The sequence below is a fragment of the Gopherus flavomarginatus genome, chromosome 6 (genome assembly GCF_025201925.1).
Source record: "Gopherus flavomarginatus isolate rGopFla2 chromosome 6, rGopFla2.mat.asm, whole genome shotgun sequence".
NCBI lineage: Eukaryota > Metazoa > Chordata > Testudines > Testudinidae > Gopherus > Gopherus flavomarginatus.
Genome location: NC_066622.1, coordinates 51372093 through 51442830, shown reverse-complemented (window position 1 = coordinate 51442830; position 70738 = coordinate 51372093). Strand labels below are relative to the sequence as shown.

The 70738-nt window shown below is 51.1% G+C and overlaps 1 protein-coding gene across 9 annotated transcripts; it reads right to left on the bottom strand.

Annotated features, from left to right (window-relative positions):
* Positions 1-27873: 27873 nt before the first annotated feature.
* Positions 27874-52535, bottom strand: APEH (acylaminoacyl-peptide hydrolase). 9 transcript variants are annotated; one of them, XR_007775092.1, is made up of 22 exons: positions 52422-52534; positions 51937-52066; positions 50730-50856; positions 45326-45416; positions 44684-44759; positions 44305-44456; positions 43834-43971; positions 43360-43451; positions 42875-42915; positions 41603-41724; positions 41015-41075; positions 40541-40638; positions 40320-40371; positions 40102-40190; positions 39522-39660; positions 39362-39445; positions 38105-38185; positions 37480-37568; positions 37019-37209; positions 36828-36930; positions 28573-28722; positions 27874-28046 (listed from the first exon to the last, which is right to left on the bottom strand). XR_007775092.1 is itself a non-coding variant. In XM_050958656.1 (22 exons), exons 1-22 carry the CDS (start codon positions 52431-52433, stop codon positions 27941-27943), a joined length of 2181 nt encoding a protein of 726 aa, XP_050814613.1. In that variant the 5' UTR covers positions 52434-52534; the 3' UTR covers positions 27874-27940. The 9 variants fall into 9 exon arrangements, 7 of the variants coding, with proteins under 7 accessions (XP_050814613.1, XP_050814616.1, XP_050814617.1 ...); XM_050958656.1 differs by having other exon boundaries at positions 28573-28679; XR_007775093.1 differs by lacking the exon at positions 27874-28046 and adding an exon at positions 35493-35627 and having other exon boundaries at positions 28593-28679.
* Positions 52536-70738: the final 18203 nt, after the last annotated feature.

The following is a 70738-nucleotide window of genomic DNA, read 5'->3' as shown; positions in this document are numbered from 1 at the left end:
TTTGCGTCCTTTCATCGACACATAAATAAGTTGTTGGGAGCCTTGTATGGGGCTTACATTTTCTGAGTGCATTAACAGAGAGTTTGTGCTAATAAACAGAGTGGTCTGAGAAATTCTTAGTCCTGAGTCTGACTGTGACAATTTCGAGGTCTCACTGAGATGACAACCGTCCAGTGGGAGCCGTGTGATTCCTGACCATTTTTCCAGGACGACCGTGGCAGCCGACACCAGAGTATTTGACCCTATCGATTCTCTGCTGGAACGGAAAGGTGTACGACCCACAGTGAAATCTACTCCATCGACCCTAGTCTGCAGACCTCCGCTGCTTCCGCTAGCAGATATATATGAATCCCCCACACCCCAAGCTACTGAGGGAGCACCGTCGGTCCCGGGACCAGGCACCTGAAAGGGCAAGATGCAGGGGAAAAGATGGTTTCGACTCTTTGCGGGGTGCCACCGGGCGCCTTTCACGGATGCCCCCTGTTAATAAAGTTTGTGTTCTGCAACCATTTATCTGCTATCCGAGTGCAGTTGTCTCATATAACATCGGACCAGTGGGTCCCCAGCATGCTTTCCAGGGGCTTCACTTTGCAGTTCACCTCACCCCGCCCACAACCCCCCCTCGCCGCAGCAGGATCATGTAGAGTAGAAACATGCCGCCCTCTTAAACCAAGCAGTGCAGCACCTTCTCAACTTTGATGTGGTGGAGAGGGTACCAGTGGAATTTCAGGGTAAGGGATTTTACTCCCGTTACTTCCTGATCCCAAAGGTAAAATGTGGGCTCCGGCCTCAACAGGTTTATGGTCTGCTACAAGTTCAGCACGGTATCCCTGATCTCCATCATCCCGTCCTTAGACCGGGCAGATTCGTTTTGGCTTCCGTGGACTTCCAGGATCCGTATTTCCACCTCCATATTTTCGATGCCCGTCATTTTGTCCGCTTCCTAGTAGGGTGGGACCATTTCCACGGCTTCCAAGATTCGGACTTGTGGTGAACGAGACCAAGTTCAGGTTGATACCGGCCGAGTGCATACACTTCACAGGGGCTGTGCTAGACTCCATAGAGGCCACAGCCTCTCTTGCCCAGGAGAGGTTGGAGATATTCAAGAGTCTCGTAGTCTCAGTCACGACTTTCCCCGTGACGACGGCAAGGGTGTGCCTTCAACTCCTGGATCACATGGCAGCATGCACGTCCGTGCTGTGACATGCCAGACTCAGAATGAGGCCCCTCCAACTCGGGTTGGCCTACCAGTATTCCCAGTCCAGGACTGCCTGCACAAGGTAGTCAAGATGCCACCCAATGTGGTGGCAGCGCTACAATGGTGGTCCGTCAAGAGAAATATGCTCAATCCCCTTGCGGGACACTCCCTCCCTCACTAGACTTAGTGTGGGATGCCTCAGACCTGGTCTGCAGAGCCCATAGAGGAGACATTCAAACCCAAGGCAGGTGGCAGATTTTGAATTCTCTATGCACATAAACTCCTGGCATGCATAGCATTCAGTTTGCACCTTCACGGGAAGGCGGTCAGAGTCTTCACAGACAACACGTTTACGATGTATTACAACAACAGGCAGGGGGACACGGGCTCCTCGGTTCTGTGACAGGAAGACCTGGCCCTTTGGGAGTTTTGAATAGCGCAATATAGCTCCTTCCGGACCTTGCACCTATCTGCAATGTACAAGCCGATCACCTCAGCTGGGTGTTTTCCCACCAGTACGCGTGGTCACTCCACTGGGAGGTCGCTCATCAGCTCTTCCGAGTGAGGAGCTCCCCGATGTGACGTTGTGCGTATAATATACTATCTCATTGAAAAGTGACAGGGCCAGAAAGCGTTCTTTTCTTCACAGACTGACTTGAGCCATTGAAGATTTTTAGAGACTAGCTAGGAAGATAGGTAAATGAATAGAGCTTTGAAATGTAAGGAAGTCTGTATTGTTAGAGGTCAGAGGGTAGATGTTAGCTCAGAGCTTGTGATGTAAGCAAACAAGTCGTGTCTATTGTTATAGTTTTAAATTCAAAGACCAAAGAAAGAAATAGCAACATTTGTGATAATACTTGAGTAAAATAGTATTATTGCCTGTATGTCTCTTTGAAGCGTATGATAAGCTGTATCTGAACTGTTTAATCGTTAAATTATCCTGTGCTACTTGCCAGGATGTTCAGAAGGAGACTTAGGCTATGTCTTCACTACCTGCCTTATTGGCGGGTAGCAGTTGATTCCTGAACGACCTCCTGTAGACTCCGGAACTCCACCACCGCGAATGACAGTAACAGAGTCGACAGGGGGAGCCGCGGACGTCGATCCCGCTCCATGAGGACGGTAGGCAACTCGATCTAAGATACTTCGACTTCAGCTATGCTAGTCATGTAGCTGAAGTTGTGTATCTTAGCTCGATTTTCCCCCCAGTGTAGACGAGCACCCCTCTGTCTTTTCTTTTCAAATACATTTTAGCTTAGTTAATAAAATTAGGGTAATAATGTATAGTTTGGGTAAGATCTAAGTTAAAATTGTGCCTGGGGATATCCTTTGGGATTGGAAGAACCTTTTCTTTTATCTGATGAGTCTAAGTCATCTTCATCAGATGTGACAGGTGTGTCTGGACGGAAGCCTGAGGCTGGGCACTTTAAGGGAACTGCGTTTTCTTGATTTCAGAGTAACCAGTGAGATACTACGGAATCTGTTTTGTGCTGCCTTGGTAAATCTAAGTATTGAAATATCCAAATTTGGCGCTTGTCTGCCCCAATTAATTTGCACTTCACCTTGATTGAGTGACCTCAGCGGGATCCCACGGGCAGGATAGTCACACCCGGGTTGACCTCTTCGCTACCGCCCAGAACAGGCGCTGCTTCAGTTCTGCTCCAGGGCGGGGGCAGAAAGGGAGGCGATCTTGGATGCATTCCTCCTCCGGTGGTCAGGACAACTGTTCAATGCCTTTCCAATCTTCCCCCGGACAGGCAAGGCTCTGCAGCAAGAAAGTGCAGACAGGTCAAGGTTTAGCATCATAGCCCCGGATTGAGCTCATCAACATTGGTACGGGACCCTTCTGCAGCAATTAGCGTCCCTGCGCAGGGAAGGCTGCCAATTCGTCCTGATCTCCTGTCCTTCTCCATCCCAAACTGGCCACGCTCCACCTGAGAGCGTGGCAGCTCCATGCTTAAACCAGGAGGACGGAAGGTGTTTGGAAGATGTGCCACGAACCCTGCTGGAGACTAGAAAGCCGTCCACACTGTGGACGTACCTTGCTAAATCGTCTAGGCTCTCCAGCTGGGCGGAGGATCGGGGCGCCTCCCCGTCATTCACATCTCTCCAGCTTATTCTCGTTTACCTCCTGTCCCTTAGGACCCAAATGCTAGAGTCTTCCTCCATCAGGCTTCATTTAGTGGGTATTTCGGCGTCCAACCCTCTGGTACAAGATCAGTGAGATTCTCCCACCAAGTGACTTCCCGATTTTTAAAGGGCCTAGATTGTGCATTGCCTTGTACCAGGGCCCGGTCCCACAAAGGGATCGGAACCTAGTATTAGCCCACCTCATAAATTCTCCCTTTGAACCCTTGGCCACGTGTTCGTGGTCCCTGCTATCCAGGAAAATGGCATTCTTGGTGCCTATCAGCTCAGCCCATCGGGTCTCGGAGCTTAGGGCTTTGACCTCGGAATGCCAGTATACGGTTTTCCACAAAGATAAGATCAAGCTTCACCCACACCCCGCTTTTCTCCCGAAAGTCGTCTCTGCCTTCCGTATGGATCAGGACATTTTCCTACTGATCCTCTCTCCTCAGCCCCATTCCTCCAACAAGGAATGCGGCCTACACTCGCTAGATGTTTGTAGCTCTCTGGTCTTCTAACCTGGACCGAACCAGACTGTTAAGGAAGTCCTCCCAACTATTTCTTGCGTCGGCTGAGTGGATGAGGGGGCAATCAGTTTCCACCCAGCTCATTTCCCGCTGAATCACCTAGTGCATACGCAAGAATTACCACTTGGCAGGGGTTCCCCAGCCACCTATAGTGAAGGCGAATTCTACAAGGGCGCAAGCCTCATTTTCCATTTATGTCACCCACATCCCTATCCAGGATATATGTAGGGCTACCACGTGGTCATCTTTCCACAGTTTTTCCTCGCACAGTGCTAGTGTCACAAGCATGGAATGATGTCTGGTTTGCTGCGTAGTACCCTCTCCCACTAATCTTTAAACGTCTACCCACCTACATCAGATATAGCTTGGAGTCACCTAAACAAAGGACAGTTCTTAGAGTGCTGGCCATGTGGGTGCTCCATTTTAGATGATAGTGCATCCCGGAGCCGTTGATCAGAGATTTTTTGGGAGAACCACCTGATCGGACTCATGCACTCGGTAATTCCCGTCGAGTTAGAATCTTGCTGAGCGCGTGCATCTCACAGCTTCCTAAGTTCCTTCTCAACCATCCTCTGCCGAAGACGGCACTTGAAGCAGTGCTGACCCTCTTCACTGTTTCTTCAAGGAAAAATTATTTAGTAATAGTTAGTACTATCTCAGTTATTTTCCTTGGTTTAGAACAGTTTACAAAAAAACCCTCGAGCTTGTCTCCCACTGAGATACTCTCCCCTGGCATTACTAGTGCAATAATACCAGGGGTTTCTGGATTCAAAGAATGTGCTTTGTGTCAGGACTCTATGCCAATGTCCGACGGGAACTCACGCTGTGTGAAGTGTCTTGGCGAGACACATATCCCACACATATGTCCACTGCGCGAGCCTCAAAATCAGGGCTCGCCGTGACAGGGACCTGTGGCTGAAACGCCTTCTCATGCAGAAATCCCTTCTCCTGCCTCTGGAGATAGGTAATGGCAAACCCTTTCCCTCACGCTTCCCTGCCAAGGCAGAACCAACCGAGAGCGAGACTTCATTCTCTTACATGAAGAGATAGGAGAGAGTCAAGAGGGTAAATTATCTTCTGCAGGGTCTTTACCATTGGTGCTGTCAGCTCTGACAGAACAGAACTCTGACCGCCCCTGCACTTTACAAGGAACTGTCATGGGGCTCTAAAGCCAGGACCTGACTTCCCACACCGGGAAGCTCTCTTCAGCCCCACAGACAATGGACCTGGTGCCGACAACGAGTTCCAATCCCAGCACCGAGTCTGCCTGCTTCCCGCAGCAGATTCAAACACCCCTGGGACTGTCACAACCAGCTCTAGGCTCCTGCCAAAGTGAAACTAAAATCACTCCAGGCTAGCACTCCAGCCTCAGGAGCAACAATAATTCCTGCATCAGCAGGATGTCTCTGTGCCCCCAGCCCAGGCCTGACTCCGTTCCGGTACAGGGTGCACTCTGTTTGAACAGCAGCACTGCCCATGTGACCTGGATACTTTTACTGATAGTGAGAACGGCACACAGCAGCAGGCATAGTTCTCCCTGCCTGAGCCTCCCCCCTCCAGCGGAGCCACACATAACTCAAGACATCGGGCATCATAAGAATCAGCCTCAGTTTCCCTACTTTGTCCCTCAGTAGCCAGGACGCATTTTTTTTCCTACCCAGTGCCCTGGCCACTGGGTCGGCTCCTGCCACTGCTTCTTGCGTTCCTTCTACCAGACCGCAAACTCGTCCTATGCCTATAGCACCAGCTCTATCAAAATCTAGTGCTCCTGAACCCCCTCCTGAAGATGTGGCCTATGACCCCCCCTTCTCTGTTTTACTGGCTTCTGCCTCCCCATCAACCACAGGAGTCGCCCTTATGTCTCCACCTTCATACAACGTGCATGACTTTATGTAATTCCATGAACTTTTTAAAAGGATACCACTCAGGCAGGACACACTTTGGAGGAGATCCAGAAGACACAACATAGGTTTCTCAAAATACTCCAACCCCCTGCACCATCAAAGATAGCACTACCCATAGAAAAAGCTCTCCAAGAACCAGGTGGTACTCTCTTGCAGACCCCGCCTCCATTCACCAACATGCAAAAAAGCGCAACATATTTACTACATGCCTGCAAGGGACATCTTATTTTCCCACCAAGAACCCAATTCTCTTGTGCTTGACACAGTGACACACAGAAAAACCAGTCACACTACTGCAGCACGCTGCAGGACAAGGACCTCAAACGTCTTGAACTCCTGGAACCCAAGGTTTATACTCTTCTACCTTGCAATTTAGAATTGCAAATTTATTTTACCCTCCATTTTACCCTCCTTGCAAGCTATAATCATGACGACCACAACAAGCTCTTTGATTTGCCTCCCATATACCAGAGGACAGGTGAGCCGTTGGCTTCTTCATCCGCAGCTCTGGACACTCCATCTGACTGTATTGTTCTTTCATGGTTTCAATACCACTAATTTTTGGATTTGTCTCCCCTTGATAAAGACAACCTCTTTTCCCTCCCGGGGGTTGGAGGGAGAGCTCAGTGGTTTGAGTATTGGCCTGCTAAACCCAAGGCTGTGAGTTTAACCCTTTAGTCATTTAGGGATTTGGGAATTGTGTCTGCTTTGAGAAGGAGGTTAGATTAGATGATCTCCTGAGGTCCCTTCCAATCCTAATAATCTATGATTCTATAAATTAGCCTGTTCAGAAAAGGTCTGACGTATCCTCCTGCAAAGTAGAAGGGACTCCACTTCTAAAACTTCCCTGCAAAAGTAGAACTGCTTCGCTATCTGGTGCTCCCACAAATGCCTACTACCCTAGACTGCAACCCTCCCTGACAGCTTAGACTATCTTTTCAAACTAAAACAGGACACTTTTTGACTCAGTTTTTATCACAGTATGCCTCGCGGCCCTTGCTACCGTCCATGACACTCTGGATAGCTCCACTTTCACAAGTGCCACCATGAAACACTTCGTCATGGGGCTGGAAAATCTCTACTCTAGATTCCTCTCTTGCACAACAGACTAGGTTTGCATTCATTCACATGTAGCCTCCTGGAGCCACAACCCTAGTCCCCTCTACTCTTATGAAACCCCTTTTCGAGCCTCTGGCCACTTAATCCGTACTCCACATGTCCACGAAATTGGCTTACTTGGTTGCCATAACAAGTGTTGATGAAATGAGTGCCCTGATGGCCTGCGCCCCCTACACCATTTTCTCTAAACACAGGCTTACCATATAAACCTGCCCCAAATTATTCCCCAAGGCTGTGGCTACCTTACACCTTAATCAGTCAATACACATCCCTACTTCACATGACTCCAAAGGAACCTGCATCACGTACCCTCGATGTCCGACGGGCTTCTGCATTCTATCCTGAAAGCACTAAACCATTTCCTTAATCCCCTAGGCTTTTGATTCTACTACCAAGAGCTCAAAGGGTGATGCTATCTGTAAGCAAAAAGTCTCCAAGTGGTTCTCCGCCTGCATCAGATCCTGCTATCAGACCCAGAATGTTCAACCAGCAAAGTGTGTTAGGACTCATTTTACTACAGTAATGTCAACATCCATTGCCTTCCTTCACAGCTTGCCTGTTACACAGCTATGCAAGGCGGCTATGTGGACATTTGACGACACATTTGGCAAACATTATGCTGTTACATGGCATACCATGGCAGACACCATAACCAATCATACAGTACTTTCTAACTTTTTTCCTCACAGAACTCCAAAATCCCACCACCCCAAGAACAGCGGCATGCCGCGGGGGGCGCTCTGCCAGTCGCCAGGAAGGTGGCAGGCTGCTCCGGCAGACCTCCCGAAGGAGTGCCTGTGGATGGTCCATCGAAGCTGCGGGACCAACCGAGCACCCCCCATGAATGCCGCCCCAAGCACGCGTTTGGTCTGCTCTGACCTGCAGCCGACCCTGCATGGCGGACCACAAATATGTTTAGCACCGGGGCCACAAAAGGATAATCTGTCCATTTTTGGAGTGCAGGCTCTGGGATGGAATTGGGTTGCAGGAGGGTTGCAGGTTATGGGGAGTTTGCGTGAGGGGTGTAGGCTCTGACCTGGGGCATAGGATTGGGGTATAGGAGGTGGTGGGAACATGTGGGCTCTGGCAGGAAGTTAGGAACTCAGCATGTTGTATAAGAGAAAGGAGCTGCAGCGATTTCATATACTGATGGAAGACTCTTTTACATAGTTTAAAAATGTGAGAGGCAAATTTAGAGGGAAGGAGCACAATATGTCACCGCATGCAGTCTTCTGGCTATAGCATAAAGTACCCCTGAAACACTTGTATACGATAAAGAAATGCCCTGTCTAAGCTTTGACAGCCTGCCCCTTTATAAACCCAGATCCAGGAACCTTTCCCCATGCAGCGTCCTGTGAGCAGAACGAAAGGAGCCTCTGCAACCCCAATACCCTCAGATTAGTGAACACAGCAGGTGGCTCATCCCATGGGGTCATTGCCCCCCGCCTTCCCAAATGAGGGTTTTGTCCCTCACATGATATGGCAGCATCTCCCCCCACGGCTTAACCCCAGCTACCACCTTCCCACCCCTGATGTTTCCCCTTCAGCCTCTCTCCTGGCACTATCGATGTCAGCTTGATCCCCGTGGCCAGTAAATTTATGCCCTGACAGCCCTCTGCTGCAATCTGCCCTCCCTTAATCCTTTTAAACCTCCTCCAAACAGGAGGCAGCAAATAATAAATAGAACTGAGGGCAGTGGCAATAGCGAAAGTTACACTTCGGTTGCACATGCTGTGCACCCAAAGTAGGGAATCGGGAGAGGGAGCTGTTTATGTCATTTCACTGCTCTAATCTCTCTGTAAACAACCATCTACACCTCCCAGTCAGCACAGCCAGTCAGTCCCCAGCGGTACTTTGTCCACACACAGGGTATGGCTACATTACGAGATTATTCCGATTTTACAGAAACCGTTTTTTTAAACCAGATTGTATAAAGTCGAGTGCACGCTGCCACACAGCACAATAATTTGGAGGTGTGCATCCATGAAACGAGGCAAGCGTCGATTTCAGGAGCGTTGCACTGTGGGTAGCTATCCCATAGTTCCCACAGTCTCCCCCGACCATTGGAAGTCTGGGTTGAGATCCCAAAATATGATGGTGTCACGGAGTCCCCAGGCGATGCTCTGGAACTGCTCCCCACCAAGCCAGGCAGGACTTTGGGGAGCCTCCTCTCCCTTGGAGCAGACTTGTTCAGGGCAAGAAGCTCACACGGCTTCACCTCCTGGGTCTCTCCTTGGAGCATTCAGCATCCTCTGCCCCTCCGTGCGCTTCCCACAGTGAGTCCACCCCAGCGGGGTCCTGGGGAAGCCACCGGGTTCTGCACCCCCACTTTGCAGTCAGACGTGACTCTCAGCCAGCCAGTAACACAGAGGTTTATTTGATGACAGGAACAGGCTCTAAAACAGAGCTTGTAGGTACAGAGAACCGGACCTCTTGGCCGGGTCCATTCTGGGGGGCAGTTAGCCAGACCCCCAGGTCTGCCCTCAGCCAGCTCCAGACTAACAACCCCCCCTTCTTTCTGCTCAGCCCCTTTCCCAGGCCAGGAGGTCACCTGATCCTTTTGTTTTCAACACCTTCAGCTGGCACCTTTGCAGAGGAAGGGCCCAGGCCATCAGTTGCTAGGAGACAGAGTGCCAGGCATTTAGGTGCACTGGCCCTTTGCTCTGCCAGATACTTAAGAACTGCCTAGGGGACACTGAGGCACCAACACAGTATTCAGAGAAAACATTAAGAACATTCCCAGTTCGTCACATCTCTCCCCCCTTCGAGGCCGAACTGAGCAAGGTCACTTCAGCCGGTGACCTGGGGAAGTTCGAACCCACCAAGGTTCCCATGGATGCCCCAGCATCTCTCCCATCCCTTGGTGTGAGTTACACCAGGACAGTCCAGTCTCACGCCCTCCCTTAGGTTGGGTGTGCTTGATGGCACTTGCAGGCCGCATGTGGGAAGGTTTATGCGGCTTGAACCCTTTTGCTATCCCCAATATCCCTGGGGTTCAAACTGGGCCGGGGTCTTCTCCCAGCACTCTGGGCTGCAATTCAGGCTCTCTTGGTTAAGAGCCCCCATCTTGGCCTTGGCCAGCTCTGGGCTTGGGCAGCTGCTTCCCACTTTGTGGCCCAGATACAACACCTCTGCCATCCCCAACTTACACTTTCCAGCTTTTAATGTCAGTCCCACCTCCTTGAGGCAGCCCAGTCCCCTCTTCACCTGGGACACCTGTTCCTCCCAGGTCTGGATAAAGATGCACATGTTATCAGTGTCTGCCAGGGCCAAGTTCTCCATCGCCCTCTGCTTGTCTAGAATCTCCCCAGGCCTAGGCATGGGGTCGGCATCAAACACTGTGATGGCTTTAAGCTTTTGATAGCCCCCATAAAACCAGATCATCCTGTCTCCCTTGGGGATCAGCCCCACGGGTGAGGCCCATGGGCTGTAAAACGGCTGGATCCCATCTAAAGCCAGCATGTCCCTGACCTTTCTCTCCAGGTTCTGGGCTGCTTTCCCAGTGACTTTGAACGGGGAACACCTGATGGGGAGATTGTCTCCCACCTCAGGGAAGAGATCCCCCAGGGGGTCTTCCCCCTTCTCCATCCAATCCTCCCCCTTCAGGTCCAGGGGTCCCCTCACTCTCCTCCCATCCAGCAGCTCAAATGGGAAGAACCCTGTGGATTCCTGGGGCACCACCAGCTGCCTCCCGATTCCCCCAGTTCTACTTCCCCTTGGGGAGCCCATTCCCGGTACAGGAATCCCTCCTCCTGCAGGACTCTGTCCCTGCAGCCTTCCCCAAGGGGGTTTGCAGCGCTGTGGCCAGCAAGTTCCCTCAGCTTCTCCAAGGAGGGATCCTTCTGCAGCTTGGTCTGGGATTCAGCAGCTGGGGCAGGGAGTGGGACCTGCTCCCTCTCGCTGGCTGGGCCTGGGGTCACAGCCCCCCTGAGCCCTGTCCCTGGTAGCTCCCTCCCTGCTGTGTAATCACTTCCCAGCAGCATGTCTGGACCAGGCAAACCTGTTTGGCAGCTGACCTGCCCTGCCTGGGTGTCCCCCCACTCAGCTGGGGTCTCAGCTCCCCCCGTGCTCAGCACTGCCCTTGCTGTCCCAGTGGGGCCAGGCAGCGAGCTCTCTGCTCTGGTCACAGCATCAGAGCCAGCGTGAGCCCCCTCTCCAGTGTGCAGGGAGGCGGGGAGCATCTCTCCCTCCCACTCAGCCCCAGAGGGCTGGTTATAGGTAGGCAGGTATCCTGAGCCCAGCAGCCCCTCCCCCCTGCCAGCCGGGTCATTTGCATTTTCACTGACCATTTTCATCCTAGCCAATTGGTTCCCTGGATTTGAATTCAAACCCTCGGCCGTTACACGAGCGGGGCCTGGATCCTGTCCCATGGGGAGACAGTCACCCCCCAACAGGGCCTCCCAGCCGATATCCTGGAGAACCCCAACTACCAGCCAGCCCGACCCCTCCTGGGTCTGCACAGGGATCTGGGCCATAGGCAGGGCGAGGGGCTTCACCCCAGGGAACTTCACCCAGGTTCCACAGTCCCTCAGCATCTGGGGCTGCACCACCACAGTTCTCTCTGTCCCAGGGTCTCGCCCCTGCAGGCGTGTTTCCCCACTGACCCCTGGGCAGCCCCCTAGGTCTCTCTGCTCCACCATCACCAGTCCATGCTGCTGCTGCTTCTCCTGCAGGTTTTCCTCGGGCTCTTGCTCTCTCTCACAGTCCTCTCGCTCTCTCGGGCTCTGCTCCCATCCCATCTGTCTCCAATCTCCTGATGGGGAACCCAATCGTGAAGACCCTCGTCTGATTGGGGACCAGATTCTCGGGAATGCCTGACTGCTGCTCCAGCTGCTCTCAGATCCTCTTGTAGCCCCATCTGGGCCAGGAATCTGCTCCTCAGAGCGGTCCTTCTCCTCCAACTGCATGATTAACTGTGCCTTGTTGAATTTCCCCATGCGTAACCCTCTCTTTGTGCACAGGATCACAATGTCCTTCTTAAGGAGATGGTGATAGGCCATCACTTCACCGTTCCCAAGTGGCTCTGGACTCACAGGCCTGTGTGCTCTTGGCTCCCCCATGGTTTCCAGGAAGAACCCCTGGTGTGCCAGCCCTTCTCGTGATCACCACCTCTTTGCCAGGGTCGAGCTGCAGACTCCTCCACCCCTGGGACTGCTCCTGCAATCCCCAGGGGAACCCTGCTACTGCAAAGATCCTTCTCTCTCCCAGGGTCGAGTGGCAAGCTCCTCCACCCCTGAGACTGCTCGCTGCAGTCCTCAGGGGGACCCCGTTACTCCAACAGTCCTTCTCGCTGGTCACACACTCCCAGAGGTTAACCGCCCCCTGAAACAGTCCCTCTCTGAGCCTTCAGCACGCTTGGTCCTCATTATCCCTCCTTCGTTTTACTGCTCCCCAGTCACTTACTGCAAGCAGCGCCATTCACGGGGTGCAGTACATCCCACCACTGCCACCAGTTGTCACGGAGTCCCCAGGCGATGCTCTGGAACTGCTCCCCACCAAGCCAGGCAGGACTTTGGGGAGCCTCCTCTCCCTTGGAGCAGACTTGTTCAGGGCAAGAAGCTCACACGGCTTCACCTCCTGGGTCTCTCCTTGGAGCATTCAGCATCCTCTGCCCCTCCGTGCGCTTCCCACAGTGAGTCCACCCCAGCGGGGTCCTGGGGAAGCCACCGGGTTCTGCAGCCCCACTTTGCAGTCAGACGTGACTCTCAGCCAGCCAGTAACACAGAGGTTTATTCGATGACAGGAACAGGCTCTAAAACAGAGCTTGTAGGTACAGAGAACCGGACCTCTTGGCCGGGTCCATTCTGGGGGGCAGTTAGCCAGACCCCCAGGTCTGCCCTCAGCCAGCTCCAGACTAACAACCCCCCCTTCTTTCTGCTCAGCCCCTTTCCCAGGCCAGGAGGTCACCTGATCCTTTTGTTTTCAACACCTTCAGCTGGCACCTTTGCAGAGGAAGGGCCCAGGCCATCAGTTGCTAGGAGACAGAGTGCCAGGCATTTAGGTGCACTGGCCCTTTGCTCTGCCAGATACTTAAGAACTGCCTAGGGGACACTGAGGCACCAACACAGTATTCAGAGAAAACATTAAGAACATTTCCAGTTCGTCACAGATGGGTCAAAAACAGTGTTGCGGGTGATTCTGTGTAAATGTCGTCCCTCAATCCTTATTCCCTGAAAGCAATGGCAGACAATCATTTAGCGCCCTTTTTCTCTGGATTGCTGAGAGGCGATACTGCAGCGCTACACAGTAGCATTTATTTGCCTTTGCATTACCGCAGAGACAGTTACCAATTCTTTTGCAGCATCTGCTGCTTTAGAAATTGGCGTTGACGGTTACCAGTCCTTTGTACCATCTGCTGCTAGAAATTGGCAATGATGGTTACCAGTCCTTCTGTACCATCTCCTGCTGAGATGGTTGCTCCTGACTGGCCTCACAGAAGTTGGCGGGGGGGGGGCATGGACAAAAATGGGAATGACTCTCCAGGTCATTCCCTTCTTTAAGTTTTATCTATAAATAGTCAGTCCTGCCTAGAATATGGGGCAAGTCTACTAGACAACCAGAGAGCACAACCGCTCTGGGTCAGAGCCCCAGATATGCTGCAGAAATGATGAGCTGCATGCCATTCTAGGGAGTGCCCTTGCGACAGCCCCACCAGTTTCTTCCCTCCTCCCATATCGCTCCTGTGTGATGAAGTAATAAAGAATGAATGAAAACACTGACTTTTTAGTGAGCCTCCAGCTTCTATGATAGTCCAGGCTATACAGAATCTTCATTAGACATGAAAGGGGGTGGGGGAGGAGCCCAGCCACCAGCTCCTATGATGAGAATGGTTACCAAGGCTTTTGCACCATCTGCCTCTCCAGGAGAAGCTTAAAGAAAGAAATGACCAGGAGTCATTCCCATTTTTGCCCAGACACCCCCGGACGACCTCACTGAGGCCAGTCAGGCAGGGCTGGCGCTTCCATTTAGGTGGCCTAAGCAATCGCCTACGTCTCCAGGATTATTGGTGGGCGGCATTTTGCCTGAGGGGGTGGCAGGCAGCAACCAGGAGCACTCGTGGGATGATGCGAAAGGTTTTCAATAATTTTTTACCATCTGCCATCAAGAAAGGAAGGTGAAAGGATGCTGCTGTTCAGTGCCTCAGCACTGCATGTACCAGCAGCATGCAGTAGAGATACTTTGACCTTGAAAAAAAAAGTCAAGAAACTATTTTTTTCCCTTTTCTTTCGTGGGGGGATGGGGGGATAAATTGACGAGATATACTCTGAACCACCCCGGACAATGTGTTTGACCTACAGGCATTGGGAGCTGAGCCAAGAATGCAACTTTTTTTGGAGACTGCGGGGACTGTGGGATAGTTGGAGTCCTCAGTACTCCCTCCCCCCCTCCCTCCATGAGCGTCCATTTGATTCTTTGGCTTTCCATACAGTCTGCTTTGGTCTTAACTATCTTGAGCAGTTTAGTATCATCTGCAAACTTTGCTACCTCACTGTTTACCCCTTTCTCCAGCATTGGCAACAGCGTGATTTGTGGGCAAGATCTGACTTCTATATTGACCTGGATCTGCGGCTTTGGCCTTTAGGGGTCGGAAGAACCTATTTTCTTTTGCTAGGTTATGGATTTTCATAACCATTCATCCCCACAAAAAGTGGCACTAGTGGTGATACTGGAAAACTGGAGAGTCTAAGGGTACGTCTACATTATGAAATTAAATCAATTTTATAGAAGTCATCTTTAGAAAGCAATACAGTCAATCGTGTATGTCCCTACTAAGCGCAGTAGGTCTGCGGAGTGTGTCCTCAACACCACGGCTAGCATTGACTCACGGAGTGGTGCACTATGGGTAGCTATTCCACAGTCCTTACTGCCCATTGGAATTCAGAGTTAAGCTGTCAATGCCTGATGGGGCAAAAAAAAAAGTCATGGGTGATTTTGGGTACATCATCAGTCTCCGCTCCCTCCTTCCTTGAAAATAGTGGCAAACAATCATTGCACACTTTTTTTCCTGGGTTACCTATGCAGACACGATATCATGGCAAGCATGGAGCTCTTTCAGCTCAGCGCTGCTGTTGTGAGCATTGTAAACACCTCACACATTATCCTGCAGTAGGCAAAGAACCTGGCTAAGAGCCACCAGCATGAGGAGGACGTGCAGAAAAACATTCCTGAAAGCACAGGATGTGGCAATTAGGACATCATGGTGGCAGTGAGGCAAGTTGATACAGCGGAACGGAACGCTAGTTCTGAGTACCAGTGGCTGCAAAACTTTCGCATGCCTAAGGCCACTTTCATGAAAGTTTGTGAGTTGCTTTTCCCCTCCCTGAAGTGCAGGAATACAAAGCTGAGACCTACCCTAACATTTGAGAAGTGAGTGGCGATAGCCCTGTGAAATCTTGCAACACTGGTCAGTTGGGAATCAATTCAGAGTGGGCAAATCCACCACGGGAGCAAGGGACAGTAGTAAGGAGCAGTTTAACTATAGGCTGAGCAAGTGCAGAATGGTCTTGGTTAGACCTCAGCACAACCAGTATTCCCATTGTTATTGCCGCTTGCTGTGTGAGCCATAATATTTGTGAGAGTCAGGGGGAGACGTTTATTGCAGGGTGGGAGGCTGGCTGCCAATTTTGAACAGCAGACACCAGGGCAATAAGAAGAGAACATCTAGGGGCACTACACATCAGAGAGGCTTTGAAAAACAGTTTCACGACTGCCCAGGACATGGTGTGATAGTTGTGTGTTTCTTCTTGGTGCAAAACCGCCGTATTGTTGAATTTACTTCTCTATAAGCCAATTCTCCTCCCACCTTTGACTGCAGCTAGCAAAGGCAATAAAGTCCCTATTGTTTTGAATCCATGCATTTTTTATTTATTTAAAAAAAAGGTGATCACTTACATGGTAGCCCGGGTGGGGTGGGGGAGGAGGGAAGGACAATTCAAAGCTGTTTGAATGACAGCCTTCTGTTGCTTGGGCCATCCTCTGGAGTTGCGTGTCTGAGGGCCTGGAGCCTCCCCACCATCACCACGTTCTTGGCTGTGTGGGTGACGAGAAAAGAGGGCAGGTGGTTATACAATGGATGCAGCGGCAGTCTGTGCTCTTGTTGCATTGCCTGTAGCTCCACGAGAAGCCCAGTCATGTTCGTTTGCTCCCCCCACTAGCCTCAGCATCTCCTCCTGCATGTTGTGGTCATGCTCACTGCAGGCTCTCTGCCACCAAACGTCTATGTGTTGGAAGACGGCATGAGCTCAGAAAATATGTCAACGCAAGTGCATTATTTTTCGCTTTCTAATCTGAGATAACCTCAGGTATGGAGTTGATATGGGGATCATAGAAACATTTGCACCTGCAGGGCGGGATGAAAAGGGAGAGTAAAATTTAAGAAGACACATTTCTGCGAACCAAAGGGAAATGCTTTCACAGTGAATCAAGCAATTCACAGCAGACTGCACATGTGATTTTAGGTACAAGGTTGCATTTTGCCCTTTATATTGAGCACCTGTCGATATGGTGACACGTCACACAAGGCTGGGCAACAGAATTCAGTTTGCATGCAGCCATGGTAAGAAAACAGTACACGGGGTTGGCTTCTTCCATCATCATAATATGTCGGAATGGTTTCAAACTGCAGCTCCCTCCTTTCCCATAGCAAGCAGTGCCGGTTGGATTTGCCATTTAAAAGGAGGTGCTGCGGTTTTGGGGTGGATGTGCAGCATACCGCTCCACCGACCGTGTGGCTATTCTCCAGGATGATCCATTTTAGTCAAGCGCAAACAGCCCAACATGAACAGGGTCATTTTACTGTTCCCTTACAAAAATTCCCCTATTTCAACCAGTTGACCATGAATGATATCACATTCAATATTTCCCCGTTGCCCCCTCCCGCTCTGGAGTAGAATCGAGGAGACACACTGTCGATTCTGAGTGGTACTGAACAGATCTACCTGCGGAGCACCCCACTGTAGGAAGATCTACCTGGCTACTTCCCTGTGCACGGACCACTCATGCTGCTGGGAAAACACCCTGCTCAGGCAGTCTGTGAGTGTGTTGCTCTTGCCAGGCAGGTACAAAGCCTGGAGAAGTTCGTTGTGGGCTATACAAAACTCCCACAGGTAGATCTGTTCAGCACCACTCAGAATCGACATTGTGTGTCCTCGATTCTACTCCAGAGCAGGAGGGGGCGAAGGGGCAATATTGAATGTTTTCCTGCTCCCACGGTCAGGGCCCCTGCTGCATGCCTTTCCACCCTTCTGCTTAATAGGCAGGGTCCTACAGAAGGTGAAATCAGACGGGGCGAGGATCATTCTCATAGCCCCGGATTGGGCCCGTCAGCATTGGTACGAATCCCTACTGCAACTCTTAGCGGCCTCTCCGTGCAGGCTGCCGCTGCGTCCGGACCTCCTCTCCCAGGAGGTAGGTCGTCTCCTCCATCCCAACCTACCCACACTCCACCTAATAACGTGGCTGCTCCATGGTTAAATGAGGAGGAAGGGAGGTGTTCTGAGGATGTGAGGAAGGTCCTGCTGGAAAGTAGGAAACCCTCCACAAGTCTAACCTACCTGGCTAAATGGTATAGGTTCTTTATGTGGGCAAGGGATATGGGTTCCTCTCCCTCCTCCGTGTCTATCCAGCTTGTCCTCGACTACCTCCTCTCCCTTAGGACCCAAGGGCTGATGCCCTCTTCAGTCACGGTGCACCAGGCGGCCATTTCGGCCTTCCTCCTCCCTCCCCCCCGCCTCGTTGCAGGGCCTGTGTTCTTGCATCACATGACAGCCCTGTTTCTGAAAGGATTAGATTGGGCATTCCCATACGCCAGACCCCCAGTTCTGCTCTGGAACCTGACAGGACCTCCCTTTCAGCCGTTAGCCACATGCCCGTGGTCCCACCTGTCGTGGAAGGTGGCATTTCTAGTGGCCATCACCTCAGCCTGCCGCATCTCAGAGCTCAGGGCCCTGACTTCTGAACCGCCGTATACGGCCTTCCATAAGGACAAGGTTCAGCTCCACCCTCACCCCGCTCTTTTGCCGAAGGTAGTGTCAGCTTTTCACATGGATCAGGATATTTTCCTCCCGATCTTCTGTCCTAAATCCCATTCCTACAATGAGGAACGCATGCACACGTTGGACATGCGCAGAGCGCTGGCCTTCTACCTGGACAGAACCAGGTCATTTAGGAGGTCCCTCCAGCTTTTTATTGCTTCTGCTGAGCATATGAGGGGACAGCCAGTGTCCACCCAGCGCATCTCCCACTGGATCACCTCGTGCATTCGCACCTGTTACGACCTGACAGGGGTTCCCCGCCTCCTATTGTAGAGGTGCATTCGACCAGAGCCCAGGCCTCATCAGCGGTCTATGTGGTTCATATCCCTATCCAGGACATCTGTAGGGCTGCTACGTGATCCTCCGTTCACACCTTTTCATTGCACTATGCGATTGTCTCCCGAACGAGGGATGACACTGACTTTGGTAGGGCGGTGCTTAAAATTTTACATTTAAACTCCTACCCGCCTCCATCAGGTATAGCTTGGAGTCACCTAGAGTGGAATACACAACAGCAATCACTCGAAGAAGAAAGGACAGTTACCTGTTCCGTAATCGAGATACGTTGGTCAGGTGTATTCCATGTCCCACCCTCCTTCCCCTCTGTCAGAGTTGTCTGGCAAGAAGGAACTGGGGGGGGGGGCGTGATATGTCGACGCCACTCCAGGGATCCCAGCAATGCTCCCCCACTACAGATACTGCTAAAGGAAAAGCTTTCGGCATCGGTGCACTTGGCAAGCACGCACACCTATAGTGGAATACACCTGAGCCACACATCTCGAAGAATACCAATTTCGGAACAGGTAACCGTCCTTTGTCCACCAAGGGTGCTACAATTCAATGACTCACCTGCATGAGGCTAGTGCAGGGGAATTGCTCAACCGTGCCTGAGGACTCAGCAATGACCCCAGACATGCCTGGACTTGTGTCCTACAAGCACAAGGACTGCGGGTGTAAAACAAAGACAGAGGCCTTTCTCCTGCTCCCACCCACACTGCAAGCAACTAAGGGTTTGTCTACGCTAGCACTTTATAGTTTTGCAACTTTCTCACTCAGAGGTGTGAAAAAACACCCCCAGAGTGCTGCAAGTTTCAGTGCTATAAAGTGCTAGTGTAGACAAGGCACCAGTGCTGAGAGCCACGCTCCCATTGCTGGTAGCTATTCCCCTCATGGCTGTGGTTTAACCTGGCCAGTGAAGACATGCCCTATGACACTGAGAAGAAGACAAGATTCCAACAGAGATGATTCGCTCAAGTTTAAGGAACAAACCTGTAAATTAAGGACTGCAGTATCCAATGGGATGAGGAAATATTTAAGATGAGAACCAATGTGGACACAACAACAGATGGATATAAACTGGACACTAGGAAGTTTAGACTTGAAATTAGAGAAGGTTTCTAACCATTAGAGGAGTGAAATTCTGGAACAGCCTTCCAAGAGGAGCAGTGGGGGCAAAAGACATATCTGGATTCAAAACTAAGCTTGATCAGTTTATGGAGGGGATGGTATGATGGGATAGCCTAATTTTGGCAATTAATTTGGCAATTGATCTTTGATTATCAGCAGGTAACTATGCCTAGTGGTCTGTGATGAGAGTTAGACGGAGCGGGATCTGAGTTACTACAGAGAATTCTTTCCTGGGCGCCGGCTGGTGAGTCTTGCCCACATGCTCAGGCTTTAACTGATCGCCAATTTGAGGTCGGGAAGGAATTTTCCTCCAGGGCAGATTTGCAGAGGCCCTGGAGGTTTTTTGCCTTCCTCTGCAGCGTGGGGCATTGATCACTTGCTGGTGGATTCTCTGCACCTTGAGGTCTTCAAATCACAATTTGAGGACTTCAGTAACAGATATAGATGTGGGTTTGCTACAGAAGTGGGTGGGTGAGATTCTGTGGCCTGCCTTGCGCAGGAGGTGAAACTAGATGATCATAATGGGCCCTTATATGACTCCATGAGAAAGAATGTTTGATCTACTTCTTGCCCAGTGTAGTAGAGTTAAGAGTTTAGACTGTGTTTATGTTTGATTTCTTTTGGTAAGTAACTCCAACTTCTTGCCTATCACTTAATATCATTTAAAATCTACCTTTTATAGTCAATAAATTTGTTTAGCTGATTTTCTTTACTTGTTAGCTTCTATGAAGTGTGGGGGAAAATCTGCTCCGGTTTTGCAAAGGCTGATGTATATCCACTTTCCATTGTTGAAGCGGTGAGCCGATTAATAAATTTGCACTGCCCATCTTGCACAATGCAAGACAGTATATTCCTGACGGACAGTGCTAGGAGCTGGGAGATTTGGCTCTGGTGCCATTCTCTGTGTGATTCATGCAATACAGTTGGGTGTGGCTCCACATGCTGTTGTGCTGAGTGATTACAACTCTTGGAGGGATTTGGTGCTGGTCATTAGCAGGGCATTGTGAGATACAGCTCAGGCTGGAGAGCGTTAAGGAGGCACAGCAGTCCCACGGTCCCAGACTGCACCCTGGGAGGCATCCCATCACACATACCCCACTGATCCTCCCACACCAACACCTTGGCAGGGCTAGCACCACATCCCCTGCCCTGTTCCCGCTGTCCCCCACCTTGCTCCCCCCTCACCAACCACCAGGCACCGCTGGTGCCATCTCACTCAAACTCAGATCCCAGTAATATCTGCTCCAACCGCACTAAGCCATGCCCAGGGGCACTGTGGCTGCAGCAGCTCAATACCAGATGCTGAGAAACTGTCAATTCCTCTGCTGTGTGGCTGCAGGGCCCCGGCTACTGCCCTGTGGGCTCTTTTGGCTAGTGGTGGGTTACAAATCACTGTAGTGCTGTGATAGTGAAATGTTATTATCGTTATCATGTGAGCACAGGGCAGCAGATCTGCACTTAGGCTGTCCCAATGTGAAATCACCCTAAACTCAATCTCACTTACTAAGCAGGTGTGGAGATGCCAAGTCCCCGTAGCGCTAAGAGAGGAATGGGGCAGGGGTGTTTATCTGGGTGTATGATGTTTGCCTGGAAAGTTCTTGATCCCTTTTGACTTTCCCTTTTCCAGTGTTTAAAGGCGGAGTGGGTTCAGCTCAGGTGAACATCACTGTCTGTTCCATGATGTCTGGAGCTCAGTCACTAAAGGCTTTGCCTTAGCACTGGTGCAAGGCCAGTGGTGAGAGGAAAGACAAGCCATTGGCTGCCTGGCCATGAGGTTCCCTGTGTCCCACTGAACTCACTAAAAAACCAGGGTTAAGCAGTGGAGCCTCAGAATGTGGCCTCGCAGAAGTGGTGATGAGCATCCAACAGTGGCAGCAGTGTCAAGTAGCCAGTTACAGAGGCACACAGCAACCACAGAGCCATTGCTAAACATCCCTCACAGGATTTGCAAAGGTTCCTTATGAATGCAGATAGCAATATCTGTTAAAGTTAGGCATCTTGGCATGTAGCCCCCAATTCCACACGGTGATGTGCCTCTATTTCGCATTCCACACAGCAGTGTAGGTTAAGCTCTTGCTACTGCGCCAAGCTCCAAACCTGTTTACAGATATTAGCTGAGGAGTATCATGTTTGTGGTACTGTCTTGTTACCATCCCAAGCATGTACAAAAGTTTTTCCCAAAAATAGTGTTACACATTTTCACAGGTTTTGTCCATAGCATCAGCTCTATTGTCTTGATTCATAGATGAAGTAGCAAAAGACACAAGATTAACAGCCAATTTATGACAGACAGACTCTGTCCACGCAGTTTGGCTTGTTCAGAGTCTACTACATTTCCGAATCCCTTTGTATACCATGGTAGATGTTCAGATACAGATCTTTCTGTTTCTTTGGAGAAGGCTCTCAATTCAGGTATGTATTTGGGGTTTTGGCAAGGAAAAGGTGCACTACAGCCATGCCTGCCCTCAGCCCCTCCCTCTGGAATCTCTTTGCGTTGGGCTCCACCAGCTTCTGAGGCTTCCAAATGCTAAGTTTTTCTTCCCCCTGCCTTGAAGAGATAAAAATACTTGTAAATGCACTTTTGAAATAGGAGATTTAGTAATGGTACTCACCCCTGTGAAAAAGTTAAAAATGCAAAACTCCTGGGAGGGGCCCTTTGAAGAGGTGGAAGTGGTGAATGAGGACACATATAAAGAGGACCTGCTCCAGGCACTAGCTGACCAACCACGTGCTTGGGGCAGCACCTTGGGGTGGGGCGGCGCTCGGGGTTTTGTTTGTTTGTTTCAGGGGGGACAGCACTGGAGGGGTATTATTGTTTGTTTTTGTTTCAGCACCGCAGTGCTCTGGGTGGGTGGGGCCTGGGCGACGTGGCATTCGGGGGCACAGGGGCTTGAGTGGCGCTCCAGGGGGAGTGGGCTTTGGGCAGTGCAGCACTCAGGCGTGTTTGGGTGGTGCTCGCTGGGGGCGGGGGGTTGGGCGGTGTGGCACTTGGGGGGGCAGGGCTTCGAGTGGCATGGCGCTCGTGTGGGGCGGGGGTTGTTACTGCGGGGTGGCACTCTTTTTGTTTGCTTCAGGTGGCCAAAAAGTTAGAGCCGGCCCTGCTTATAAAGTTCAAAAGCCCCTTGATGATACTGTGTCCCAATTGGTACATGTAAACAGACTCAAGGCCTATCACAGTAGCGTGGCTAGGGTAAACATGATCTGTTGTGTTGAAGGGGAAACAGAGACACAACCACTCACTGATTTAATGGCTGATGCCAAGATGGATCAACTCTGAAAAGTATGGAAATCTGTAGCGAGCTGACACCAGTCGAAAAAGAGGAAATGTTATCAGCTCTGCAATGGTACAGTGAGGTATTTTCCAACAAACCACAGACGACACTCTTGCTGTCCCACAGCATCCTCATGAAAGAGACACAGTCCCCAGCCCCCTCTTCCAGGCCTTACATGGCCACTGGCATGGTGAAGAAGCAAATTTGTGCTGAGATAAAAAACATGTTGGACCTAGGGTGGTGATTAAGGACCTGCGTGGGCTACTCCTGTGGTCTTGGCCCCCAAAAGGCATGGCACTGTAAGATTTTCTGTAGACGATAGGAAACTCAGTGTTGTCACTGTAACATGCATACCCTAATGTCAAGAATTGATGACATGCTGGATGTGCTGAGCCAAGCCAAATACCTCAGTACTTTTGATCCAACTAAAGGTTACTAGCAGATCCCTTTGAAGGGGGTGGCACCACAGAAATTAGCTTTTATCACTAATATATGGCTCTATGAATTTATGGTGCTACCTTTTGGTCTGGTAAATGTTGGTGCAAGCCTTCCAGAGACTGGTCAACAAAGTATTAAATGGTTTGTAGAATTATGCGAGGGCATACATAAATGACATTGCTGTATTCAGCAACACCTGGGGTGACCACAAGGAGCACCTGGGAGTTGTGCTCAAAGCTCACAGAACGTGGGCTAACTGTGAAACCCGCTAAGAGCAAGATAGGGGCAGCCAAAGTCCCTTATGTAGGACACTGGGGGGAGGGAGGGAGAGCGCATGAAATATCTCCCAACCCTCTTAAGGTGGAAGCCACTGTAAAATGGCCCATACTCCAAACTAAAAGACAAGTCCAATCCTTCATAGGTTTAGCAAACTATTACAGGAGGTTTACGGAGGGGTTCAGTGATGTGTCTTCTATCAATCTAGAAGTATCAATCTAATAAGGTAATTTGGTCAGAGGTGTGCCAGAAAGGCTGCGATGCGGGAAAAGCACTTGTCAGGGCCCCCTCCCACACTCTGAATTCTGGGGTACAGATGTGGGGACCCACATGAAAGAACCCGTAATCTTATATTATACCAGCTTAGGTTAAAACTTCCCCAAGGGACAAAATGCTTCCCTTCTCCTTGCACAGTAATGCTGCCACCACGAAGAGATTTACACAAAAATTCAGGGAAGGGTCACTTGGAATTCCTACCTCCCCAAATATCCCCCAAGCCTCTTGACCCCCACTTTCCTGGGGATACTTGAGAATAATATACCAACCAGTTGCCCTTTGTCTTCAGAACACTAAAATCAATCAGATCCTGAAAAGAGTAACTTTATTTATATAGAAAAAAATAAAAGACTCAAACCTGCAAAACCAGGATGAAAGGTAACTTTACAGAGTAATAAAAAGATTAAAACACAAAAGAGTTCCCTCTGGGCTCAGCTTTACAGTTAGAAAAACAGGAATAAATTTGCCTCTGTAGCATAGGAAAATTCACAAACTAAAAAGTGGCAGGCCGGGTATTGGGATATGACTTTTTTCTTAACCTGGGATCAAACAGAGAAATCAAAGGCATGTTCCTCTTAGAGCAACCTTAGTGAGAACAATATAGTCTTTCAATGCCATGCAAATAACACCACTCCTCATAAGGAGACTTACCATGTGCCCTTTGGGGATATTCTTCGTTCTTTGAATGCACCTACATGGCAAATGGATGCAACTGACTTTTTCTGGCCTTGATAGGGCATCACTGGATTTGTGAGACAAAAGCTTATACTGTGTTACCAGCTAACTGGCCAGATAGCTATTATCCTGCCTTGCTCTTCCCACAATTCTGAGTGCTAGAGTCCTTCCCACGAGAATGCCTCCATAATTTCAGATGGAAAAGAAGGGACTTATCAGACACCCAATGGTAAGTAAATGACATAAGACCCTTAGCCTGGGAAGAGGCTATTGACAGTTCATTTATCCCATTTGGGGAAGTAACACACCATGCAAAAAGTCTCCTGAGTTTACAAGCAGTAGTTGAAATAACGGCAAATAAAACTGGAGAAAGTTTAAGAGCCCTGGCCAAAGAAACAGGGGCAATCCAACAGATGGCACTCCAAAACAGTCAGGCATTGGACATAGTGCTGGCAAGCAAAGGAGGGACCTGTGCTCTTGTTGGAAAAGAATGTTGCGTGTATATACCTGACAACACCAATGAGGTAATAGGTTGCGTTAGCCACTTAGAACAGATCGCACAGCTTCCCCATGAAAAACCGAGTTCTGTATGGAAGTGGCTAAGTAACCTGTTCAATTTCTTTGGCCTAGGAGGCTGGTTGTTTCAGGGAGCCTTGACTTGCCTGTTTGGAATCCTAATGATTTTTATATGTTTTCAGTTAATCTCCTGTTGTATCCAAAATTGTGTAAGACATGTCATGCAGGTAGCTGCCCCAAACCAAAGTGCTAATATGATGAGCCTACATATTGCTGATGAACAGAGACAAAGAATGGTTGATATGTGGAACCCAGTAATTGGTCATTATGTAGCTTGTCCAAAAGGAGGGATTGTGATAGTAGAATGAATTATATTGTGGAAGTAGAATGAATTAAAGAAATGCTGTATGTTCCTTTAAGCAGGAATGAGGACTGTTGAGATAAAGCCAGGAAGAGAAACATTAAGGTATTGAGGCCACTTCAACTGATGGTGGGACATGAACAGATTGGTGAGCATTAATAAGGACATGAGATATGTGGCTAGCCCCAGGTAAACTTATCAGTTCTGCGCCCTTTGTAAGCTTGTTAATTTCACGCTTTTATCTGGGTGTATTAGCGTTTACTCATAAATAGAGTGGTCTGACAAATTGGCAGGGCTCAGTAATGAGCAGCCAGGCCAGACACTAGCGCAACCTCTAACTCCCCTGCATCTAGATAGCACAAGCAGGGGTCACAGCACCCTGCTCATGGCAGTGCTCTGCAGAGGGGTGTCACGCTGGCTGCACATGGCTCAGGGATGCTCCCTGTGGGGCTGAGAAACGAGGGAGCCACAACCCAGCAGGACACCTGATAGGTGGGATGTGAGTACCCTGCTGGAGACCACCAGGAACAGATGTCTGGACTCAGAGCTGTCTTGTGTGGGGACTCAGTCCTGAGATAAGGAGAAGGACCTGGACCCAGGAGGGGCATTGACACCAGCTGTCATGGCCCTGGTGTGGCCAGGTTGGCCTATGGCTTTGCCTCTCAGTGCTGAGCCTGGGAATCTTCTGAGACTTCTCTAGGGGGCAGTCCAGCCTTGCACAGGGTTCTGGCTAGGCTGCACTTGCTGCAAGGAACCCCACAGGGACAGGGATCTGAAGGTCCAGTAGTGGAGTCCAGAGGCCTGCCCCACTGGAGCTGGGGTGAGGGGCTGGGGGGATTGCAAGGGACTGGTGCCAGGCTAGGAACAGCCCCCATGCCAGGGCCCATGGTGAGCTGTCACTCACACTCGCCTTCCCACCATTCAGGCTTTCTAAGCCATGCTGGGCCCAGAGCCCCTTGTAGATAGGGACTAAGACCTTGCACTTGGCACTCCAGCCTGTGGGGAGGTAAGCAGTGAGCAGGGAGCCCTGTTCGCCAGAGCCCTGGTTCCTGCAATGACCATAGGTACCGTCAGACTGCGATTCTCATGCCCCCTTTCCTGCCCATAGCCCAGCCCACTGGCTGCTCCACCACAGCTTCTGACACTGGCTAGTGCCCAGGACTCTTGGCTCCATTCGCTCCTGGTTCTCCATCTACCATCACTCACCTAGCATAGGCGATCCCCCCTGACTTTGCCCTTAGCCCCTCTCTTTGCTCTAGCGGTGATTCTCGCTCCACCTGCCAGTCCTGCAGCCTGTTCATAGTGCCATCTCTCTGCTATGCCAACATCTGCGTAGGCCTGCTGCTCTTTCTGTAGGGCCAGGCAGTGGCTGAAGGTTAGGCGGGCCAGGAGCAAGCTGCTCTCTTCTCCCCATCGCCCACCCCACCATGATACACAGAGGCCCTGTACTGCTAGTGCCTGTCCCCATTCTCCTCCCTCCCCAAGCAGCTCTAGCTGACTCGGCACTGGGACACATGCCCAGCTGTGGCCCATGTACCAAGTGTCCTGCCCTGCTGGCAGCAGAGCTGGGGAAATCTTGCTTCCTGCTGCCACAAAGCGGAAGTTTTCTGCAGTTTTTATGATGCCTGTGCATGCCTCAGTTTCCCTCTGTACTTTGCATTGCCACCCTGTGGATGCGAAGAGGATGAAATGCCACTCTTGGGATAGAGAAGGAGCCATGAGAGGCAGGGGCAGCGAACCACCTGGAGGACCTGGAAAGATGCCCCAGGGATGTCACAATTAATTCCCAGCTCTGGGGCCAGGAGGTGGGGTGTCTGAAGTAAGCCTGGACCTGAGTTCGCTGGCCTGATATGTCAGGGATAAAAAACGAGTGGGCAGCGCTCACCGGGGGCAGAGCCAACACGTGTCTGCAGGACACCATGGCTAGGTGAAGCTGTCTCAGCCCTGGCTGTTCCCGGTGACTCAGAAATCCTGCTCTGACTGGACAAGGATGCTGTGTGTCACTGCCAACACTGTCTGGGTGCTGGGAGGGTGGGGGTGAAAGTCTCACCCAGGCTTATGGCTCAGCAGGCCCGGGTAGGCAGGAGGTGAGAATGTGTGGCCTGCCCTGAGGGAGGGGGGCCCCTTGGGGGCGGGCCATTGAGAGGTTCCTCAAGGGCCTGATCCTGGCGCTTTGAGACACTTGCCCATGCCCTGGCCTGGCAAGGCTGTAAGGCAGCCCATGAAGGGGGCAGGCTCACAGGATGAGCTGTTTTCAAGGTGCAGTGTAACGCCAGCCAGCTGGGGGAGGGGAGAGCTTGCATTAGGACATCTTCCACCTTCGTCCCCCAGGGCCCTTTGCAGGTGGCTCCTCCTCCTCCCACCCCAGCCCCATAGCCTGCTAGCAAAAGGGGCCCCTGCTGCGGCAGAGACCCGGCCCCTCCACCCAGGAGCAGGCCACACCTGTCAGTAACCTAGAAAAAAAACCCATATAACTCACTATTTGATCTCTTTGTACTTACAACTGGGAAACAAAAGATTAGAAAAGCAGGAAATAGAAAAATCCTTCTCTAGCTGAGAGAGATTCAGGCAGAAGACAAAGAACTCAGACACAAACTTCCCTCTACCCAGAGTTGAAAAAATCCGGTTTCCTGATTGGTCCTCTGGTCAGGTGCTTCAGGTTACTTTTTTTTCCAGGTGAAAGAGACATTAACCCTTAGCTATCTGTTTATGACAACACCCCTGGGGATGAGGTGACTCAGACAAAAGATGAGCCGTGGGTTTATTGGAAACAAGTTACAGGGCTCAGGGAGATGCGGAGCACAGCACCTATCAGCACTGCAGGTGCTGGAGCAGCCAGAGCGCCATGTTCATAAAGCCGTCGGCCTCAGCCTCGACGCCAGAGAGTGCATGGCTGTTCCTGGGGTACAGTAGCAGCCTGTGGAGAAGGAGAGGGCTTGGCAAGGTACCCCGGAACTGGCTCTCCAGGACCCCCACCCACACTCCTGGGCACAGGCCTGCACCCCATCACCTCCCCATGGACCTCCCCCACCCACCCAGGTTTGCACCAGGACCCCCCCATCAGCTCCCCAGGGACCCCTACCTGTCAGGGTACTCATCAGGACCCCCCCATCCACCTGGGCACACACCAAGAGCCCCCGCTTGTCCAAGCATGCAACTGGGACCCCTCCCCCCCCAGTTCCCCCAGGACTCCTGCACCGAGACCCCCCCGCCCATGTGGGATCTACCAACTCCTCGCAGCCATCTGAGCCTCCAGGCAGCTTCCCCCATATAACTCCAGCTCCCTCCCTTGGTGCCAGCCTGTTCCATTGGTGATCCCAGCCCCACTGGCCTCACTGCGCCTGAGCACCCAGCTTGTGTCCCCCCCACTCCAGCCATGGCCCCTGCACCAATCAGTTCTCTCTCCCCAGCCGACCCCCATGTCCTGCCCCCCACGGACTCACCGGGTAGGAATGCCCCTGCCCTTGAGAGCACGGTAGTACTCCAGCCCCTGCTTGGGGGGAACACGCCTATCCTCTTCTCCCAGCATCAGGAGCACAGGTGCCCGAACCTGTAGGGAGAGCAGTGCAGAGACCTAGGTCCCACAGCCAGCACTGTGGGCCCACACCAAGATGAGGAGGGGTGTGTGTGTCTCTGACCAGGGAGAGCAGGGCAGGGGCGGGGTCTGGGTCTGGGTCTCTGAACAGGGTTTCAGAACAGGGGGGTGGGACAGGTTCCCTGGGGTGCAACTGGGTGGTGGCTAAGAACAGTTAAAGTTTGTTATTTTCTGTTTGCTTATTTCAGGAAAGGGAAATGGGGACAGAAAAGCAGAAAGATGGTGAGAGTGAAGCAGTTGCAAAATTGATGCTGCACAAACTGCAAGCAACAGAAAAAGAACATCAGAGACTTTTGGAACTAAAACAGGGTGCAACTGGGGTACCACTAAGCCCTCTGTCTTACCAACCTGGGCTCCCTCTCACACTGCTGCTGTGACAAACTGCAAACCTCTCCAGGTATTGCACTCACACAGCCATTCACGGACAGGGATGCACCCAGCTCAGTTACATGAATGCTTTTGCCAGCCACTCATGAACCAACAATAGAGAGATTTCAGCCTATTCCCCCCAGCTCCCCAGCCTAGGACCCCAGAGCTGTATGTCTTGCCCTGGTCAGAAGCCTGGCCAGTGTAAATTCATTGTCCAATACTTCTACAAATTAAAGTGGATGAGCACCAGCCCTTACAACCTGAGCAGATTTTCCAAGCACTTCAACCAAGATGCACTGTTTTAGGAAAAAAATTCAAACTTATTTCTTAGGTAATCAACTTTAATCTGTATGCTTACTGCTTATAATCACTTAAATCTAGCTTTCTGTAGTTAAGTAAATAAGTAAAATTGCAATATGAGTTCTAAACTAGACAGGATTTGAATCAAGTGGTGTCTCACCTCGACAGACAATACAAGCAGGTTACAGATCTTCCATACACAGGCTGGAACTTTCCTTCAGCCTTGGACCATCTCCCCAGTTCAGTCTTTTTCCTCCAGACGTACTTCCACGTGTTGAATTGTGCGGGGAGAGAGGCCAGGTTGGTAAGCCAGACTGGGCTCAGCAGTACCCTAGTTCCAGGTTGCATCCTGGGGAACCAGCCACGGCAAGCAGAGTGAAATGCAGAGTTTGTTGTTCTGAGTGAGATTTGCATTTCAAACACTGGTGTAGAGATTTTAAGTGTGGTGGCTAAGAACAGTCAAAGGAGGTATCAAGGGGGTACTTGTGGCCGATTTGCATGGGAATGTGGGGTACACTGGTATTTAGGATTTCTTCCCGGTGCGGCTAATTGCTACCCACCGCAGGCCCCTTGGCCATGTTACGTTATTCCAGAATTACTGAACCATACTTCTACTGTTTCCCCCACCATTCCTCCTGTAAGTAATCCTCCCATAGTAACCCCAACCCCACCCAGTAGTATCTCGAATAATCGTACCCATGTCCGCTCTGAACCCCAGATAGATCCCTACTTACCCGAGACTTCAACCATTAGGCAGTGGCCTAGGCCCTCTTCCACTGGTGATTTGTTTTCCTACTGTTTAACCAAGTTAATTTTCTATCTGCAGGGTCAAGTATACCAACGATATGTCAAATGGAATGCGTTTGGCATGGTATATCTTAGTTACCGTAATGTAACCTCTTACATTAACTATACAGGAAAGTCTGACCAAGCCAAAATCATTATAGACACGTGGGACATTGACCATGATATAGACCTTGTGCTCGTCCCAGGTGCATGCCAGCCCCTTACTAACAAAGGTCCCGAATGTTTTGTAGCCACCCATGCCACCCGAACTAATGTTACTGTTAGCAGAATATGTTTAGCCACTGTGGGGTTCCTTTGTGTTCAGGATATTCCCATCACTGAAAATTTAACTTGCACTTTATTTCAATACACCCCTTCACACTCAATTAACATCACCTTGGCCAAAGAAGGTATTCAGGTTCAAAACCAACAGTTATGGTATGAGCCTACTGAAAACCCTCATTTATCAGGATTCAGATGGACAATTCTAAATGCCACTTTGGGAACTGTCCATTTCTCAATACCCCTCTCTCATTTCCAAATAACGAGTACTTATTCTAATTGCTCAAAGGGTGCTGCTCTACGCTTATTGGAGCAGCAGGCTAGACTTGCAGAAGGTAGAAAAAGAAGGGATATTGTTGACACTCTGCTGCATGGTGCTAACACTGCAGCATCAGCCTGGACCCTATACAAAACGCAGGAACATGAAAGTCATCTGGGACAATTAGACCAAGCTCAGGGGTTTATTTCCGGGGCTCAAATTACTGAGGAGAAGGCCGGTATAGGCGCACTCCACACTATTTCGACACTGAGTATTGTTACCCAGACTCTGCTCACACAAATGATCCACCAGGTTGCTACGTCAGGAAAGGCATTGCAGTGGGATCAAGCATGTTCAGAAGTACAGGACTATCTCAATACTATTCTTTTCTCTTTACGCAAGGACCTTGAACAACAGCGCTGGCCCACTGCCCTTACTAACACATCTGGTATCCCCCTCGATTTGTGGCCATGGAGGTTTACGTGGAAGTTCTCTAGATGGAGATGTTGGCGCTCGCAATGTTCCTTCCGGGCTTATGGGCCCGTGAAAGGATTTTGGGCCCCCACTTACCGTATCCTTCCAGGCCCTTGGGGCGGTTGTTTGTGGGACTGGGTAATTCATCGAGATGTTTGGGAAATTAAAACTCCTGGCGGTCCTAACCGCTTCTTAATTGGTGCCCCGGCTATAGCCCCTGACCTTTGGATAGGTCTAGGTGATCTCTGGACCTATTGGCCTTTGCAGCCCCCACAACTGCAGTGCTTTAGGAAACTACACCCAGGAGAGGTAGTAACTGTTCACCACCGAGTATGTTGGGAAGGCCCTGGCACTTTACAAGATCTAGCTTCCCATAACTTACTGTCTGCTAACAGCAGCTGCGTTCATGTTAATTCTTCAATCATACATGATGTGGCTTTTAATCTCCACACTAGCTCAGGCATTCACAACATTTACTGGCCCGCAGAGAAAGACTATCAGATCTATTTAGAATTCCGGGTTCCCTTCAACTGGACCTCTGTTGTCCCTGACCGATTCCACTCATTGCTATCCCTCCTACCAGAAATTCAGTCTATTTCACATTTACGAACCCAAATTCATTATTTAGAAACTGTCTACCAGGAAGCTTTAAATGCCCTCCAAACGGTTCATTTAGTCTCTACCCTCTGTGTTAAAGGTGATGTTCTGTGTCAATTCACAAAAAGTTTTCTATCACCCCAAAAACACCCTTGGTATGTGTGGCTTCTTTTCATCATTGGTACAATTGCCTTTACATGTATTTGCTGTTGGTGTTGCTGTAATTGCTGGGCGCATTGTACTTGCCCTAGTATTCCTTCCCGCTCCTATTCCCCTCCACAATTGGGTCCTCTTTACCCTGTTAGACCCGAACCATATTACACACCCACCAATGTCAATAATGATATTTGTGTTACTTTCAGAACTAGCCTCTCTGATAACGTTCAGACCCCTTTTGACACTCCCCGGGAAGGTAACCCTGACCAAGAAACAGTGGATCAGGAAGCAATCGAACAAATTGCACAAGAGCTTATAAATATTCCCCTATCAGATATTGATGAAGTGTTTGCTGCTGGGTTAAATCCAACAGCAAACAAAGGAGGGAATTGATAAAGAAAACTAACCCCAGGCCCAAAAGCCAGGTCTTGATGCTGCCAAAAATTAAATCAAGACCATAGGCCTCAATCATACTAACATATAGTAAAGTAAGAAAAGTTGATTTTCCACTAACTCTCCTGAGGCTCACTCTCTGATTTCTCTATACACTACTATTATCACACTATTATGCTATTAAAATGCTGCCTTTAAGGGATTAAACTAATATAAAGTCCCTTGCATTACTACTGAAATAGACTAATAACTGCTAGGTCACTATAGTTCATTAAAAAGCTTGTGCACGCATAAAAATAACCCTAATGTACTGGGCCAAAGGAACAAACATGTATTTTTGAACCCAAGTTCCTCAAATTTTGCTTGGGAGCACAGCTGCAGAAACCGCAAGTAGGTGGACACCAGGTGCCAAGATCCTGACAAACAAAACAACCTGTAAAAAGGGGAAGTTGCAAAGGGCAAGCTTGCAAAATTAGCTTATTTTATATGTTTCTAGGAAATGGTGTCATTGTATTAACCAAATATGGTATATTCGGATGCATGAGTTCATATGCTAATGTGCGGTTTTTGGCTATATAAACCCAGGTACCACTGCTGTAAGGTAGAGCGACTTCCCCTTGCTAGGGGACTTTGTCGTCTCTCCCTGCATATATGCTTGTATTCTCTGATTAATCAATAAAGGAGCCTCAGGCTGTCTGATCAACTCAACTGAGTGGTGGTCCTTTTCCACGACAAAAGTAATTGTAGATTTTTATACAATTGTTTCAATTGTTGGATTCAAGAGGTGGTACAAAATTACTAATTTCAGAGTGGTAGCTGTGTTAGTCTGTATCAGCAAAAAGAATGAGGAGTACTTGTGGCACCTGAGACTAATCAATTAAGGTGGGCTATTATTAGCAGGAGAAAAAAAAACTTTTGTTGTCATAATAAGGATGGCCCATTTCCAACAGTTGACAAGAAGGTGTGAGTAACAGTACGGGAAAAATTAGCATGGGGAAATGGTTTTTAGTTTGTGTAATGATGCATCCACCCCCAGTCTTTATTCAAGCCTAATTTAATGGTGTCCAGTTTGCAAATTAATTCCAGTTCTGCAGTTTCTCATTGCAGTCTGTTTTTGGAAGTTTTTTTTGTTGAAGAATTGCGACTTTTAGGGCTGTAATTGAGTGTCCAGGGAGGTTGAAGTGTTCTCTGACTGGTTTTTGAATGTTATAATTCTTGACATCTGATTTGTGTCCATTTATTCTTTTGCATAGAGACTGTCCAGTTTGGCCAATGAACTGATTTTTTAGACAAAGGAAATGCAGTAGATCTAATCTACTGAAGGCATCGGATACAGTTCTTCATGAGACATTATTAGTTAAACTGGAGAAGATGGGGATTAATATGAGAACTAAAAGGTGGATAATTGTAACTGTTTAAAGGGGAGACTGCAACAGGTCATACTGAAAGGTGAACTGAGTCAGGGTAGAGGGAGGTTACTAGAGGAGTTCCTTAGGTATCAGTCTTGGGACCAAACTTATTTAACATTTTTATTACTGACCTTGGTACACAAAGTGGGTGTGTGCTAACAAAATTTGTGGATGACACAAAGCTGGGAGATATTGCCAATACGGAGGATGACCAGAATATCATACAAGATCTGGATGACCTTGTAAACTGAAGTAACAGTCATGCATTTAGGGACTAACAATAATTTTTGCTATAAGCTAGGGATTTATCATTTGGAAGTGACAGAGAAGGAGAAAGAGCCAGGTGTAGTTGTTGATCACAAGATGACTATGAGCTGCCAAAGTGATGCTGTTGTGGAAGAGAATAATGCGGTCCTGGGGTGCTTCAGGTGAGGTATTTCCAGTAGAGACAGGGAAGAGTTAGTGACATTATACAAGGCACTGGTGAGAGCTCATTTGGAACAGTGCGTGCAATTCTGGTTGCCCATGTTTAAGAAGGATGAATTCAAACTGGAACAGGTGCAGAGAAGGGCCACTAGGAGGATCTTAGGAAAACCTACCTTCTGAAAGGAGACTCAAGAGCTTGGCTTGTTTAGCCTAATCAATAGATGGCTGAGGGGAGATATGATGGCTCTCTCTAAATACCTCAGAGGAATAAATACCAGGGAGGGAGAGGAGTTATTTAAGTTAAGCACCAATGTGGACCCCAGAACAAATAGATATAAACTGGTCATTAACATGTTTAGGCTTGAAATTAGGCAAAGGTTTCTAACCATCAGAGGAGTGAAGTTCTGGAGCAGCCTCCCAAGGGAGCAGTGGGGGCAAAAAACCTAACTGGCTTCAAGACTGAGCTTGATATGTTTATGGAGGGGATGGTATGACAGGACTGCCTAAAATGGTGTGTGGCACATCAGCGACTGCCTGTAGCAAAAATCCCCAACGGCTAGAGATAGGACACTAGATGGGGAGGGCCCTGAGTTTCTACAGAGAATCATCTCCCAGGTATCTGCCTGATGGGGGTTGCCCACATGCTCAGAGTCTAACTCAGGGGTAGGCAACCTATGGCAAGTGCGCCGAAGGTGGCACAGGAGCTGATTTTCAGTGGCACTCAAACTGCCCAGGTCCTGGCCACCAGTCCAGGGGGCTCTGCATTTTAATTTCATTTTAAATGAATCTTCTTAAACATTTTAAAAACCTCATTTACTTTACATGCAACAATAGTTTAGTTATTTATTACAAGAGCTATAGGAAGAGACCTTCTAAAAACATTAAAATGTATTTCTGGCACATGAAACCTTAAATTAGAGTGAATAAATGAAGACTTGGAACACTATTTGTGAAGGGTTGCCGACCTCTGGTCTAACTGATCATTATATTAATGTTTGGGAAGGAATTTTTCCCTGGGACAGATTGACAGAGACCTTGGGGTTTTTTTCACCTTCCTCTGCAGCATGGATCACTTGCAGGTTTAAACTAGTGTAAATGGTGGATTCTCTATAGCTTGAAGTCTTTAAATCATGATTTGAGGATTTCAGTATCTCAGTTAGTGGTTATGAGCCTATTATAGGAGTGAGTGGGTGAGGTTCTATGGCCTGCAAAGTGCAGGAGGTCAGACTAGATGACCACGATTGTCCCTTCTGACGTTAGCAAGAGTATCTGAGTAAGAATATACATTACAATATATATACAATTATATAAACCTACCCACGGTCCCTTAAGTGACTTGCCACAAGATGTCAGAACGTTAGTATTAAAGCTGAGTGGGTCTAATATTTTCTAATTTTCTTTCTTGATATAGGAATTAGTTACAGTGCTCCTATCAGATGATTTCTAAATTATCTGCCAAAAAAACAAAACAAAAGAAACCACCCTAGAGTTTTCAGTTACTTAAGTTGCTCCCCCGTCCCCAAAAAAATCTGAAATGGCACCCTTGTGGGCTGGCACAGAATTTGCTCCCCCCATGCGTGGCCCTGTTATCTTGACTGGAGCCACCCACCCAAATATAGAAGTCAAAGTATCCCATGATTGTATGTGGAGTTATGAAGTTTTGAAATGTGTGTGTCACTGAAATATGTTGTGAGCTTGGGAATACCCACATCCAGCCTTTCAGGTGCCATAATGGAACAGCCAGACACTGCTGATGGCCCACTAAAGGAATCCACACTCCCAAGGACAATTCCAGAATACAATGGATACCTCTCAGAAATAGCATGTAGATAATGGAGACTGCTTGACCCATATCATAGCAAAGGATCTTTCCAACAAGCTGGAAGAAGCTATAAAAGGGGGAAGTGACATCATCACTTGCCCTCTCTCCCCCCACAAATCAACACTTGGAAACACATCTGGAGAACAAAGACTGAACTGGGGAGGTGGTCCCAGGCTGAAGGAGTCCCAGCCTGTGTACAGAAGTTCGGTAACCTGCTTATATTATCTGTTTGGGTGAGACACCACTTGATTCAAAATCTTGTCTAGTTTATAGAACTCAGATTGTGATTTTACTTTTATTTCCTAGGTAACCAACTTTGATCTCTATGCCTGCTACTTAGAATCACTTAAAATCTATCTTTCTGTAGTTAATAAATCTGTTTTATATTTTACCTAAAACAGTGCGTTTTGGTTGAAGTGCTTGGGAAATCTGCTCAGGTTGCAAGGGCTGGTGCATATCCACTTTCCTTGCTAGAAGTGGCAGACTGAGTAATGAATTTACACTGGTCAGGCTTCTGACCAGGGCAAGACAGTACAGCCCTGGGGTCCTAGGCTGGGGAACTGGGAGGAATTGGTTGGAGACTCTCTGTTGTTGGATCATTAGTGTCTGTCAAAAGCATTCATGTAACCCATCTGGGTGCGTCCCTGCCTGTGGATGGCTGTGTGTGTGTAGTACCTGGAGAAGTTTGCAGTTTGTCACAGCATAACAGTGTGAGAGGGAACCCAGCTTGGTAAGACAGAGGGGTCAGTAGTACCCCAGTTCTAGATTGCATCCCAGGGAAGCCGTCACAGGGGGGTGCAGAGTCTCTGAGCGGTGGTGGGGCTCCATACCTGGGCGACGTACTGCATGGGTGACTTATGGAGCATCTCTGCCCAGTGGGAAGCATCTGGGAGGATGTTGGGTGCATAGGGGAAGCCAGCCTCAGTCAGACACCTGCAGAGGCAACAGAGCCCAGCTCAGGGCGGGACCCAGGCTGCGCCAGGTGCAGGGGGTGGGGAAGGTCTCAGCCCCAGGCACTCACCAGTCCGGGATGTCGGTGCCGCTGATCATGGAGGCCATGTTGACGACTGGGTTCCTTGCCACACAGGCCTGGTAAGTGTCCGGGTACTGGCCGATGAGGTGGCAAGCAAGGAAGCCCCCATGTGAGCCACCCACTAGTGCCACCCGCGCTGAGTCTAGGGGCTCCTCCTGCAGCATCTGCTCCACGCAGTACTGCAATGGGATGAGATGGGCAGTGCCATGGGGCAGACAAGGCTGTCTCAGGGAGGAGGAAGCCAGGCCTGGAAGGGGGCGCCCAGAGTGGGCAGGGTGGGGGCAGAGGGGAAGCGCTGGGATGGGGCCAGGACCTGACAGGCTGGCTGAGCCCACCTCCCACTACTAAGTTTCTGGGCGGGAGGTGCCCAGAGGGAACAGTCTGGTCCCCTGGCTGTGTGTCATACACTGTCCCACTCCTGGGGGGGGAGGTTGAGGGGCAACCACTACCTGCACGTCTTTGACATCCTGGCAGCCTACGTGGCCAGGTAGGGAGGCGATGCTATCCTGGCCAAAGCCCAACGAACCACGGTAATTCACTGTGGGAGAGAGTTCAGTGTGACGGGAAAGCCCCTTCCAGTCCCCCTGCAGCAGGGGTTCATGAAGGTACAGGGCTGGCTTGCCACAGCCAGCCCCCTGCCAGGCTCGGGGAGCAGGGTGCCCGCCAGGAGACCCCACTCCTTGCCAAAGGACACCTGCAGGCCTGTGACGCAGGGAGAGAGGGCAGCAACCAAGTGCGGTGGGGCTGGGCTGGGCAGGGCACTGCACCCTCCTGTCAGCTGCCCCAGGGATGTTGATGGTGCCCAGGGCGCTGCCCTGAATGGCCATCCCCATGTTGGTGCTGCATTCTAGAAGCTCAGCCTCCCTGTGCCTCGGCCTAGCTGTTCCCTCAGCCCTCTCCAGGGGGCTCCAGGGCACCAGGGCTCCAGCCTTGGCCCAGCAATTCCTCCCCAGGGTTCAGTGCCCAGGGAACTGGCAGGGGCCGAGCACGGCCATACCTAGGGAGCCCACAGCCACCACTTCACCAGGCCTTGGCTGCATCATGCCTGTCCCCTGTGGCTCCAGCAGGACTCACCCAGGAGCACAGCGAAGCCGATCCTGCAGAGCGCTGCAGGGTACAGCATCCAGCTGGCCGTGAAGACAGAGTGTGGGCCTCCTGCAAGGTGAGGGCAGAGGAGTGAGGGGCTGGAGCATGGGGCAGAGCCCAGAGGGAAGGGGGTCGAAGGTAGTGTGTAGTGTAGTTGTTTGGACATGGTGTCTGGCAGGGAAGGGGAAGAGCTGAGTGAGCAAAGTGGTCATGCTGCTAGGCTCCCCCAACACACGACTGCCTTGAACAGGAGGCTTTCAGGGTGAGAGGTCAGGGGCCCAGGCCTGTGGGGTAGCGGGGGTCTGCGGGGGTCTGAGAGCCCAGGCCAGTGAGGAGGCGGTGCTCTCCATTGGGCTGGAGGGTTGGGAAGGGCCCAGGCTTGTGGGGTGGCTGTGGTCTCCATGGGGCTGAGAGGTTTAGGGGCCTAGGACTGTGGGGTGGCTGTGCTCCACGTGGGGCTGAAGGTTTGGTGGACCAGGACCATTGGGTGGCTGCACTCCCTGTGGGGCTGGGTGGGCTCTGCCCTGCATGCAGCCAGGGGACAGTTCTCGGTCCCACCTCTCTTGAGCTCTGTATCCCCACCCTGACCCTGTTCCAGGCTTGGCCCAGCGGGTGCTGGCAGCTCACTGTGATGACGCAGCTGTGCTGAGGGTGGGATCCTGGCCTGGGCCGGCAGGCACGTGGCTCCCTGCACTATTGATGGCAGGTGCCAAAGCCGAGCAGGGCTGCCACCCCGTCATACGCCAGGCTGCAGTGCCTCACTCAGATCTGGCCCAACCGCCTGCCATCCTCCTAGGGACCGGAGCAAGCTGCCTAGGGAAGGACTCTCCATGGACACAACCATCAGGGCAGAATTTTGTCCCCCCCGCCAATCCAGAGGGACCCGCCTGTCAACGTCCGGCACTGGTTGGGTTGGGGCTGCTCCCCTCCCCCTGCCATGGGGGGGGAGGAGGAAATGTGCTGGCCAATCAGCATCCAGTGAAAGGGGAGTGGCCTGCAGCCGTTGTGACAACCTATGGCACAGGACAACAGCTGGCCCCATGGCAAGAGGGGAACAGCTGCAGATGGGTGGGCATGGGGACCCCCCCAGAGCAAGGTGGCAGCACTGATGCGGTTCGAGGAGAGCCAGATCTGACAGCACAACACTCAAAATTAGGCTTCAAAATTAGGCCGAATCAGATCTACACAGCTGGGGAAGGCAGGGGTCTTGGGGTGGGGGAGGGGCACACTGGGCAAGGGTCTCACCATGGGGCATGACCACTAGGGGCAGCTTCTTCGGCCCTAGCCCCTTGCTGGGCTGTAGCAGGATGGCTTCGAAATCGATACCCTCTGCAAAGGAAGAGTGTGATGTCAGCGCTGGAGCCGGCCCTCCAGGGCCTAGCCCACGACCCCCGACGGCACTCACTGTACTTCGGGTTCTCCTGGTCGGGGGGCGGCTGCAGGGGCCGGATCGCCCAGCTGATCTCCGGGATGGGGGTCACGTCCTCCAGACACACCCAGTGCACCTGGGCCTCCTGCCCAGCCCTGGGGAGGAAGGCCACCTTCTGCCGGGGGAAAGAGCCCATCAGTGGCGAGCGCAGCATGCTCAGGAAGTGGGCATATGACCCTGTAGGTGGGGGTGGGGTGGGGTGGGCAGGAGCTTGGGGGGGGCCTTTGCAGATATCTTCTGGCAGCATATGGGGAGGAAATGGCTGCAGCTGGCAAGGGGGGTTGACAAGGAAAGACTGACAGCATTGAATGAGTAAGCAGCCTACATGCAGCGCCAGTGACTGCAGCCCCCTGCTAGCCCAGCCTTGGGCTCCACCCTTCAGCTCTGCTGGTGCCCCTCACTCCTGCCCCACTGCTCCCTGCTAGCCCAGCACCTGAGCAGGGAGATGCTTTGGCATGCTGGCTGGCGTGTGGTGTGGATGCAGCCAGTACATTTTTATTCCTGAGTCTGCATGTGGTCATAGCACAGCCTCCCACTCCAGCCCATTCCCCCTTACCAATGTAGGGGGGCAGCTGGGGGTTGAGAACCTGGCCACCAGGAGATCCCGGTCAATGGTGAGGAGAGACCAGCTGCCCAGGGGGGCACCTGCAGAGGGATAGATGTCTAGGTCATGGTCTGGAGCTCACTGGAGGAGTCTGCGGGCAGCAGGACTCCCAGCCCCTCCCACTGGGCAGCCAGGGACAGCGCAAGCAGAGCAGGCTGCTGAGTACTTACCCGTCGTTAGAGAGGTCACGTTGCCACCCAGCATCTCCACCACAAGCAACTCCTAGAGTGACACCAAGAGCTTTGTCAGAGCTGGGGCTGAGCCAGAGCCAGGGAGGGCCCAGCACACCCCCAGCCTCTCTGCTCAGGGCTGGCCTAGGCCCCGGGCTCTGCGTATGCCTGCAGGCAGCATAGCTGTGCGGCTGCCCTGCCCTAGTTCCCCACCCTAGTACCTGTTGGCTGCGCTGAGCGGTGTCCAGGATGACCCTCTGGCTATCGGCTGCCCAGCACAGGCCCGGCAGTGCCGGGCAATAGATCCCTGTGAACGTTCCTGCAAGGAGAGGGCCCCAGGCTCAGCGCGCTGTCTTCTGCACACCAGCCAGGCTGACACAGGGCACACACACCAATGGCCAGCAACAGGGAACCAAGCTTCCCATGCAGCTCCTGTTCAGCTCCCTGCCCCCACAGCTCTGCCAGTGCCCCTCATTCCCAACCCACAGCCCCCTGCCTCCCCAACCCTGCCTGTGCCCCTCACTCTCACCCCACAGCCCCTTCTGGTCCCAAGCAGCCCTGGTCCCTCCTGAGCAGACAGCGCCGCATGCTAACTTTCACATGGGAAGAGCGCCAGTCCCTGGGTGCCCAGCCTGCCTCATCATCCCGCTGCATAGCTCCTCCCTCATCTCCAGTGAACCTGGCTGGCTACTCACCCTGGCTGTGCCGGGGCACGACATCCAGCACGGTGGAGGTGACCTTCGTGTACCAGTCATACTGCAAGAGATGGCCGGGGGCACTCAGCATGGGGCTCTGTTCTGCAATGCTGCCCCCTCCTTTCTGGGGGATCCAGGGCAGGGCTGGTGGCTGCTCATGGGGAGGCCCAGCACACTGGGGAGCCTGCCCTGGGTTAGCTAGACTCCAGCAGGCCTCTCCCAGCTCCCCCCGGGCACCTGAGGGAGCAGCAGCACTGTGCGATGGGCACCATCTGGTGCCTTACTAGGGGGCAATAGGTGCGACCCTGTGGGGAGCAGGGGGCACCAGCAGAGCGAGCAAGGCCAGGCCCATGTATCAGGCTGACATGCCCAGGGAAGATGGTTCTTGTTGTGCCGCCATGGGCACAGACAGTTGGCTATGGCAGCATTGGAGAAGCCCAAGCACCCAGCCTACGCAATGTGACCGATTACTCGTTCACAGCAGGAAGTGCCACTGGCGGACATGGCCCATACGGCCTTGGCTGGGTGGCAAAGAGCCTGACGCCCAACCCCTGGTACTGACTCCCCAGCCTGGCGGGACCCACTCACCATGCGGAGGCGGCTGCACTGGTGGTGGGGCCCGAGTACGCCGCTCTCCAGATACACGATGCGGCACTGGTCAGGGCTCAGGCGTGGGGACCACACGGCTTTGGTGTCATCTGACAGCAGCTCTGCAGTGGGATGGAAGGCCGGGAGAGGAGTGTGGGCACAGGCAGGATGGGGGCAGGTAGGGCGGAGGATGGACAGGTAGGCAGGGTGGGGCAGGGTAGGGGTTGGGCAGGGCAGGCCTCGGGCTGGATGGGGGCACACGGGCAGGCGGTAAGCTGGACGGGGGCATTGCAGCATGCAGAGCGGGGAGCATACAGACAGGGTGGGGGGCACACGGGCCAGGCACGGACAGGATGGGGCACGTGGGCAGAGGGGTACCATAGGCAGGGGGCATGCAGGCAGGGTGCAGGCAGAATGGAGGCACATGGCCAGAGCGGGGACTGAAAGCGCAGGGGGAGAACACAGGCAGGGCAGGGCATGGACACACCTGGGGGTACACGGGCAGGGTACAGGGAGGAAGGGGACACATGGGCAGAACGAGGACCATGGGCAGGGCACGCAGGCAGGACAGAGTATGTGGGCAGAGCGGGGACTGTGGGCAGGGGGCACATGGGCATGGTGGAGAATGGGGAGCACATGAGCAGGGTGCAAGCAGGATGGGGACATGAGGGAAGGGCAGGGCACAGGCAGGATGGGGCAATGTGGGCAGGGCAGGGGGCATGTGGGCAGAGCGCACGTAGGCAGAGCAGGAGGCATGTGGGAAAGGCGCAGCCAGGATGAGGGGATGAAGGCAGGGCAGGGGGCACATGCGCAGAGAGGAGATCATAGGCCGGGGGTCGCGCAGGCAGGGAGGGAGGCAGGCAGGGGCCCACAGGAAGGGCACAGGCAGGGCGGGGGCATGTGGGCAGAACGGGAACCGCGGGCAGGGTAGGGGACACACTGGCAGGGCAGGGAACAGCAGGCCGGGCAGCAGGAGGATGGGGGCATGTAGGCAGAGTGGGGACTGCGGGCAGGGGGCACACAGATAGGACAGGGGCACATGGGCAGGGTGGAGACCGCAGGTAGAGCGGAGGGCATGAGGGCAGCACGCAGGCTAGGTGGGAGTGCATGGGCAGAACATGGACAGCAGGCAGGACAGGGGGCATGCAGGTAGGGCATCGTCAAGTTGGGGGCATGTGGGCAGGGGCACATGGGCACAGTGGGGACCATGGGCAGAGTGGGGGGGGGCACATGGGCAGGGCACTGGCTCAGAAAGCAGCAGCAGCGACTCACCACACCTTGCTCCCGTCAAGTCCACATAGAACAGCGCTGACCTGGGAATCAGAGCAGCGCGGCCGTCACTGCATGGGTTCCACAGCTGCCCAACCCTCCTGCCCTACACTCGATGGGAGCAGCCAGCCCAGCCCCCACTCCTGCCACTGCTCCCAGCTGGCAGATCCGAGTTGCGGCTCCCCAGGCTGAGTCCGGCAGCCCCAGCCCCCCGCAGCCCCTCCCTTTGCAGTGGCCTCTTTCAGAGGCAACTGCAGCAGATGCCCGCAAGCTGGGGCCAGCTCTCGGAGCAGGGCTGGGTGGGCCCCAGTCTGGCCCTCTGCCCTGGCAGAGCAGCCCCAGCCAGCAGGCGCCTCAAGGGCATTTCTCTGAGAGTCCCACTGGCCTAAGCTACATGGATACGGCTCCACACCTGGACATGGGGAGGCTCCTCTCCCCCGCACCGCTTGTTCAGGCAGGGGCATCTGGCAGCAGCACAGGGCACTCACCTGCGGTTAGTGCAGTGCCGCAGGCCCAGGCGGAAGGGCTCATGCCACCAGCCTATGAACACCACACCTGTGTCACCAGGGGACCAGAAAGCCTGCAGGCAAAGTAGGAGAGCCCCAATGAGCAAGAGGGGCAGGGAAAGAGAAGGCGTGGGGAGAATCTGGTGGCAGGGGAAAATGTGTCAGAGGTGGCCCAAGAGCAGCTAGAAACTCTCTCACTCTGTTTAAGGGAATGAAACCATGAGTGGTGCCCTCTGGAGAACCAAAGCATGGCCCCGCCCTGCTGATTGGCGTCCTGGGAGACAGAGTCCCCTGCTGAGGCACATCAACCCCTCATGGAAACTAGGTGACCTATGGGTGCCGGCAGGGGCAGCTGGCATAAGGGAACAGACAGAGAGGTGTTTGGAGGCTGCTTTGGGCAGCTAGCAGGTGCCAGTCGGGCACTGCCAGTGCCTGGCTCCCCATGCCCACGCTGACCTGCCCAGGGGAAATGTGCTCCGGGACACCCTCCAGCACCGAGACATTGCCACTCTCCATGTCCAGCACACATAGGGCCGGGATGCTCTTGCCCACCAGCGCCTCGCCCCAGTCGTCGTGGTACACGAACTGCTCCCCCTGGAACACAGAGCCATGAGTGTCCCCTCCCCTGGGGGACCCCCTGACCTCCAGCCCTCCTGCTTTCTGGGGCATGACAGCCCTGTGCCTCGGACCCAGGGCCAATCTGGCTCTAATTGCATTGCCAGAGCCCACAGGACAGCCATCCCCTGCCCCACAGGCCCAGCATCCCCAAGGGAAGCAGGGCACAGCACTCAGTGGCAGGGTCAGGAATTGCTCTGAATCCTTGCTCAGGTCCCTAGCACCATGCCTGGATTTCCGGCAGGTTGTGGGGGTGTGGTGAGTGGTCCACCCACAGCTCCAACTCGGGACCTCCAGCTGCGCCCCACACACCTTGACAGCCTTGTCGCGTCTCTCATCAGCACAGCCGCTGCTCAGCTCCAGGTCTCTGCTCTGGAAGAAGGACTCGGCCTTGGGCCGTTTCCTCTCGGCCACGTAAAGCAGGTGAGTCTCCGAGTGCGACCAGGACAAGCAGCCAAACTGATCTGGGGAAGTGCTGGTCAGACTCTGTGGGGTGGCACAGCCCAGTGCCCTCATCATGGGCCCTGGGGACTCCCTTCGCCACCCTCCCCATGCCCAGCCAGACGGCTGTGGGGCCTCCTTCACCGCCCTCCCCACGCCCGGCCAGCCATCCTCCATCGTGCCCCACGCCACAGCCCCAACCCCTCCCCCAATTCAGGGAGAAGGCGAATCCGTGGGGACCTAGCCTCACCATCTTCATAGACATTGCCATGCTTGTCCAGCACTGTCAGGTTAATGCTCTTCACCTTGCGATTCTGATCCCAGATCTAGGGGAACAAAGATATCAGGGGCCAGGCCCCAGGACTGTGGGGTCACAGAGCAGATGGCAGGAAATGGCAGCACAGGGAAGGGGGAACAGGCAGCTGTGCTAGGTATTGCTGGCAACAGCTGCCAGCTGGGGTGGCAGTTTGCCTGGCTGCAGAGTGGGGAGCAGGGCCCACCTTGAACTGGCTTGCTACATCCACGAAGGAAAGGAGTGGGCTGGCCACGGCCCTGTCCATCCTGCTCCACACCAGCCCGGGATCCCAAGAGGATCAGGTGTGCTGGCTGGGCCCCAGTGTGCCATGAGCAGTGCCTGGTAAATGCTGAGGGGAGAGCCACAGGGATTCTCACCCCAGCGGCCTGCTGGAACTACAGAGAAGGGATCCCTCTACCCCAAAGCCAGGCCTGAGGAGGGGCCGTCAGCAGCAGGGCTGACCTCTTCCTTGAGTCCCGAGCATGATCAGGCCAGGGAGGGACCTCAGTCCCAGACAGCAAGGATGCCGAGGGCTGCCCTCACTCTGCCCAGGGCTTTTCTCACAGCACCAGGAGCTCCAGCCTCCTATTGACTCACCTCAAGGAACTGCTTCTCCTCGCCTTTGCCAGGGCTGGCTTTCCGCAAAACGGCTTTAAGTGCCCCACTGGGAGACTCTCTGCTCAGCAGCCTGCAGGGGGAGACAGGCTAGAGTGGGCCTGGGGGCATGGCATGGCTTGGGGACAGGAGACACACAGCCAGGGCTCAGGAAGTCCACAGGATCCTAGACCCACATGTGCTAACCCACCCCCACAGGGGTGCTGGGGGGGGGTGGAGCTGGGGCTTATGATATTTTGGCCTGCAATTGACCCTGACTGTGAGCTCAGTCGTGCAGGAGAGTGAACGTTCCCAAGCTGTCACAGTGACCTGTCATCCAAAATGGTGCAAGAAAATATGTACGAAAGTCCCCAAAGGACTGGGTGTTCTGGTCACACTAGTAACTATGAGGAGGAGGGGACCAGAAATCAGTGGATCAAACCTAGTGTTGGAAATTTGGCTTAATTGGTGGTCAAAGGGCTATTCTACCCCTCTGCCTTTGGAGGCTGGAAAACAAACAGACCTGGGGGAAAATGAGGTGTCAGAGTTCCAGAACAAATTGATAAACTAAACACCAGGACCAGATGGTATTCACCCAAGAGTTCTGAAGGAACACAAATGTGAAATTGCAGGACTACTAACTGTAGTCTGTAACCTATCATTTAAACCAGCGTCTGTATCAAATGACTGGAGGATAGCTAATGTGATGGCAATTTTTAAAATCGGCTCCAGAGGTGACCCTGGCAATTACAGGCCAGTAAGCCTGACCTCAGTACCGGGCAAACTGGTTGAACGTAATCTGTTGGGGAATAGTCAACATGTTTTTTGTAAAGAGAAATCATGCGTCACCAATCTACTAGAATTCTCTGAGAGAGTCAACAAGCACATGGACAAGGGGGATCCAGTGGATATAGTGTATTTAGATTTTCAAAAAGCCTTTGACAAGATCCTTCACCAAAGGCTATTAAGCAAAGTAAGAAGTCATGGGATAAGAGGGAAAGTCCTCTCATGGATTGGTAACTGGTTAAAAGATAGGAAAACAAAGAGTAGGAATAAATGGTCAGTTTTCAGAAAGGAAAGAGATAAACAGTGGTATCTCCCAGGGGTCTGTACTGGCTCCAGTGCTATTCAATATATTCATAAATGATCTGGGGAAAGGGGCAAAGAGTGAGGTGGCAAAATTTGCAGATGATACAAAACTACTCAAGATAGTTACGTCCCAGGCAGACTATGAAGAGCTACGAAAGGATCTTGCTGAACTGGGTGACTGGGCAACAAAATGGCAGACAGTATCAGAGTGGTACCATGTATCTTCAAAACAATGAGGAGTCCAGTGGCACCTTAAAGACTAACAGATTTATTTGGGCATAAGCTTTCGTGGGTAAAAAACCCACTTCAGATGCATGGAGTGAAAATTGCAGATACAGGCATAAATATATATTGGCACATGAAGAGAAGGGAGTTACCTTACAAGTGGGGAACCAGTGTTGAAGGCCATTTCAGTCAGGGTGCATGTAGTCCACTCCCAATAAATGATGAGGGAGTTACCAAGAGAGGGAAAACTGCTTTTGTAATGAGCCAGCCACTCCCAGTCCCTTTCAAGCCCAAATTAATGGTGTTAAGTTTGCAAATGAATTGCAGCTCTGCAGTTTCTTTTTAAAGTCTGTTTTTGAAGTTTTTTTTGTTGAAGAATGGCTAATTTTAAAGCTGTTATTGAATGTTGAGGGAGACTGAAGTGTTCTCCTACTGGCTTTTGTATGTTATCATTCCTGATATATGATTTGTGTCCATTTATTCTTTTATGTAGAAGACTGTCTGGTTTGGCCAATAGACATGGCAGACGGGCATTGCTGGCACATATCACATTAGTAGATGTGTAGGTGAATGAGCCCCTGATGGTGTAGCTCGTATGGTTGGGCCCTATGATGGTGTCGCTAGAGTAGATATGGGGACAGAGAAGGCAATGGGGTTTCTTACAGGGATTGGTTCCTGGGTTAGCATTTCTGTGGTGTGGTGGGTAGTTGCTAGTTAGTATTTGCTTCAGGTTTGGGGGCTGTCTGTAAGCACGGATTGGCCTGTCTCCCAAGGCATGTGAGAGTGGAGGATCATTTTCCAAGATATGTTATAGATCGTTGATGAAGCGCTGGAGAATTTTTAGCCGGGGGCTGTACATGATGACCAGTGGCGTTCTGTTATTTTCTTTGTTGGGCCTGTCCTATAGTAGGTGACTTCTGGGTACCCGTCTTGCTCTGTCAATCTGTTTCCTCACTTCCCCAGGCGGGTATCGTAGTTTTAAGAAAGCTTGAGAGATCTTGTAGGTGTTTGTCTCTCTCTGAGGGATTGGATCAAATGCAGTTGTATCTTAGGGCTTGGCTGTAGACAATGGATTGTGTGATGTGTCTTGGATGGAAGCTGGAGGCGTGCAAGGTGTAGGGTGGTATTTATGTGACTATCACTTATTTTCACTTTAGTGTCCAGGAAGTGGATCTCTTGTGTGGACTGGTCCAGGCTGAGGTTGATGGTGGGGTGGAAATTGTTGAAATCCAGGTGGAATCCATATGAAGATGTCATCAATGTAGCGTAAGTAGAAGAGGGGCAGTAAGGGACAAGAGCTGAGGAACTCCCTTCTCTTCATGTGCCAATATATTCTCTACATGTGCCAATATATATTTATGCTTGTATCTGCAATTTTCACTCCATGCATCTGGAGAAGTTTGTTTTTTGCCCACAAAAGCTTATGCCCAAATAAATCTGTTAGTCTTTAAAGTGCCACTGGACTCCTTGTTGTTAAAATGACAGATGAAATTTGATGTTGATAAATGCAAAGTAATGCACATTGGAAAACATAATCCCAACTATACATATAAAATGATGGGACTAAATTAGCTGTTATCACTCAAGAAGTTGGAGTTATTGTGGATAGTTTTCTGAAAACATCCACTCAATGTGCAGCGGTAGTCAAAAAAGCAAAGAGAATCTTGGGAATCATTAAGAAAACAGAAAATATCATATTGCCTCTATATAAATCAATGGTATGCCCACATCTTGAATACTGTGTGCAGATGTGGTCGCTCGTTCTCAAAAAGGATATACTGGAATTGGAAAAGGTTCAGAAAAGAAAAACAAAAATGATTAGGGGGTGGAATGGCTGCCATATCAGATTAATAAGATTGGGACTTTCCATCTTGGAAAAAAGAGGACTAAGGGGGGGATATGATAGAGGTCTATAAAATCATGACTGGTGTGGAGAAAGTAAATAAGGAAGTGTTATTTATTCCTTCTCATAACACAAGAACTAGGGGTCACCAAATGAAATTAATAGACAGCAGGTTGAAAACAAACAAAAGGAAGTATTTTTTCCATACAACGCAGTCAGTCTGTGGAACTCCATGCCGGAGGATCTTGCGAAGGCCAAGACTATAACAGGGTTCAAAAGAAAACTACATAAATCCATGGAGGATAGGTCCATCAATGGCTATATGCCATAATGGGCAGAGATGATGTCCCTAGCCTGTTTGCCAGAAGCTGGCAACGGGAGACAGGGGATGGATCACTTGATGATTATCTGTTCTGTTTATTTCCTCTGAGGCACCTGGCATTGGTCACTGTTGGAAGACAGGATACTGGGCTAAATGGACCTTTGGTATGACCCAGTGTGGCCGTTCTTATGAAATTAGCTGGAGCAGCAACTGTGTGGTGACAACCATTGCAGCGAGCTTCACCATCGTGGGTGGTTTGCCTTGGAACCAGGCCTTCCCCCTCCTCCTCCTGAGAGCTGTCCTAACCAGACCAGGCCAGGCCAAAGAGAGGGACCAAGAGGCCAGAACCACCTCCGCTGGCTTCGGCTGAATTGTAACCCCCATCTGGGACATGAGACTTTGTCCCTCCCTCATTCCCCCATGTGGTCTTTGCCCTCCCCATCCTTTTTCTTTTTCCTAGCCTTTTCTGTTTCCTTCCTATTTAATAAGAGTGTGGCTGAGCCAGCCATGCCTACATACACCTCTACCCCGATATAACGGGACCCAATATAACACATTCGAATATAATGTGGTAAAGCAGTGCTCCAGGGGGGCGGGGCTGCATACTCAGGTGGATCAAAGCAAGTTCGATATAATGCAGTTTCATCTATAACGCAGTAAGATTTTTTTGCTCCCGAGGACAGCGTTATACAGAGATAGAGGAGTATTTTGCAACACCACTGTAAACCCGTGACCGATTGGCTGCTAAAAGCACTGTGCCAAACCGAGAGGACAAGTTTGCCAGCAATCAGCATGGCTGATCAGCACATGGGCTGGGCCTGGGTTTCTCCAGCAGTGAGGCTGCAATGAAGTCAGCCCCAGAGACAGATGCTGAATCTCTCTTTTGTCTTTTCTGCTCTATCTTTGGTGTGTTGGGCTTGTCGTCTTCTTAGCAAACAGGATCAGACTTGAGCAGCAGCAGTTACCCTAGTCGCTCTCAGCTCACTGCTTCTCTTTTCCCCAAATGCAGTTATTTGCCAGCTATAACCCTGTCTACAAGACTGTCTGGCATGGGGAGGCCCCTCCTGCCAAAGGGAAAGGGAACATGGGGCGTTCTTACAATGAAAGCCTGACTCAATGCTTTCCATTTCAAAAACTTCAGCTGGTTTCCCTTCCTTCCTGGATGTTCAGCAAAAGTTAAAGGGGTGTTTGCTGGGCTGTTTGCCCTGGAACTATGCAAGCAGAGGTCCCCAAATCCTAAAGCCCAGGCCATGGTTAACACAGTTTACTGTTGGCCAGGGACTGGGTCATATGAACCCTTTGGCTCCTATATTCCATCTAGGACACAGCACACACCAGGACACAGCACAATGGAGAGTTGCTCCCAGCAGGTGCAGCAAAAGGCAAGGACAGCAGGCCTGGCACCTGGAGCTCCCCATTGCAAAGTTGGAGAAGCAGTGGGCATAGGGGGGCCTGAGGTGGCCCAGATGCCTTCTCCAGGAGGCAGGAGCAGGTGCAGCCAAGAGCCCCACCCTCTGCTAGTGGTCTTTCGCAGGCAACTCAGCCTGGAGCCCCCCCAGGGACAAAGGGGACGGGCAGCTGCAGGGGAGGGAGCAGAACAGTGTAGTGGAATACTCTGCCTCCCCAGCCAGCAGCCTGGTAGCTAGAGGTGATTCATGGCTACACATAAGGCCCCCAGGACATCCCACCCTCCACACTCTGAGCAGGGGACCAGGTGCAGAGCCACACTTTGGTTCTGTCCCTCCTGCTGGAGCCAACACAGCCCAAGCTCTTCCCCAGCTGCCCACATCCCACGGCAGGGCAGCCCCTACCTCCCGCCCAGCCATGCCCACACTGGGCAGCCAGTCAGGCCAGGCTCTAGCAGAGTTGTGGGGATGGCGATGGGCACACGGTGGGCACTAGCAAAGGCACAGGGCAGAGACACTCACTCTCCCTTGATCTCACTGCAGGTGCCCGAGGGGCCAGAGTACACGATGGCCTGGCTGTCATGGAAGATGAGGTATTGGCGGCAGAACTTCACGCTCTCAGCTCTCTCCAGGTCCTGCTGAGACCACTCTGGAAGGAGAGGGCAGTCAGCTGCCGCCTGCACCGGGCTGGCACCACTCCCCTCTCCTTTGGCCTTAGAGCAAAGATACCAGATGGGATGGCCTGTGTGCAGAGCAGGGTACCTTGCCTGCCTGCACTCCTGGCATTCTCTGTGCTATCTGGACGCAAACTGGGCTTGAGGCAGCAGCTTAGGGCTCAGGAGATCTATGTTCAGCCCTAGCTCTGTGCAATCCTGGCCCAGTTCCTTATGGCTTGATGGTCAAGAGTGCTTAGCGCTTAGCAGCTGGGATGGGGGACACCTCTGAAAATCAGCTGTCACTGTCTGTGCCTCAGCTCCCCAGCTGGCACATGGGGACCGCAGTCTAGCTTCTGTTGCAGGGAGCTGGGGCCAGCACACTTCTCCCACCTCTCCAGTTGGAGAAAGGGATGACAGTCATGTGGCAATGGGCAGGCCCCATGGTTCAGTCAGGTCTCTGAGTGGAGAGAAGATAGAAGTCTGGAGAGCTAGGAGCAGTGACTCAGGAAGCAGGACTGGCCAGGCCGGAGAAGCCACACAGAAGGCCGTAGAACCCTTAACTGGGGAAGACAAGGGCCGTATGCTGCTGTGACAAGTGGAGGGAGTTGCAGCGTCTCTGCTGACTGTAAGAGAGGGGGCTGTAGGTAACAGACAGGCAGTACAGTGCTCTCTGCTACAACAAAGGATCCCATTATGCACTGCTTCTTCTGCTGGAGCCAGCTGCAGGGATGGGAGGGCTGAGCCCAAGCCCAGGGAGCCTGCCCACGGGGGTGCTGTGCTGATCCGACAGAACCCAACTGCCACAAATCCCTTCACACGCGTGAAGAGCCCCAAGTGGGCTCTTGGTGTGGTTTCTGCTGAGACTGACATATGGCAAGCAGATAGTCTGAGCCCATCACCTCCTCAGTGCCTCACCTCAGAGATGAGGGACCTGGGGGGCCTCCCATGGCGAGGCCGAACCAGAGCTAGGAACACTGAAGCTGCTCTCTGCTCCTGGGGCCCCTCTGCCCCCAGCCCTCCCCGCACTGGGACAGAGGGGCCCTGGAACGCGCAGGGCGCAGCGGAGTCAGTACCTGTATAGACATTGCAGTATTTGCCCCCGTACTGAGTGGTGACCTCGGGCCCGATGCAGGCACTGCAAAGCGAGGGGCACTGGCTGAGCTCGCGGTACAGCGCTGCTATCTCTTCCGGGCTCCTCAGCACCTGCGCAGGAAAAGCCCGTCAGCATGTGGAGGTTGGCAGGGGCCGCCGAGCCAGGCACCCCGCAGGGAAGGACCAGGGCAGCGGGTCCCATGCGGAGTTCGCCGGCAAAGAGCGCTGGGCACAAGGGTCAGAGCTCGGCATGCCGGAGGTGCAGGGACGGGGAACAGAGCCGGGGGGGAGAAGGGGGACTGTGTGCGCAGGAAAAGGTCATGGCCCTGGGGGTCACACGGAGGTCACGGCGGGAGGGTGGAGCTTTTGCCCCCAGTCCCTGCGTCCCCCTCTCCCCCCGCCTGGCCTGCCAATCAAGGCCCCTCCCGCGGGGCACTGTGGGAAGGCGGCGGACCCAGGCCCTCACCGGTGACTCCATGTCGCTGACGCTAGTTCGGACGCTGGGGGTCCTGACGCGACACTTCCGGGCTGGGGGGCGTGGCCTCTACTGGCCAGGGTCCGGCCCCGCCCCCGCCCCAAAAGCGCTGCGCGCGCAGGATCGGGGGTCTTCCCTTGCGGCCACCGTCCAGCCGCGCTCCCGTTACTTGGCAACAGCGAGATCGTGTGCTGTCCCTGGCTCCGGAGCGAGCCCCAGGCGTGGCAATGAAGGGAACGCGGTCGCCCTGCGGAGCCCGGAGATCAGCTGGGGGAGTGGGCTAGGCGCTGGAGGCAGGACCAGGTGCGGGGCGGTGGCTGGGAGCAGAACTGGAGGCGGGGCCGGGCGCTGAGGGGGTAGAGCTGGAGGCGCGGCGGGGCGCTGGCCGCTGGCGGGTTCCGGCGTTGGGGTGGCCCAGAGATGGGAGCTACTCGCGCACGTATCTTCTCCCGAGCCCGCAGGGGGTCGCTGGACTCACTGTTCTCCCGTGTCCTCGGGGTTTCGGGCTGCGATCCGGGCCTGCCCACGTAGTCAGGGCCGTCCATAGGCAGCTGCGTAGGGCACCTGAAAATTTGGGGCACCACTGGGTCTTAGTGTCCACCCTCTTGTTTTCCTGTCCCTGTTCTGACCCTTCCTGCAGGCTCCCACAGTGGGCTGCTCTAGCCTGGTGAGTCTTCCTTGGGAGGGAATCTAGTAGTTAAAAGTGAAAAAACCTCCAGCCTGCCAGACCTATTAGCACAACATTGAAACTGTTAAAGAGACATTCAAGGGGTAATAAAGCCATTTAACAGGCATTTGCCAACCTCAAGGTATATACTGACAGGTTTCAGAGTGGTAGTCCTGTTAGTCTGTATCAGCAAAAACAAGGACGAGTCCTTGTGTCACCTCAAAGACTAACAAATTATTTGGGCATAAGCTTTTGTGGACTAGAGCCCATTTCATCTGATGTCAACGAAAGCTTATGCCCAAATAAATTTTTATACTGTCAGTTTCTGACTTTACTGACAAAAACAGTTGTGCATTAATGTAATATTTACACAGAACATGTCAGTGTACAGGACCTTAGTTTAAAATTTGCTTTAAAAATATTTCATTAGTGAGCTGGTGAAGATTATAAAATCACATTTCTAAAAAATGCTTGCATAGAGTTTTAGATGCACAATCATCTTTAGCCTTAAATGTGTGGATCTTCACACACAGTTTTTTAAATAAATCCTTCAAAAGACCTCCCTTATCTAAAATACACATTTTAATTACTATAGTTAAAAAAAAAAGTGCTTCCAAGTCTTCCTGTGTCCTTTCTGTCCATCCCTTCACCACCTCTCCCCCTACTCCCCACTGAAGAGAGCCCTTAAAGGGACAACAGTCCTTCCCTTCCAGATAGCTGGACAAAGCGTTCCCTTTCTTTACTTCTGACTATCCGACAAACTAGTTTTAAAAGAACCCTCCAGCAAAATCAATACCTTAGTAAGACAAAATCCTTGTTATACCTAAAATCTTTGGAAACATGTTTTTTTAAAGTTGGTGAAATTTCATAACCATGTCTCTTGTTATGGAGATCACACAAAGTAAATTACTGTTCCCTTTTTCTAAAAGCAATGAACATTGTTCTGAACACACTGAACCTCTCTGATTAATTTAAAAGAATGTCTTTGTTTCAGTGAGTTAAATATGCAGTAATCTGGAATGCTGACTTAAGATTTGAGTACATTTAAAATATAAATTCAACTTAGAAATACTGATGAAGAAAATGTAAAACAGAGAAGAGCTGCATCATGTATTCCATTATATGTAATGTTGTATTCAGCAGGACAGCTGACTCACCCTTACTATGAAGTTTTTGCAAATAAATCTCTGACAAACTTCAGGGCATATCAAAAAACCTGTGACTGACATTTTTTATTCCCAAATTTTAGTGCTTTTAATTAGGTACTTTCTTCATGTCCATTCTGCATGAGGGAGAGGGCATGGAAGTCTCTGCGGGGAACTGTGACTCTCCGCCACCACGAGGCAGGCCGGGCATCTCATTATCCTTTGCTGTCAAGTCCCTCCTCCCCCTCCCCCACCAGGCTGTGAGCTTGGTCTGCCATCCGGCATAGGGGCACCAGTTTAATAATACTGCGTAGGGCCCCATAAATCCTAAGGACGGCCCTGCCCGTAGTGTCAGCCGCTGTCAGCCCTCCTGGCCCAGCCTACGGGCGAAGCTGCCCTGGCAGCAGGACGGGTCACACCCTGGGAGCCCAACACCCCCCAGGTCCAGACCAGCCCTGGACAGTCCCAGTTCTGTGCTGCCCGTGGCGAAGCCCGGCAAGGCCTGGGTTGACAGTGACGGTCTCCAAAATCCGCTGGTTCTTGGCACCAGAGCACTGCTAACTAGGCTCAGGCACGGCCGCTGCACGCTGCCCCCAGTAGCCAGGAGCGGGTCGGGATCCAGTATGCACAGCTTGCTGCTTGAGTTCCTTTTTGGGGACTGCTCCGACCTGTGTCTGCCCTGCCTGAACTGAGGTGCAAGGTCAAGCACACAGTTTGCCATGTCAGAGGGAAGGCTCGCTTAGAGTGGATGTCTTCTAGTCTCTCTTTCAGTATAGTCAACAGCCCTACTGGGAGGCCTGTGTGCCAGTTCTGGGTTTGTGCAGTGGCTGCTTTTACACTAGAGATCGTGTCCTGTCAGCTCTCCCCAGGCTGTGTTGCAGCGTGGGCAGCCCTCTGAGCAGATCTTCGTGACGTGCTGGCCAGACCCCGAGTCTTTGCACTGGTGCCACCCGGGAGCATGTAGAGCTGGCCAGGGCTGGGCTGCCCAGCCATTCTAGTGGGAGTGGGCTATGATGTGCTTTTTGGAGCGGGTCCAGCCCCTTTTTCTGTTAGCTGTGGGGATCTAGTTTCCTGAGGGGCTCAGGCAGGTTGGCTGGGACAATGCAGCCGCATGCTTGCCCTGCACTGTGGGCGTCTCACATGGTGTTGAGAGTGCTGTGTGTGGGTCTGGCTGTCTGTGTGCCAGTCCTAAACTGGGAATAGCACAAGCGGCGCCACGCCCACAGGAAAGCTGTGCGGCCTCTCAGACTTGCTGTGAATTCTAATGAACTGGCCTGTAGCAGGGAATGGCTTCATTCAGTCTCTTTTTCCCCAGCTTGCTGATGACAGAGGTCTCCAGGGCCCCTGAGTGCTGAGTTGGAGTTTCCACCACTGCTCCAGCCAGCAGCATTGCAAGGTTAGGCCTGGAACTGGGAAGCCAAGTGGGAAGCTGCCATGGGCACCTGGCAATCGATGTGGTTTGCAGAGTGACACACTAATTTGGCATTTCCTCACCAGCCTGCGTGTCTCTAACCAGAGCTGAGCAGCTGATGCCAGCCAGATGGCTGTGCAGGGGCTGAGCAAGAGCTGTATCTGTGTGGGGTGGGCAGAAGGAGCGCAGGCCAGGGATGGTGATAAACAGCAAGTGCCAGGGCTGGGGGCGAGGGGGGGGAGAAGGAGGAGTGGAGTCTCTTCCAAGAAGCAGGGAGCTGTAGGCTGAGCAACAGGAGCACAATGCCTGAGGGGGGAAGAGTTGGACTTCTCCTGGCCCTGAGAACTAGCGCCTGTTCCCCCAAGCACAGTGTCCCCATTTTCTGTCTGCCCTCCCCTCCCACATGGCAAGCAGTCCCCAGCTTAAAGCACAGGGAGAGCCCATTGCCATACTGCTGAGGACAGCTGTGTGAGCACCAGTGATCGCACACATCTCCCCCAAGAGAACTGTGCCAAGGGACAGAGTCCTGGGATGAGCAGCATTTTTTGCTCCTTTAGCCTGTACCACGGGCTGCCTAGCTTCCACTCCTAGCTGCACTGCTGTGCTTCCACGGACTCCCCATGCACTCTGCCTTGGTGCAGTCCATCTCCCTGGAGTCAGAGCAGAGTTTGTGATGGTCATTTCTCGGCCTCACCACCCTCATGATGTCACAGAGGGCAGTTCCTGGTTAGAAGTCCTCTTGGGTGGAATCCTGTGCCCTACCTAGCTGGCTGGTGGGGTTCTGGAGTTGGCAATTAGGGTCTCATGGATAGTTAGTGGCTGCCACAGCCTTGGTGCATGTGAAGTGGCCTGAGGCCAGGGAGTCTGCGCAGGAGATTGCACTGGGAAGCACTGGAGAAGTGTCAAGTGCCAACAGACTTTTTCTGAAGGTCACTCCCAGCCACCGAGCAGCAGCCTCCTTCCTGTGGACACAGCAGCTGATTGCTGTGGTCACAGGAAGGAAATATCTCTTGTGACCTGCCAGGGCCCATAAGGAGGCAGAGTGGGGGAAGCAGGGCTGATCCCCTTGGGATCGTTGATGAGCTAAAGGGAGTGGGGCCTTGGCTAAGTGCCATACAAGGTCAGGAAGGTGGAGCTGCAGATTGTGTCTGTCTACCCCATTGCCGGCAGGGGCAACAGTAGAGCTCCTTTGCCCTTCGGGATGATGAGCTGTCTGTGCCTGGGGGCCTTGATGAGCGGAGCAGGCAGCTCTTAGGGAGTTACCCTCCTTGATTTGGGGAGCAAGTTTTAAGTAAAATTTGCAAACAAAATAAATGTTGGTGACTTTTTTAGTGACTCGACCCCTCTGTATGCATGTTGGGCTGGATTGTCTGAGTCACAGCATGGGGCACTGGGTCAGTGGAACACCATCTAGCTGCATCAGTGCCGGAGTCCAGCTAGCCCAGGCTCCTGTCTGACATGACCAGTCCAGGTGCTTCAGTCCATTCGTGCAGGAAGCCTGTGGTGGGCAGTGCAGGGCTAGCCAGTTGGGGGCAGAGCCTCTGCGAATCGTCTCCAAACAAGGTTCTTCCCAATGTAGTATACCCTGACAATCTATAGGGCGAGTATGTGGGAGCAAGGGAGTCTGTTTTTATCATGGATTCAAACAGCTGCCTGTGGGACAGTTCAATGAAGCAGCAGAGAGGAATGATGATCAGAGCCCAGGCAGCATGCTCTGTAATGCATGTGGCACAGAGAGCTGCCTAGAACTCCCTACGCAGCATCTGCTGTTTTGAGGTACAGTGCACTGCCTAGAACAGCTTATGCTCACAGGGAACATGCAGAGGACATGGACTGCTTCAGAGAGATGGAGCTAAGGTGCCTGGCTCATTTTGGAGCAGGCTCTCCATCCCTGTTCTGAAATGGCCTCCAGTGTTGAGAGATCAAAGGAATTCCATAATAAAACATCTTGAGCTCTGCTCCTTCCCGGGCGGTGCTGGGCTCATAAGAGAAGAACTGTGCTGAGGTCTGAAGAGGGGTTCTGGTCCACCACCCCATGCAGATGCTGGTTACAATCTAAGCTCTGTGGCAGCTGGGGGGACAGCTAATGACCAGTGAGGCAGCTGCTGAATACAAACCAATGTTTGAAACTGGGACTTGTCAGCACCCTCTTTGATACTCCTCATTCTGAGTGCCCTGGGGGCATAGCTTGGATGATGCATGGCTGTTACCGTGACCTGGTATGGCTTTTTGGGGCCATAGGGAGCCCGTGGTTTAACTCATCTGAAGACCCATGTGGTTTCAGAACTGGATGGGTCCTGAGATAGCTGTCACGAGTCCCATCTGACTTCTTTTGTTCTGCTGCTTTGGTTCACGCCTCCCTGCCATGCAATCCCCAACAATCTAGTGGCTTTGGCCCTTTGTCTCTCTCCCAGAGTTGCATGCCTGGAGCTACTGTTTAGCTGGGGCAGCTGGATCATCTGGAGTCTCCCTCCCTTAGGGCTTTCTCAGCTGTGACAGTTTTCTGCTGAGATACCCTAGTCTGAGTGAGTCAGTGCCTCACTGACTGTGATCAGTCCTGGCCAACAGCATTCTGCAGTCCAGCTATGGGCCAATGTTTTGCCCCAGAACCCAACTGTACACTAGTGTTTCATTCACCATGGGCCAGGTGACAACAGGAGAGGAGTCCATGTTCCTTTTTATTGAGAGCTATTTATAGAGGTGCAGCAACTACATAGCAGAAAAGAGGAGGGTCAAATGATGTTTAATATCCTTAGACAGAACCCACACAGTAGAAACACCTGCCTCCACCCTCTCATCTACACTGGTTTTTGCAATCTCCTATCTGCTGCTAAGTGAGTGCAATTCAGTTGAGGGTGAAACACTCTATCAGGGCATGCAAAGCACAGTTCTGCGGCCCTTTATTCAGACAAGGATAACACCCTTTATTACCGCTGCCCCAATAACAAAGTGATTTGTTAGCCAGCACCAGCCAAAAGTCATAATTTGGGCAAAGCAGCTCCATCATGCTGTGGACCTAGGCAGAATGGACATGTCTATGCAAACAAAGTCGCCTCCTGAAGTCCTCTCCCCCAGCTCATCACCAGATATCAGGGAAGAGCTCATTCAGACCCTGTGTACATTTTATTAAAAGTTTTATGCCTTTCTCATTTACTGCTTTGTTGTTTAATGAACCCCAAGACCATTACATGGTGTCAGAAGTGCTGAATGAGAGAAAGACTTGCAGGAGTTTTGAGGTTAACTCCTAGGTTTGAAACTGAAAGCAGAGGGAACAAGAACACGTGGAGCAGCCAACAGAGAATGATGGAGGCTTTTGTATGTATTTTATGAACACAATAGTAGCTTGACTAGCTTAAGACAGGAAGAGAGCCAAAATGGATGCAGTCTGCAAATGTCACACACAGTTGCAGAGAACCAGAAAAAATTCCAACATAGATTTGAATTGTATTTAGCAGCCCTAGGGGCAGAGGAGAAAATGACAAAGTTAAGATTATCTATCTTTTTGCATTTTGTGAGTGAGGAAGCATTGGAAATTTATAACAACTTTAAGGGCTTGTCTACATTTAAAATGCTACATTGGCACAGCTGCTCTACTGCAGCTTCAATCTAGACACCGCCTATACCAATGGGAGGTAGTGTCAGCATAGCTGATCCACCTTCCTAAGAAGCAGTAACTAGGTTGACAGAAGACTTCCGTTGACCCAGTGCTATCTACATGGAACTTACGTTGGTTAACTATGCTGCTCATAGTACTGGGCAACATAGTTATGCCAACCTCATTTTGTAGTGTAGACTAGGCCTAAGTTGGAAGAAGGTGAAAGCATGAAGTTTAATAAAATACTGACTAAATTTGAGGAACATTGAATGCCAAAAAAGAATGAGACCTTTAAGAGAGAATATTTTTACATGTGTGCAAAAAACTGTTCATACTATAGAGCAATATGTCACGGAATTAAGATGACTCACTAAACCTGTGATTTTGGTGAGCTGATAGTTTCTGGTCAGAGATGGAATCATTCGTGGCATTGAAGAGAATGTGTAAAGAGAGAGACTGCTCCATGAACAGGACAGGAAGCTGGATATCAGTCAACAGCATGCCCTTGTCAAGAAGGTTAACAGCTTATTGGGCTGCATTAGTAGGAGCATTGCCAGCAGATCGAGGGAAGTGATTATTCCCCTCTATTCAGCACTAATGAGGTCACGTCTGGAGTACTGTGTCCAGTTTTGGGTCCTCCACTACAGAAAGGATGTGGAAAAATTAGAGTCCAGCAGAGGGCAATGAAAATGATTAGTGGGCTGGGACACATGACTTATGAGGAGCAGCTGAGGGAATGGGGCTTATTTAGTCTAGAGAAGAGTGAGGGGGGATTTGATAACAACCTTCAACTACCTAAATGAGGGTTCCAAAGAGGATGGAGCTCGGCTGTTCTCAGTGGTGGCAGATGACAGAACAAGGAGCAATGGTCTCAAGTTGCAGTGTGGGAGGTCTAGGTTGGATATTAGGAAAAACTATTTCACTAGTAGGGTGAAAAGAATGAGGAGTTCTTGTGGCACTTTAGAGACTAACGAATTTATTTGGGCATAAGCTTTCCGCTAAAACCCACTTTATCAGATGCATCGAATGAAAAATACAGTAAGCAGTGTATATAACAACACATGAAAAAATGGGAGATGCCTGATCAAGTGGTGGGGGTCAGTGCTAATGAGGCCAATTAAATTAAGGTGGAAGTGGCCAATTATCAACAGTTGACAAGAAGGGGTGAATATTTTTAGCACTGCTGACCCCCCACTTGGTAAGGCAACTCCCATCTTTTCCTGTGCTGTATTATATATATATATATACACTGGTGTCATAAACAGATAGATAAGGGATAATGTTCTTTTACCTGGAAAGGAGTAACGTGAAACACATGACCAGAGGACCAATCAGGAAACAAGACTTTTTCAAATCTGGGTGGAGAGAAGTTTGTGTCTGAGTTCTTTGTTCTAGTGTTGTGCCTGTACTTTCTCTCGGCTATGAGAGGATTTCTGTCTCCTGCTTTTCTAATCTTCTGTTTCCAAGTTGTAAGTATAAAGATAGGTTTGTTTTTTTGTATTTACATGTGTGTAGTTGCTGGAGTGCTTTGAATTGTATTCTTTTTGAATAATGCTGTTTATTCAATATTCTTTTAAGCAATTGACCCTGTATTTGTCACCTTAATACAGAGAGACCATTTTTATGTATTTTTCTTTCTTTTTACATAAAGCTTTCTTTTTAAGACCTGTTGGAGTTTTTCTTTAGTGGGGAACTCCAGGGAATTGAGTCTGTAGCTCACCAGGGAATTGGTGGGAGGAAGGAGTCAGGGGGGAAAATCTATGTGTGTTAGATTTACTAGCCTGACTTTGCTATTCCCTCTGGGTGAAGGAGGGGGGTGGGCGGGGAGCTTGGCTCTCTCTTGCTTGTGTTTTCCAGGACTGGAAATAGAGAGGGTGGAATCCCTCTCTTTAGATTCACGGAGCTTGCTTCTTTGTATCTCTCCAGGAACCCAGGGAGGGAACACCTGGAAAGGAGAAGGGAAGGGAGATGGTTTATTCCCCTTTGTTGTGAGACTCAAGGAATTTGGGTCTTGGGGTCCCCAGGGAAGGTTTTTGGGGGGACCAGAGTGCCCCAAAACACTCTAATTTTTTGGGTGGTGGCAGCTTTACCATGTCCAAGCTGGTAACTAAGCTTGGAGGTTTTCGTGCTAACCCCCATATTTTGGACGCTAAGGTCCAAATCTGGGAATAGGTTATGACAACTGGTTACTGTATTTTTCATTTGATACATCTGATGAAGTAGGTTTTAGCCGAAAGTTTATGCCCAAATAAATTTGTTAGTCTCTAACGTGCTACAAGGACTCCTTGTTTTTGCTAATACAGAGTAACATGGCTACCACTCTGAAATTAGCAGTGTGGTGAAGTACTGGAATGGGTTACCTAGGGAGGTGGTGGAACCTCCATCCTTACAGGGTTTTAAGGCTGAGCTTGACAAAGCTTTGGCTGGGATGATTTAGTTGAGGTTGGTCCTGCTTTGAGCAGGGGGTTGGACTAGATGACATCCTGAGGTCTCTTCTACCCCTAATCTTCTATGATGAAGGAGATGTAACTTTAGATAAAGCTCTCCAGATATGCAGGGCAGCAGAAACTGTGAAAGCTGAATTCACCAGAAGGGGCTCTCCATGTACTAAGTACAAAATAATAAAGCCAGAAAAGGTCAAATCAAAGAATGGAACCACCTGCTATGAAAAATCACTACTAGGGGAGAGGCTGGGTTATATGTCTGGTGTGGATCACAGCATGACCCCCACCAAACAGTGTTTTTCTTTGGGCAACTCATACCTGTGGGGGAAATAAACATTTTGCAAACCACTGAAGATCCCAAATGCAGAAAAGAGAAGTGCATTCAGCTGAAGACACCCAGGTTGAGGAGTTAGATGTGCGGGAGTAAGAAAACCTGATGAGGGGGTCTGGTTACTGCCCATGAAAGTTTTGCTACGTTTCAGTTTTCACCAAAAAGATTAGTAGCAATTGGATGTCTAATTTACTGAATGCCAGTGAAAATGAAGTAGGATCTCAGGCTAAAATAGGGAAAGAACAAATTAAAATTACTTGGAAAAGTTTGCTGTCTAGGGCCTGAGGAAACACATCCTAGAATATTCAAGCAGCTGACAGAAGAGATATCTGAGCCATTAGCAATTAGCTTCGAAAAGTCATGTCAGACAGAAGAGATTCCAGAGGAGTGAAAAGGAGCAAATATAGTGCACATCTATAAAAAGGGAAATAAGGATGACCCAGGGAATTACAGACCAGTCAGTTTAACTTCAGTACCTTGAAAGATAATGGAGCAAATAATTAAACAATTTGCAAACACCTAGAAGCTAATAAGGTGATAATTTGTTGTTCCCCTTGGCAGTATGAAGCCACTTTAGTGCAGCATGGTCAGTTTGTAGTTGGAACCGCCGTCCCCAAACATATGGGCGTAGCTTTTCCAGGGCGTACACAATGGCATAGCATTCCTTTTCACTGACTGACCAGTGACTTTCCCTCTCAGACAGTTTCTTGCTGAGAAACACGACAGGATGGAAGTTGTGATCTCTTGCTTCCTGCATGAGCACTGCTCCTATACCACGCTCAGATGCATCTGTGGTTACTAGGAATGGCTTGTCAAAGTCCGGGGCCCTGAGCACAGGGTCAGACATGAGCGTTGCCTTAAGTTGGGTAAAGGCCTTTTGACACTCATCAGTCCACTTAACTGCATTTGGCTGGGTCTTTTTGGTCAGGTCGGTCAGTGGGGCAGCGATTTGGCTGTAGTGGGGTACAAATCGCCTGTAGTATCCGGCCAAGCCTAAGAAGGATTGGACCTGTTTCTTTGACCTTGGGACAGGCCACTTTTGGATAGCATCCACTTTGGCCTGTAGGGGGTTTATGGTTCCTCGACCCACCTGGTGCCCCAGGTAAGTCACTCTGTTTTGGCCTATTTGACACTTTTTGGCCTTAACAGTTAGTCCAGCCTGCCTGATGCGCTCAAAGACCTTTTCCAGGTGTAGTAGGTGTTCGGGCCAGGAGTCTGAAAAAATGGCTACATCATCGAGGTAGGCAACTGCAAATTCTCCCATTCCAGCTAGTAGACCATCTACCAGCCTCTGGAAGGTGGCGGGTGCATTTCGAAGGCCGAAAGGAAGGACATTGAATTCATACACCCCCGCATGGGTGACGAATGCTGACCTCTCCTTGGCAGGTTCATCTAGCGGTACTTGCCAGTACCCCTTGGTTAAGTCTATTGTAGAGATGAACTGGGCACGTCCCAACTTTTCCAATAGCTCATCGGTGCGTGGCATTGGATAGTTGTCCGGACGAGTTACCGCATTTAGCTTACGGTAGTCCACGCAAAAGCGTATTTCCCCATCTGGTTTGGGTACCAGAACCACTGGAGATGCCCATGCACTGGTAGATGGGCGGATTATACCCATCTGTAGCATGTTTTGGATCTCCCGTTCTATAGCAGCTTGGGCATGAGGAGACACCCGGTAGGGTGGGGTTCTGATTGGGTGAGCATTACCTGTATCAATGGAGTGGTATGCCCGTTCAGTCCGTCCTGGGGTGGCTGAGAACAATGGGGCGAAGCTAGTGCACAGCTCCTTGATTTCTTGCCGCTGCAGACGTTCCAGGGTGGTTGAGAGGTTCACCTCTTCCACGCCACCGTCTTTTTTTCCGTCGTAGTAGACACCGTCAGGCCACTCAGCATCATCTCCCTGGACTGTAAACTGACAAACCTGTAAGTCTCTGGAATAGAAAGGCTTGAGAGAATTAACATGGTACACTATAGGCTTTAGTGAGGAATTGGGAAATGCTATGAGGTAGTTTACAGCTCCCAGGCGCTCTTGGACCGTGAATGGCCCTTCCCATGATGCTTCCATCTTATGGGCCTGTTGCGCCTTCAAGACCATAACCTGGTCTCCTACCTTGAAGGAACGTTCTTTGGCATGTCTGTCATACCAGGCCTTTTGCTCTTTTTGAGCATCCTTTAGGTTCTCTCTAGCAAGGGCTAAAGAGTGTCGGAGGGTGCTTTGTAGGTTGCTTACAAAGTCCAGAATGTTAGTTCCTGGAGAAGGCGTAAACCCCTCCCATTGCTGCTTCACCAACTGTAATGGTCCCTTAACCTCGTGACCATACACAAGTTCAAATGGTGAAAACCCTAAACTGGGATGTGGTACAGCCCTGTAGGCAAACAGCAACTGCTGCAACACTAGGTTCCAATTATTGGAGAATTCGTTGATGAATTTTCGTATCATGGCCCCCAAAGTTCCATTGAACCTTTCCACCAGGCCATTGGTTTGATGGTGGTACGGGGTGGCAACCAAGTGATTCACTTCATGAGTTTCCCACAGTTTTTCCATGGTCCCTGCCAGGAAATTAGACCCTGAATCTGTAAGGATGTCAGAGGGCCAACCTACCCTGGCAAAGATGTCTGTTAGGGCCAGGCACACAGTGTTAGCCCTGGTGTTGCCTAGAGCTACTGCTTCCGGCCATCGGGTAGCAAAGTCCACTAAAGTCAGTACGTACTGCTTTCCTCTGGGCGTCTTTTTTGGGAAAGGGCCCAGAATATTCACAGCTACTCGCTGAAATGGGACCTTAATTATGGGGAGTGGCTGGAGAGGGGCCTTGACCTGGTCTTGAGGCTTTCCCACTCTTTGGCATACCTCACAAGACCGGACATACTTGGCAACATCCTTGCCCATCCCCTCCCAGTGGAAGGACTTCCCCAACCGGTCTTTGGTTCTGTTCACCCCAGCATGGCCACTGGGATGATCATGGGCTAAGCTTAAGAGCTTCTCCCGGTACTTAGTTGGAACCACCAACTGTTTTTGCAGCTGCCATTCTTCCCGGTGTTCACCCGAAAGAATTTCCTTGTATAAAAGTCCTTGGTCTATAACAAACCGGGATCGATTAGAAGAGCTGAGAGGCGGTGGGGTGCTCCGTGCCGCCGCCCACGCTTTTTGAAGGCTGTCATCTGCTTCCTGCTCAGTCTGGAACTGTTCCCTTGAGGCTGGGGTCACCAGTTCTTCCTCAGACTGTGGACTTGGGCTTGGTTCCTCTGGAAGCGATGTAGGTGATGGGGTTGTTTCCGTTGCTGGTGAACCGCTCTCCGCTGGTGCACCTGAGGGTATTTCAGGCTCTGGCTGAGCCTTTTGGGTATGGCTGTCTTTTGCTTCTGCCAGTTCTGGCTCGCTGGCGCCCTCTGGCGTTGAGTTTGAAGATGTGGTTGCACTTGCTGGTGCGGGTTGCTGTTCCAGTTCCGGGCCTGGGACTGGAGGTGTTGTGGCTGTTTTAGTGGTAGGCATGGAATCCGGGTCCACTACCTCTGTCTGGGTCTCTGGTAACACAGACGGGGCCTCTGTGGACGGCTCAGGAACAGGAATGGGTCTGGAAGCTTGCCTGGTTTGGCTACGTGTAACCATTCCCACTCTCTTGGCCCGCCTCACCTGGTGGGCCAAGTCTTCCCCCAGTAGCATGGGGATAGGATAATTGTCATAGACTTCAAAAGTCCACATTCCTGACCAGCCTTTGTACTGGACAGGCAGTTGAGCTGTAGGCAAGTCTACAGCTTGTGACATGAAGGGGTAAATTGTAACTTTGGCCTTTGGGTTAATGAATTTGGGGTCAACGAAGGATTGGTGGATAGCTGACACTTGTGCCCCCGTGTCTCTCCACGCAGTAACCTTCTTTCCGCCCACTCTCAAATTTTCCCTTCGCTCCAAGGGTATTTGAGAGGCATCCGGGCCTGGGGATCTTTGGGGTGATGGTGGTGTAATGAACTGCACTCGCATGGTGTTCTTTGGACAGTTGGCCTTGATATGTCCCAGTTCATTACACTTAAAGCATCTTCCATCTGATGGGTCACTGGGCCGAGGTGAGTTACTGGAGACTGGTGAGGTTGAAGGGTAGGGTATCTGTGGCTTTACTTGGGGGGTATGTGGGGTCTTTGGCTGTCCTCGGTTGTAGGGTTTATGGTCTGTGTGCTCCCTGGGGTAATCGTTCCCCTTGACAGTAGCTTTCTTGCTTTCTGCCAGTTCCATCCATTTGGCTCCAATCTTCCCCGCCTCAGCGATATCTTTGGGATTTCCATCTTGTATGTACCGTGTGATGTCTTCAGGAACACCATCCAAGAACTGCTCCATTTGTATGAGGAGGTGCAGTTCTTCCAAGGTTTGAATGTTGTTTCCTGTTATCCAGGCCTCATAGTTTTTTGCAATGTAGTAGGCGTGTTTGGGAAATGACACCTCTGGTTTCCATTTTTGGGTTCTGAAGCGCCGACGGGCATGATCTGGGGTTATCCCCATTCTGTATCTGGCCTTGGTTTGAAAAAGTTTATAGTCATTCATTTGCTGCTTAGGCATTTCAGCTGCCACCTTTGCTAAAGGTCCACTGAGCTGTGACCTCAATTCTACCATGTACTGGTCTTCGGGAATGCTGTACCCAAGACAGGCTCTTTCAAAATTTTCCAAGAAGGCCTCGGTGTCATCACCTGCCTTGTAGGTGGGAAATTTCCTGTGCTGTGGAGCAATAATTGGCGCCGGGTTGTTAGGGTTGGCTGGCACATGCAGCCCAGCTTCTGCCAACTCCAGTTCATGTTTTCTCTGTTTTTCCTTCTCTTCATTCTCTTTTTGGTGTTTTTCCATTTCTTTTTGGTGTTTTTCCATTTCTCGGCGGTGGGCCAACTCTTTTTCTGCTTGTTTCCTTCGGTAGGCCACCTCTTCTTCTTCTAGTTTTCTTTTGTGTGCTGCCTCTTGGGCTGCCTGTTCTCTTTGGAAGGCTGCCAGTTTCATGCTTTCTTCCTTTTCTTTTATCTCCATCTCTTTTTGTTTTATTTCCAGTTCCTGTTTGTGTTTTTCCATCTCTCGCCTGTGTTCAGCTTCTTTGATTTGTTCTTCGGCCTCAATTTTTGCCTTAGAAGTCATGGTTCCTGTTTTCTTGTGTTGGGGTGCCCTCCGGTGTTTATCTTCTGAACTGCAGGTTCTCTGTTGCCTCCTGAAGTCTGCCTAGCAACAGTGCCTTTAGCTAATTTTCAATGTTAAGTAAACCTGAAAAACCACTTTATTTGCATTCATATAGTGCTGGTAATGACTCTCAATGGGAGTGCTATTGTGTGACAAAAGACCCTCAACAGTCTCTTAATGGCTTCTCGCTTAACATGCAAGCCACAAACTGCCAGAGAGAGCAGAAAAAAAAAATTCTCTCTGGTTCCCTTTTAAAACCAACTGTTTCTCTCTGCTAAAAAGCCCTTAGCAGAGAAAAGAAAAATATAATATTCCTACTGGCTTCTGGATTCTGTCTATATCCCACCGCTGCCACCATATCATAACCTTAGTCCCAGATTTGGACCTTAGCGTCCAAAATATGGGGGTTAGCATGAAAACCTCCAAGCTTAGTTACCAGCTTGGACCTGGTACTTGCTGCCACCACCCAAAAAATTAGAGTGTTTTGGGGCACTCTGGTCCCCCTGAAAAACCTTCCCTGGGGACCCCAAGACCCAAATCCCTTGAGTCTCACAACAAAGGGAAATAATCCTTTTTCCCTTCCCCCCTCCAGGTGCTCCTGGAGAGATACACAGACACAAGCTCTGTGAAACTACACAGAGTGACTCCCCCTCTTTGTTTCCAGTCCTGGAAACAAAAAGTACTTTCCTATTCCCCCAGAGGGAATGCAAAATCAGGCTAGCAAATCCAACACACAGATCTCCCCGATTTCTTCCTCCCACCAATTCCCTGGTGAGTACAGACTCAATTTCCCTGAAATTTCCCAGTAAAGAAAACTTCAACAGGTCTTAAAAGAAAGCTTTATATAAAAAAGAAAGAAAAATACATACCAATGGTCTCTCTGTATTAAGATGATACAATACAGGGTCAATTGCTTAAAAGAATATTGAATAAACAGCCTTATTCAAAAAGAATACAAATCAAAGCACTCCAGCACTTATATTCATGCAAATACCAAAGAAAAGAAACCATATAACTTACTATCTGATCTCTTTGTCCTTACACTTAGAAACAGAAGACTAGAAAGTAGAAACTACTTCTCCAAAGCTCAGAGAAAGCAGGCAGACAGACAAAAGACTCAGACACTAAATTCCCTCCACCCAAAGTTGAAAAAATCCGGTTTCCTGATTGGTCCTCTGGTCAGGTGCTTCAGGTGAAAGAGACATTAACCCTTAGCTATCTGTTTATGACAGCTGTCTAGGGCCTGAGGAAACACATCCTAGAATATTCAAGCAGCTGACAGAAGAGATATCTGAGCCATTAGCAATTAGCTTCGAAAAGTCATGTCAGACAGAAGAGATTCCAGAGGAGTGAAAAGGAGCAAATATAGTGCACATCTATAAAAAGGGAAATAAGGATGACCCAGGGAATTACAGACCAGTCAGTTTAACTTCAGTACCTTGAAAGATAATGGAGCAAATAATTAAACAATTTGCAAACACCTAGAAGCTAATAAGGTGATAAGTAACACTCTATGGATTTATCAAGAACAAATCATGTGAAACCAACTTAATAGCTTTCTTTGACAAGGTAACAAGTTTTGTGGAGGGGGCGGAGAAGCCATGTGGATGTGGCTTTTGATACTGTCTCCCATGACCTCCTCATAAACAAAGTAGGCGAATACAACCTAGATGGAGCTACTATAAGGTGGGTGCATAGCTGGTTAGAAAACTATTCCCAGAGACTAGTTATCAGTAAGGCTACATTTTAGTCATGGGTATTTTTAGTAAAAGTCATGGACAGGTCACAGGCCCGTGAATTTTTGTTTACTCCCTATGACCTGTCCATGACTTTTTACTAAAAATACCTCTAATTAAAACGGGGTGGAGGGGCCTCAGGGGGCACTGCAAGTGCTGGGGGGGCATGGCCTGAGGGGGGGCACGGATGCTCGGGGGGTGAGGTGCAGCCTGGGGAAGTGTGGTGAGGGGGTGCTGCCTAGGGAGCTGTGGCGCATGCTGGGGAGGGGGCACAGTTTGGGAAAGTTACACGGGTGCTGGGGGTGGAGCGCAAGGAGCAAGTTGTGGCCTGGGGGAGCGTGGGTGCTGGGGTGGAAGTTGCAGCCGGGGGGGGTAAGGGTGCTGGGGAGGGTTAGGGGGGCTGAGGCAGGCTCCCTACCCAGCTACTGGGAAGCAGCAGCCCCAGCTCCCTAGTTCCATGTGCTGCCTCTGATCCTCAAGCCCCAGTTCTTTAGCTCCCATTGACTGGGAACTGTGGCCAATGGGAGCTGCGGGGATGGTGCCTGGCTGCCAGCAGAGGCAACATGTGGAGCTAGGGGAGCTGAGGGAGGGAAGCTGAGGTCCCCCCTCTCCAGGTAAGCAGTGGCCCCAAGCCCTGCCCCCCCCACACCCAAACTCCTGCTACTGGGTGACAGGAGGACCCCAAGAGACGGAGGGGGGCTGAGGAGTGGAGAGACCTGAGACTGCCCCAGCAGCAGCCAGTGTGAGTGACCTGAGGGCTGCCTGAGCTGCTCAGATGGCTCCTGGGCCAGCTGAACAGGGCTGCTGAAGAAGTCATGGAAGTCACAGAAATCCGTGACCCCGTGACAAACATGGAGCCTTAGTTATCAGTGATTCACAGTCAAGCTGGAGGGGCATATCAAGTGGGGTCCCACAGGGATCAGTTCTAGGTCCAGTTCTGTTCAACATCTTCATCGATTACTTAGATAATGGCATAGAGAGTACACTTGTAAAGTTTGTGGATGATACCAAACTGGAAGGAGTTGCAAGTGTAAGCAAAATCAGGATGAGCTACCCTACCCTGACATCTGGTGGTGAATTATGGTGAGTGTGGAAAAGAATTTAGGGGGCTGATCTTGTTTGTATAGGCACACCCACCACGCCTAGCATGATCCCACGGCAGCCCAAAATGGTCACTTTCACAGCTGTGGGATCCCCAATTTCTCAGTTATTGGAATAGGAGGAATAAAGTGTTGTTACCCTGATTATGTGAGTGAAGGACTATGAGACTGTTTTATGACAGTCTCACCATCAACTAAGTATCACTAGCTAGACAAGGGACATGAGTTCCAAAACCCAGTGAATTGAGAGAAATTGGGGATAGGTATGTGTATTTGATGGTGTGGGCCCCTTTTGAGGGCCTGGCACACCAATTACACCTTCTCTCTCCAGTGTTGAATAGCAGAGCTAAATTTGATTCTACTGGAAGTCTAGCTAGAGGCTGCTGAGCTGAATTCACTTTAGGCCAATGGTGCATCAGCACTGGGGCTCACCTACTACAAGCTGGAATCAAAGAGCTGAAACTACTAAAAGAGCTAAAATTACTGAGTACTGTGTTAACTAGTGGGGGAGCCAGAAGATATATTGCTAAGCAGTGAGCAGTCAGTTTGCAAGATGGTTGGAGTGGAGCGGAGCAGTTTGTGGGGACAGCTGGTGGAGCGGAGCAGCTGGTGGAGTGGAGCAGCTTGTGGGACAGTTGGAGCAACCCACGGAACAGTTAGTGGAGCAGAGCGGAGTGGAGCAGCTTGTGGGACGGCTGGAGCGGCTCACGGGATGGCTGGAGGAGCGGAGCGG

Bases quoted from the DNA above. Each gene is read 5' to 3' on its own strand.
- APEH (XM_050958656.1), bottom strand. The intron at 41,076-41,602 runs GTGAGTGGGTCC...CATCTCTTGCAG, and splicing joins AGTGCAGCCGCCTCCGCATG to TATGACTGGTACACGAAGGT. The intron at 40,191-40,319 runs GTAAGTACTCAG...ATCCCTCTGCAG, and splicing joins CGTGACCTCTCTAACGACGG to GTGCCCCCCTGGGCAGCTGG.